General features: G+C 48.1%; 4 protein-coding genes and 1 pseudogene across 5 annotated transcripts; all 5 read left to right on the forward strand.

Moving 5' to 3' along the window:
• Positions 1-21,667: 21,667 nt before the first annotated feature.
• LOC125506394 (syntaxin-52-like) lies at positions 21,668-23,645 on the forward strand. The gene is made up of 7 exons (XM_048671214.2): positions 21,668-21,919; positions 22,039-22,267; positions 22,374-22,478; positions 22,652-22,761; positions 22,877-22,977; positions 23,097-23,141; positions 23,273-23,645. The coding sequence occupies exons 1-7, from the start codon at positions 21,862-21,864 to the stop codon at positions 23,399-23,401; spliced, it is 777 nt and encodes a 258-aa protein (XP_048527171.2). The 5' UTR covers positions 21,668-21,861; the 3' UTR covers positions 23,402-23,645.
• A 1,608-nt stretch (positions 23,646-25,253) lies between these two features.
• LOC125506395 (peroxidase 5) lies at positions 25,254-26,746 on the forward strand. The gene is made up of 4 exons (XM_048671215.2): positions 25,254-25,549; positions 25,668-25,856; positions 25,938-26,103; positions 26,213-26,746. The coding sequence occupies exons 1-4, from the start codon at positions 25,334-25,336 to the stop codon at positions 26,617-26,619; spliced, it is 978 nt and encodes a 325-aa protein (XP_048527172.1). The 5' UTR covers positions 25,254-25,333; the 3' UTR covers positions 26,620-26,746.
• Positions 26,747-29,260: 2,514 nt separating this feature from the next.
• On the forward strand, positions 29,261-33,734 carry LOC125511428 (peroxidase 5). The gene is made up of 4 exons (XM_048676797.2): positions 29,261-29,723; positions 30,334-30,522; positions 32,756-32,921; positions 33,012-33,734. The coding sequence occupies exons 1-4, from the start codon at positions 29,487-29,489 to the stop codon at positions 33,413-33,415; spliced, it is 996 nt and encodes a 331-aa protein (XP_048532754.1). The 5' UTR covers positions 29,261-29,486; the 3' UTR covers positions 33,416-33,734.
• Positions 33,735-44,450: 10,716 nt separating this feature from the next.
• Positions 44,451-48,823, forward strand: LOC125511458 (uncharacterized). Its single transcript, XM_048676839.2, has 5 exons — positions 44,451-44,692; positions 46,061-46,304; positions 47,060-47,296; positions 47,383-47,600; positions 48,283-48,823. Exons 1-5 carry the CDS (start codon positions 44,643-44,645, stop codon positions 48,539-48,541), a joined length of 1,008 nt encoding a protein of 335 aa, XP_048532796.1. The 5' UTR covers positions 44,451-44,642; the 3' UTR covers positions 48,542-48,823.
• Positions 48,824-60,433: 11,610 nt separating this feature from the next.
• On the forward strand, positions 60,434-62,470 carry LOC125511457 (uncharacterized; annotated as a pseudogene). The gene is made up of 2 exons (XR_015603691.1): positions 60,434-60,867; positions 61,198-62,470. The product of XR_015603691.1 is annotated as an uncharacterized LOC125511457 (transcript).
• The last annotated feature ends 8,456 nt before the right edge of the window (positions 62,471-70,926 follow it).

Consider the following 70,926-nt stretch of genomic DNA (forward strand, 5'->3'; position numbering starts at 1 on the left):
TAGTTCTCGAACCCGTAGGGTCCGCACGCTTAACATTTGGTGACGATCGGTAATATGAGTTTATGTGTTTTGATGTACCGAAGGTAGTTCAGAGTCCTGGATGAGATCGGGGACATAACGAGGAGTCTCGAAATGGTCGTGATGTAAAGATCGATATATTGGACGACTATATTCGGACATCGAAAAGGTTCCGAGTGATTCGGCTATTTCTCGGAGTACCGGAGAGTTACGGGAATTCGCCGGGGAGTATATGGGCCTTATTGGGCTTTAGGGGAAAGAGAGAGGGGAGGCTGCGCACCCCCGCCCCCAAGGCTTGGTCCGAATTGGACTAGGGGGAGGGGCCGTGCCCCGTCCTTCCTTCTCTTCTCTTTTGCCTTTCCTTCTCTCCTACTCCTACTACATGGAAGGGGGGGAATCCTACTCCCGGTGGGAGTAGGACTCCCCAGGGCGCTCCATAGTAGAGGGCCGGCCCTCCCGCTCCTCCACTCCTTTATATACAGGGGAGGGGGGCACCCTAGGACACACAAGTTGATTGTTCCAAGCCGTGTGCGGTTCCCCCCTCCACCATAATCCACCTCGATCATATCGTAGCGGTGCTTAGGTGAAGCCCTGCGTCGGTAGCAACATCATCACCGCCATCAAGCCGTCGTGCTGACGGAACTCTTCCGTAAAGCTCTGCTGGATCAGAGTTGGTGGGACGTCATCGAGCTAAACGTGTTCTGAACTCGGAGGTGTCGTACGTTCGTTACTTGGATCGGTCAGATCGTGAAGACGTACAACTACATCAACCGCGTTCTTATAATGCTTCCGCTTACGGTCTACGAGGGTACGTGGACGATACTCTTCCCTCTCGTTGCTACGCATCACCATGATCTAGCATGTGCGTAGGAAATTTCTGAAATTACTACGTTCCCCAACATAAATATCATGTGAGTCTTAGCAATTATGAAAGATTAAATGATAGTTGAGTATGTGGAGTTTGCTAAATCAAAGCTCTGACATAGACCCTTCCTGAAAATAAGATGAATTGCAATTGTTTGATGACTGAGAATATAGTTTGTTAGTTTCAAGAAAGTTTATGATCTATACTTTAACATGTGAATAGCTTGTTACTTGATCATGAAAAGTTTTATGAAAATGAGCTATTGTTATGTCATATTATGATGCTAGAAAAAGTGATTGGAACTATCATTCATGAAACTTATGCACTTGCTAGCATTCACACTTCATAAATTATTTCTTTTATCATTTACCTACTCGAGGACGAGCAGGAATTAAGCTTGGGGATGTTGATACGTCTCCAACATATCTATAATTTATGAAGTATTGATGCTATTATATTATCAACCTTGGATGTTTTATATGCATTTATATGCTATTTTATATGATTTTTGGGACTAACCTATTAACCTAGTGCCTAGTGCCAGTTTCTGTTTTTTTCCTTGTTTTTGCGTTTTGCTGAAAAGGAATACCAAACGGAGTCCAATTGACGTGCCAATTGTTGATGATTTTTTATTGACCAAAAGAAGACCCCGGAGTAAAAGAGTTGGGCCAGAAGAGTCTCGGGCCGTCCATGAGGGTGGGGGGCGCGCCCACCCCCCGGGCACGTGGGCCTGCCTCGTGGACGACTCAGGCACCTTCTTGACGTGAGACCGACGCCAAAAATTCCTATAAATACAGAAACCTCCAGAAAATAATCTAGATCAGAAGTTCCGCCTTTGCGAGACTCTGTAGACACGAGAAATCAATCTAGGCCCTCTCTGGCACTCTGCCGGAGCGGGCCATCATCACCGGAGGCTATGGAGGAGGATCCCGGAGGGGCCATCATCACCATGAAGGTCAAGGACCAAAGGGAGAACCCCTCCCCATCCAGGGGAGAGGCCATGGAGGAGGAAGCACAAGGGGGAGAACCTCTCCTCCTCTCTCCCGGTGGCGCCGGAGTGCCATCGGGAGGGGAATCATCGCCGCGGTGATCATCTTCCTCAACATCACCATCCTCATCTCTTTTACGTGGTCCACTCTCCCGCACCCCGCTGTAATCCCTACTTGAACCTGGTGCTTTATGCAACATATTATGATCCAATGATGTGTTGCCATCCTATGATGTTTTGAGTAGATATCCTTTGTCTTTGGGTTGATTTATGATCTAGATTGGTACGAGTTGTATGTTTTATTTTGGTGCTGTCCTATTGTGCCCTCCGTGTCACGCAAGCATGAGGGATTCCCGCTGTAGGGTGTTGCAATACGTTCATGATTCGCTTATAGTGGGTTGCTTGAGTGACAGAAGCATAAACCCGAGTAAGGGGATTGTTGCGTATGGGATAAAGGGGACTTGATGATTTAATGCTATGGTTGGGTTTTACTGTAATGATCTTTAGTTGTTGCGGATGCTTGCTAGAGTTCCAATCATAAGTGCATATGATCCAAGAAGAGAAAGTATGTTAGCTTATGCCTCTCCCTCATATGAAATTGCAATGACGACTATCGGTCTTGTTAACAATTGCCTAAGACAATTCCACACACCGACCCATCATTATTCCACACCCGCTATTTATAATATTTAGTAATATATTCTAACTTTATGATAACAGCACCTACTTTTATGTTTTAGCTCGCCGATATCATGCAAAGTTATCCTCTTCATACCCATAACGTAGTTTTATTTCTCATATCTAGTTGGAAGCAAACGTTCGGTGTACATAGAGTCATATCAGTGGCAGATAGGGCTTGAGAGAATATTGATCTTACCTTTAGCTCCTTGTGGGTTCGACACTCCATAGTTATCACTTCCACCTTTGGAAATTGCTACGATGATTCCCTGCACTTGGGGATTATCATTTGCCAAGTGGGCCATTGAGCTCCTGCCATTCGACATAACATACAAACCACGCCGAGCCCTTAAATCCCAAGTATTGGTCGACTTCGTCGCCGAATGGACAGAGGCCGAACTCCCTAAAGAGTACGACACATATTCCAACTGGGTCATGCACTTTGATGGCTCTAAAATGTTGGCCGGCTTAGGAGCGGGCGCTGTCTTAACGTCCCCCACTGGAGACATAGTCCAGTACATACTTCAAATATTATACATAGACTCCAACAATGCAGCCGAATACGAGGCCTTATTGCACAGTCTTCGGATGACTGCCTCCATGGGCATTCAACGCCTGGAGGTGCGTGGGGATTCAAATCTCGCAATATCCCAAATAAATGGAGACTTCAACGCCAAAGATCCGAAGATGGTGTCCTATCATAACGCCATACTCAAAATATCAGCTCAGTTTGAGGGACTCAAGTTTCATCATGTGGCTCGAGAAAGTAATCAAGCAGCGGATGTCCTTGCTCACATGGGCGCCAAGCGTGACCCCGTCCCGCCTAACATCTTTCTCGAAAGACTCTTCAAGCCATACGTGGTGTGGCAGGACGAGAGCAGTAACACCAGTCCGGATCCGATCATACCCTCAGATTCCGAACACAATACCGATATCATCGGGGGCTCAACCACCAAAATAACACCATCGGCCCATCTAATAATGGCAGTAATCGCCCCATGGACCGAACCCTTCTTGGCCTACCTTAATAGGCGAGAGCTCCCTGAGGATCATAATGAGGCTCGCTTCATTGTTCGGCGCTCGAAAGCCTACAAGGTCCATGATGGAGAGCTCTACAAGAAAAGCGCAACCGGAGTCCTTCAAAGATGTATCTCCGAAGAAGAGGGACGGTAGCTCCTGGCTGAAATCCATGCTGGTCTCAGCGGTCACCACGCACCGCGGCTCGGGCCCTCGTAAGTAAAGCCTACCATACAGGTTTATTTTGGCCGACGTCCCGAGCAGATGCACAGGACCTTGTCCAACGTTGTGTCGGATGCCAGCTTTTCGCCAATCAAAGCCATATGCCACCTACCACTCTACAAACAATCCCCATTACTTGGCCTTTCGCGGTCTGGGGGCTTGATATGGTCGGACCCTTAAAGGAGGAAGCCAAAAGAAAAAAATATCTGCTGGTCATGGCAGATAAATTCACCAAGTGGAAAGAGGCCAAACTAGTTAAAACGGCCGAATTCGGACCAGTGATAGACTTTATATCCGGTGTCGTGCACTGTTATGGTGTCCCACACAACATCATCACCGATAAAGGCTCCAATTTTACAGCCGATGAAGTGAAAACCTGGTGTGCTAACCTGAGCATTAAGCTCGATTACGCTTTCGTCTATCACCCACAAACAAACGGTCAAGTCAAACGAGCTAGTGGTATTATCATGAGTGGCATTAAGCCTAAGCTTGACTCTGTACTCTGGGGGCTACGGACCACGCCCAATCGCACTACCAAATACACACCATTCTTCATGGTGTACAGCGCAGAGGCCGTTCTACCCTGCGACATCATTCATGACTCACCTCGAGTGCGCATGTATGAAGAGAGAGAGGCCGTGTCGGCGTTTTGGGAACGGGGGTCCCCAGACTTGCCTGCCTGCGGCCTGCGGCGTGGCTCAAAGGGGGGCCCAACACGGCCCATCTTCACCAACACAAACCCAAGACCCTCGTGAGGGGCCAAGCCTCGTGAGGCGGACGACGCTAAGCTACCTTAGGCACGGCCTCGTTAGGCTGGCTCACGAGGAGGCGGAGAGATCAAGGCGGGGTACCTCACGAGGTGCCCATGACGCAAGCCGTGACAACTCAGGGCGCCAGGCGGGTGCCAGCCCGCGCAGCGTCCTCCTTTCCTCTTTGGTGCAAAGGGGGCAAGCGCAGCCGGGGAGTACCGAGGCATCAGGCAAAGGTTGCCATTTCGGTGCAATGAGACCAAGACCGGGAGGACTACGAGACGGAGGACACCGTGGAGCCCAAGACGGCGTCATCACCAGAGCTTTGCGCAGGCGAAGACTACTTTTGTCAGGATAGCTTATACTTGTTGTCCCCCTTCAAATTAGCCCGCCATTGTTGGCTCCCTTCCCGCTCAATATTTGGGAAGAGGACTAGGGCCTCTATAAATAGGACCAGCCACCCACACAGCAAGGGGGTCGGTCGATCGGTCGGTCGGTCGGTCGGTCGGTCGGTAAAAAAGGAGAGCAGAGAGAGAGAGAGAAAGGTGGCTGAACTCCTCCCAGCAGTTCATCGCCTCAGCCAAGAGCAGACCCTCGCGAGGCTGTTCTTCCTTGTATTGTTCATCGTCATCAGCCCAAGAGGCAATCCACACACCACACACTGGAGTAGGGTATTACACCACAACGGTGGCCCGAACCAGTATGAACCCTGTGTCTCTTGTGTTGTTCTTTCCTTAGTTTAGATCCTAGCATGGCAGAGGGGTACAGGTAGGTAGGAGGCGAAATCTCCGCGCGCACCCCAGTGTTCGAACCTCAAGGGTCTGCCGGAACCCGAAATCCGACATTTGGCGCACCAGGTAGGGGTGCGCCGGAATCGTCTTCCACCGCTCCGTGCCCCATCGCGTCGTCATCACCATGCCCGGCGACCAGGAGGGCAACCCAGACCCATGGGCAGCATGGCCCGCCCACGCAGAGCCGCTTGCCTCAGGCGACCCCGTGCCCCAGGCAGCTCGTGGTCCGCAGGGTGCTGCAGGTCGCGGGCGACGCGGACAGGCTTCGACAGCTCTCACACCATGGCAGGCGCGGTCGGCAGCAAGGGCCTCCAATCACGCCGCGACCACGACACCGTACACCCGCCGGGAGCAAGCGAACTCGAGGGCCGCGCTCACGGTGGCCCGAGAGCTGCTGCAGTGCAGACTGCTGGAGGGCGGCCGCGATGTGCTGCTGGAGCAGGTGGTAGAGCTCCTGGGCTTCGCTGCCTCGGGGGCTCACCCCTTCTGCACCCAGCTCCCGTCTCCAACCCAGGGCGGCCCGCGCGGGGGCCCCGCGCGCGCCCGCGGGCTCCAAGGCTACTCCAACACCAACGAGGCTGTCAGCACCGGACCGGCGGCAACGTAGCCCCCGCTCCTGGTCCGCGAAGAAGAAGGGCTCGACGTGACCCGCGGCCCCAGTGGACAGCCGCGCTGCCACCCCACGGTAGGCGCATCAGGCAGGACCACATGGCGCGCAGAGCACTACGGCGTGGCCTTCGGGGTGGCGGCGCCAGAGGAATACGTGCCCCTCATGATGGATCAAGGACACTTACACGAGGGCGAGCCAGGCTCGCTCCTCAGCCCGAGCCAGGGGGACAAGACGCCAGAAGCTGAGCCCTTCCAGGAGTCTTGGGACGGTCCCACTGGGCACGCTGGAAGCAGCGATTATCGGGTACCGCTAATTCTTCAGCAGGCAGCTTGCCGCAGGACGTGCAGGTTGCCGCAGCAGGCAGCTGCCCCGCTCCCACAGCCTCCTACCCCTCGGGAGGAGGACGCAGGGGGCTGCAGGAGGGGGGCAGAGATTCGACATCACCACCGCGGCGTTCGGAGCAAGGTGTTATCAGGAGGTAGGCCCTCCGCTGGGGAGGTGCCCCAGGGCCTGCCCCCGGCGGAGGACCCGTGGTCGTCGGGGGAACCGCTGGCGACCGCTCTACCCCATCGGCGGCGTCCTGGTTTCTGGTCGTCGTTGATGGCACTAGAGTGTGGCGCAAGGCGGGGCCCTCATCTGGCGATATGAAGCAAGGCCAGTACCTGTGAAGAAGGCCCAGTGCCTGTGAAGCTCGCTGCCCCGTGACACTCTCACGTAATAATGAGTGGGGCTGTACACGCCCCGGAGTCTCAGGGGTGCCGGCCTCAGGCCCTAGGGCTCCCTCCCACGCCCAGTGGCAGCACTTAGCTCCACGCTGGTGAGAAGACGTCCAAGACTAGACTAGGTGCCGGACGTGGCCTTTTGTTTGCTTTCGTTGCTCTTCCCCTTGGTTGTCGCTTTTCCCCGCTGGATTCAAGTTGGATTCGAATTTGAGATTTGCGTGTGTTCGGGGAGGGGTGCTTAGTCTCGTTCGAGCAATTTCTCGCATTTTGGTTACCCCTTCACCTCAGCCGCCTCCCCTCGCGAGCCCCTCGCGAGCCGGGTCAGGCCTAGCTTGCACGCAGCCCAGACTGTCGCCATCGCATCCTCTCAGGAGGGTGTTTTACTGCAGATCCTACGGATTCAATCAGGGGACACTCGGGACACCACAACCCCCGCGGGCTGCCTCAGGGCCAGCGCGGAACAAAGGTATACTAGCCGACCAGCGCGTCGCTTAAGCCAGCCACTTGGTGTGGGCGCATGGGCGATGTGGCTTCTACTGATACGATAAACACAAGTTTTACATGAGGGCCCCCCCCCCTCCAAAATGCTCTCACTGTCATCAGGCCAAAACCTGAGTTATATTCATGCAGGGTAAGGAAGCAGGAATGATGTACAGTCAGTCGGACGAATCCCCCAATGCGTCCTCAGGAGCACCACCTGGGCTGTTGCTGGCGCCGCTGAACTCGCCATCGCTGTCCGCGTCGCCGCCAGCGGCGTCAGGAACGCCCATCGCGCCGCCCTCGTCGGCCGCCACAATTGCATCATCGTTGTCTGAGGCAAAGGCCCTGATAAGAGCGTCCACATTGTCTTCCACCCAGTGCGCCAGGTCGCCTCGGACAGCTTGGGGGACTGGGGCGATGGCGGCATCAAAATCAAAATGGGGATCCATGTTCCGGAGGTGACTGAAGACGCGGGAAAAGGCGCGCCTGAGCAGGGCGCGGCTCCTCTCCTCCACCAACCTATCAGCCCTGGTCGACCGCGCCTCCAGCTGCGTCACCACATCAGTGAAGAACTGGAGATTGCCCGCGTAGTTGATTGCGTGCGGCTCACCGACGGCCTCCTCGCAGATGTTGCCCAAGGCCGCGTTGGCTCTCTCCCGGAGGTGGTGAGCATGGGGCTGTGCTCATGCTCCAAGATCCGCCGCTGACGTATCTCGTCCGCATTCTGACGCGCGACGGCCTCAGCCTCTGTCGGTGTACTAGAGTAGGGGTACCCCAGTATCCCGAACTTGTGCACGGGCAGTCGCAGCATCCCGCGGCAAGGCTTGCCAGGTGACCGCCAAGGTCCTCCGTGGTTCCTTTGGAGCCATTCAAGAACAAAGTATTCAAGTCAAGGAAACAAGACCCCGGCAAGAGGAGCTTGTCGGGAAGGCCAACAAAGGCATCTCAAGACCCCGGCAAGAGGAGCTTGTCGGGAAGGCCTATCAAGGCACTTCAAGGAACTTGCCGCGGCGCACCACGCGTCCCGGCAAGGCCCGGTGAGCGACAAGCTCCCGGACACGACAAGACAACAACCGCGGCAAGGCGCTTGCCGCGGCAAGACACCACTGTGCTCGCGCTCCAGCACATCCACCAACGTGTCGCTCTGGGACCCCTCCAGGCGTACGTGGCGGAAGGTTGTGCAGCTTGCGGTGCGCGGTGGCAAGCGGCGCTGACAAGTTTGCCATCGTGGCGAGCGGTGGCGCCCCTGACGGTCCTTTTTTGCACTGTTTAGGCGACACAGACGGGCATTTAAGGCCCTTGTCCCCTGCCGTCAGGGTTAGGTATGATACTGTTGGGGAACGTTGCAGAAAACAAAAATTTTCCTACTCGTTTCACCAAGATCCATCAAGGAGTTCATCTAGCAACGAGTCATCGGATGCATCTACATACCTTTGTAGATCGCGTGCGGAAGCGTTCAAAGAACGGTGATGATGTAGTCGAACACGACGTGATTCAAATCACCGATGACCAAGCGCCGAACGGGCGGCACCTCCGCGTTCAACACACGTACGGGACGGGAGACGTCTCCTCCTTCTTGATCCAGCAAGGGGAGGAGGAGAGGTTGATGAAGATCCAGCAGCACGACGGCGTGGTGGTGGATGCAGGGCGTCACAGTAGCAGGGCTTCGCCTATACTACGAGGGAGAGACGTAACGGGGAGAGAGGGAGGCGCCAAGGCTCAGGTATGAAGTCCCTCCCTCTCCTCAACTATATATAGGGGTGCCAAGGGGGGGCGCCGGCCCTAGTAGATGTATCTACTAGGGGGGCGGCGGCCAAGGGGTGGGGGGCTTGCCCCCCAAGCAAGGGGGCGCCCCCCTTAGGGTTTCCCCCAACCCTAGCCGCATGGGCCCTTGGGGGGTTGGCTCCCCAGCCCACTTTGGGCTGGGTCCCTTCCCACTTCAGCCCATGGGGCCCTCCGGGATAGGTGGCCCCACCCGGTCGACCCCCGGGACCCTTCCGGTGGTCCCGGTACAATACCGGTGACCCCGAAACTTGTCCCGATGGCCGAAACAGCACTTACTATATATAATTCTTTACCTCCGGACCATTCCGGAACTCCTCGTGACGTCCGGGATCTCATCCGGGACTCCGAACAACATTCGGGTTACTGCATATACATATCTTCACAACCCTAGCGTCACCGGACCTTAAGTGTGTAGACCCTACGGGTTCGGGAGACAAGCAGACATGACCGAGACGACTCTCCGGTCAATAACCAACAGCGGGATCTGGATACCCATGTTGGCTCCCACATGCTCCACGATGATCTCATCGGATGAACCACGATGTTGAGGATTCAATCAACCCCGTATGCAATTCCCTTTATCAATCGATATGTTACTTGCCCGAGATTCGATCGTCGGTATCCCAATACCTCGTTCAATCTCGTTACCGGCAAGTCACTTTACTCGTACCGTAATGCATGATCCCGTGACCAGACACTTGGTCACTTTGAGCTCATTATGATGATGCATTACCGAGTGGGCCCAGTGATACCTCTCCGTCATACGGAGTGACAAATCCCAGTCTTGATCCATGTCAACCCAACAGACACTTTCAGAGATACCCGTAGTCTACCTTTATAGTCACCCAGTTACGTTGTGACGTTTGGTATACCCAAAGCACCCCTACGGTATCCGGGAGTTACACGATCTCATGGTCTAAGGAAAAGATACTTTGACATTGGAAAACTCTAGCAAACGAACTATACGATCTTGTGCTATGTTTAGGATTGGGTCTTGTCCATCACATCATTCTCCTAATGATGTGATCTCGTTATCAATGACATCCAATGTCCATAGTCAGGAAACCATGACTATCTGTTGATCAACGAGCTAGTCAACTAGAGGCATACTAGGGACATGTTGGTGTCTGTTATTCACACATGTATTACTATTTCCGGATAACACAATTATAGCATGAATAAAGACAATTATCATGAACAAGGAAATATAATAATAATGCTTTTATTATTGCCTCTAGGGCATATTTCCAACAGTCTCCCACTTGCACTAGAGTCAATAATCTAGTTACATTGTGATGAATCGAACACCCATGGAATTCTGGTGTTGATCATGTTTTGCCCTAGGGAGAGGTTTAGTCAACGGATCTGCTACATTCAGGTCCGTATGTACTTTACAAATCTCTATGTCTCCATCTTGAACATTTTCACGAATGGAGTTGAAGCGACGCTTGATGTGCCTTGTCTTCTTGTGAAACCTGGGCTCCTTGGCAAGTGCAATAGCTCCAGTGTTGTCACAGAAGAGTTTGATTGGACCCGACGCATTGGGTATGACTCTTAGGTCGGTGATGAACTCCTTCACCCATATTGCTTCATGTGCTGCCTCCGAGGCTGCCATGTACTCTGCTTCACATGTAGATCCCGCCACGACACTTTGCTTGCAACTGCACCAGCTTACTGCCCCACCATTCAAAATATACACGTATCCGGTTTGTGACTTAGAGTCATCCAGATCTGTGTCGAAGCTAGCGTCGACGTAACCCTTTACGACGAGCTCTTTGTCACCTCCATAAACGAGAAACATTTCCTTAGTCCTTTTCAGGTACTTCAGGATATTCTTGACCGCTGTCCAGTGTTCCTTGTCGGGATTACTTTGGTACCTTCCTACCAAACTTACGGCAAGGTTTACATCAGGTCTGGTACACAGCATGGCATACATAATAGAACCTATGGCTGATGCATAGGGGATGACGCTCATCTCTTCTATATCTTCTGCCGTGGCCGGACATTGAGCTGAGCTCAATTTCATACCTTGTAACACAGGCAAGAACCCCTTCTTAGATTGATCCATATTGAACTTCTTCAATATCTTATCAAGGTATGTGCTTTGTGAAAGACCTATGAGGCGTCTCGATCTATCCCTATAGATTTTGATGCCTAATATGTAAGCAGCTTCTCCAAGGTCCTTCATTGAAAAACTCTTATTCAAGTAGGCCTTGATGATGTCCAAGAGTTCTATATCATTTCCCATCAATAGTATGTCATCTACATATAATATGAGAAATGCTACAGAGCTCCCACTCACTTTCTTGTAAACGCAGGCTTCTCCATAAGTCTGCGTAAACCCAAACGCTTTGATCATCTCATCAAAGTGAATGTTCCAACTCCGAGATGCTTGCACCAGCCCATAAATCGAGCGTTGGAGCTTGCACACCTTGTCAGCATTCTTAGGATCGACAAAACCTTCTGGCTGCATCATATACAATTCTTCCTTAAGGAAACCATTAAGGAATGCCGTTTTGACGTCCATTTGCCAAATTTCATAATCATAAAATGCGGCAATTGCTAACATGATTCGGACGGACTTCACCTTCGCTACCGGTGAGAAAGTCTCATCGTAGTCAACCCCTTGAACTTGTCGATAACCCTTAGCGACAAGCCTAGCTTTATAGATGGTCACATTACCATCCGCGTCAGTATTCCTCTTAAAGATCCATTTATTTTCTATGGCTCGCCGTTCAACGGGCAAGTCAGTCAAAGTCCATACTTCGTTTTCATACATGGATCCTATCTCGGATTTCATGGCCTCCAGCCATTTGTCGGAATCCGGGCCCGCCATCGCTTCCTCATAGTTCGAGGGTTCACCATTGTCTAACAACATGATTTCCAAGACAGGGTTGCCGTACCACTCTGGTGCGGAATGTGTCCTTGTGGACCTTCGAATTTCAGTAGGAGCTTGATCAGAAGTATCTTGATCATTATCATTAACTTCCTCTCTAGTCGGTGCAGGCACCTCAGGAACATTTTCTTGAGTTGCGCCATTTGCCGGTTCAAGAGGTAATACTTCATCAAGCTCTACTTTCCTCCCACTTACTTCTTTCGAGAGAAACTCTTTCTCTAGAAAGGACCCATTCTTGGCAACAAAGATCTTGCCTTCGGATCTGAGGTAGAAGGTATACCCAATAGTTTCTTTTGGGTATCCTATGAAGACGCATTTTTCCGACTTGGGTTCGAGCTTTTCAGGTTGAAGTTTCTTGACATAAGCATCGCATCCCCAAACTTTTAGAAACGATAGCTTAGGTTTCTTCCCAAACCATAATTCATATAGTGTCGTCTCAACGGATTTCGACGGAGCCCTATTTAAAGTGAATGCGGCAGTCTCTAAAGCATAGCCCCAAAAAGATAGCGGTAAATCGGTAAGAGACATCATAGATCACACCATATCTAATAAAGTGTGATTACGACGTTCGGACACACCATTACGCTGTGGTGTTCCAGGCGGCGTGAGTTGTGAAACTATTCCACATTTTCTTAAGTGTGTGCCAAATTCGTGACTCAAGTATTCTCCTCCACGATCTGATCGTAGAAACTTGATTTTCCTGTCACGTTGATTTTCAACCTCACTCTGAAATTCCTTGAACTTTTCAAAGGTTTCAGACTTGTGTTTCATTAAGTAGATATACCCATATCTACTCAAGTCATCAGTGAGGGTGAGAACATAACGATAGCCACCGCGAGCCTCAACACTCATTGGACCGCACACATCAGTATGTATGATTTCCAATAAGTTGGTTGCTCGCTCCATTGTTCCTGAGAACGGAGTCTTGGTCATCTTACCCATGAGGCATGGTTCGCACGTGTCAAATGATTCATAATCAAGAGACTCTAAAAGTCCATCTGCATGGAGCTTCTTCATGCGTTTGACACCTATGTGACCAAGGCGGCAGTGCCACAAGTATGTGGGACTATCATTATCAACCTTACATCTTTTGGTACTCACATTATGAACATGTGTAGTATTACGTTCGAGATTCATAAAGAATAAACCATTCACCATAGGAGCATGACCATAAAACATATCTCTCATATAAATAGAACAACCATTATTCTCGGATTTAAATGAGTAGCCATCTCGAATTAAACGAGATCCCGATACAATGTTCATGCTCAAAGCTGGCACTAAATAACAATTATTAAGGTTTAAAACTAATCCCGAAGGTAGATATAGAGGCAGCGTGCCGACGGCGATCACATTGACCTTGGAACCATTCCCGACGCGCATCGTCACCTCGTCCTTTGCCAGTTTCCGCTTATTTCGCAGCCCCTGCTTTGAGTTACAAATGTGAGCAACTGCACCGGTATCAAATACCCAGGAGCTACTACGGACACTAGTAAGGTACACATCAATTACATGTATATCAAATATACCTTTGGTTTTGCCGGCCTTCTTGTCTGCTAAGTATTTAGGGCAATTCCGCTTCCAGTGACCGCTTCCCTTGCAATAAAAGCACTCAGTCTCGGGCTTGGGTCCATTCTTTGGCTTCTTCCCGGCAGCTTGCTTGCCGGGCGCGGCAACCTCCTTGCCGTCCTTCTTGAAGTTCTTTTTACCCTTGCCTTTCTTGAACTTAGTGGTTTTATTAACCATCAACACTTGATGTTCCTTCTTGACTTCTACCTCCGCTGATTTCAGCATTGAGAACAACTCAGGAATGGTCTTTTGCATCCCCTGCATGTTGAAGTTCATCACAAAGCTCTTGTAGCTCGGTGGAAGCGACTGGAGGATTCTGTCAATGACCGCATCATCCGGGAGATTAACTCCCAGCTGAGACAAGCGGTTATGTAACCCAGACATAGTGAGTATGTGCTCACTGACAGAACTATTTTCCTCCATCTTACAGCTGAAGAACTTATCGGAGACTTCATATCTCTCGATCCGGGCATGAGCTTGAAAAACCATTTTCAGCTCTTCGAACATCTCATATGCTCCATGTCTCTCAAAACGCTTTTGGAGCCCCGGCTCTAAGCTGTAAAGCATGCCGCACTGAACGAGGGAGTAGTCGTCAACACGTGTCTGCCAAGCGTTCATAACGTCTTGGTTCTGTGGGACGGGTGGATCACCTAGCGGTGCTTGTAGGACATAATCTTTCTTGGCAGCTATGAGGATGATCCTCAGGTTCCGGACCCAGTCCGTATAGTTGCTACCATCGTCTTTCAGCTTGGTTTTCTCTAGGAACGCGTTGAAGTTGAGGACTACGTTGGCCATTTGATCTACAAGACATAGTGTAAAATATTTTAGACTAAGTTCATGATAATTAAGTTCATCTAATCAAATTATTAATGAACTCCCACTTAGATTAGACATCCCTCTAGTCATCTAAGTATTACATGATCCGAGTTAACTAGGCCGTGTCCGATCATCACGTGAGACGGACTAGTCAACATCGGTGAACATCTTCATGTTGATCGTATCTTCTATACGACTCATGCTCGACCTTTCGGTCTTCTGTGTTCCGAGGCCATGTCTGTACATGCTAGGCTCGTCAAGTCAACCTAAGTGTTTGCATGTGTAAATCTGTCTTACACCCGTTGTATGTGAACGTCTGAATAAAACACCCGATCATCACGTGGTGTTTTGAAACAGCGAACTGTCGCAACGGTGCACAGTTAGGGGGAACACTTCTTGAAATTATTATGAGGGATCATCTTATTTACTACCGTCGTTCTAAGTAAACAAGATGCAGAACATGATAAACATCACATGCAATCAAATAATAAACGTGACATGATATGGCCAATATCACATAGCTCCTTTGATCTCCATCTCGGGGCTCCATGATCATCTTGTCACCGGCTTGACACCATGATCCCCATCATCATGATCTCCATCATCGTGTCTCCATGAAGTTGCTCGCCAACTATTACTTCTAATACTATGGCTAACGCGTTTAGCAATAAAGTAAAGTAATTTACATGGCGATTCTCGATGACACGCAGGTCATATAAAAGAATAAAGACAACTCCTATGGCTCCTGCCGGTTGTCATACTCATCGACATGAAAGTCGTGATTCCTATTACAATAGCATGAACATCTCATACATCACATATAGATCATTCATCATTCATCACAACTTTGGCCATATCATATCACAAACCACTTGCTGCAAAAACAAGTTAGACGTCCTCTAATTGTTGTTGCAAGTTTTACGTGGCTGAATTAGGGTTCTAGCAAGAACGTCTTCTTACCTACGTTAAAGCCACAACGTGATTTGTCAACTTCTATTTACCCTTCATAAGGACCCTGTTCATCGAATCCGCTCCAACTAAAGTGGGAGAGACAGACACCCGCCAGCCACCTTATGCAACTAGTGCATGTTAGTCGGTGGAACCGGTCTCACATAAGCGTACGTGTAAGGTTGGTCCGGGCCGCTTCATCCCACAATGCCGTTGAAGCAAGAAAAGACTAGTAGCGGCAAGAAAGTTGACAAATCTATGCCCACAACAAATTGTGTTCTACTCGCGCAAGAAGAACTACGCATAGACCTAGCTCATGATGCCACTGTTGGGGAACGTTGCAAAAAACAAAAATTTTCCTACTCGTTTCACCAAGATCCATCTAGGAGTTCATCTAGCAACGAGTCATCGGATGCATCTACATACCTTTGTAGATCGCGTGCGGAAGCGTTCAAAGAACGGTGATGATGTAGTCGAACACGACGTGATTCAAATCACCGATGACCAAGCGCCGAACGGACGGCACCTCCGCGTTCAACACACGTACGGGACGGGAGACGTCTCCTCCTTCTTGATCCAGCAAGGGGAGGAGGAGAGGTTGATGAAGATCCAGCAGCACGACGGCGTGGTGGTGGATGCAGGGCGTCACAGTAGCAGGGCTTCGCCTATACTACGAGGGAGAGACGTAACGGGGAGAGAGGGAGGCGCCAAGGCTCAGGTATGAAGTCCCTCCCTCTCCTCAACTATATATAGGGGTGCCAAGGGGGGGCGCCGGCCCTAGTAGATGGATCTACTAGGGGGGGCGGCGGCCAAGGGGTGGGGGGCTTGCCCCCCAAGCAAGGGGGCGCCCCCCTTAGGGTTTCCCCCAACCCTAGCCGCATGGGCCCTTGGGGGGTTGGCGCCCCAGCCCACTTTGGGCTGGGTCCCTTCCCACTTCATCCCATGGGGCCCTCCGGGATAGGTGGCCCCACCCGGTGGACCCCCGGGACCCTTCCGGTGGTCTCGGTACAATATCGGTGACCCCGAAACTTGTCCCGATGGCCGAAACAGCACTTCCTATATATAATTCTTTACCTCCGGACCATTCCGGAACTCCTCGTGACGTCCGGGATCTCATCCGGGACTCCGAACAACATTCGGGTTACTGCATATACATATCTTCACAACCCTAGCGTCACCGAACCTTAAGTGTGTAGACCCTACGGGTTCGGGAGACAAGCAGACATGACCGAGAGGACTCTCCGGTCAATAACCAACAGCGGGATCTGGATACCCATGTTGGCTCCCACATGCTCCACGATGATCTCATCGGATGAACCACGATGTCGAGGATTCAATCAACCCCGTATGCAATTCCCTTTATCAATCGATATGTTACTTGCCCGAGATTCGATCGTCGATATCCCAATACCTCGTTCAATCTCGTTACCGGCAAGTCACTTTACTCGTACTGTAATGCATGATCCCGTGACCAGACACTTGGTCACTTTGAGCTCATTATGATGATGCATTACCGAGTGGGCCCAGTGATACCTCTCCGTCATACGGAGTGACAAATCCCAGTCTTGATCCATGTCAACCCAACAGACACTTTCAGAGATACCCGTAGTCTACCTTTATAGTCACCCAGTTACGTTGTGACGTTTGGTATACCCAAAGCACCCCTACGGTATCCGGGAGTTACACGATCTCATGGTCTAAGGAAAAGATACTTTGACATTGGAAAACTCGCAAACGAACTATACGATCTTGTGCTATGTTTAGGATTGGGTCTTGTCCATCACATCATTCTCCTAATGATGTGATCTCGTTATCAATGACATCCAATGTCCATAGTCAGGAAACCATGACTATCTGTTGATCAACGAGCTAGTCAACTAGAGGCATACTAGGGACATGTTGGTGTCTGTTATTCACACATGTATTACGATTTCCGGATAACACAATTATAGCATGAATAAAGACAATTATCATGAACAAGGAAATATAATAATAATGCTTTTATTATTGCCTCTAGGGCATATTTCCAACAGATACACTGTAGCAGGTAGCTTCACCTACTATAGCACCTTTCCATTTTTACCCTTTGCCTCCGTTGCCACCTGTCGGTGACCCCTTGAGCATATAAAAGGTGGCCCGTGTGCAACGTAGAGGGGGGGTTCGAAAAACACTCACGCTCGGTCTCGTTAGCTGCTGGTGTGTACTGTAGCACTCCGCGCTCCCGAGCAAGAAATCAATACAAACCACAAAGCAGGAGTAGGGTTTTACGCATCCGTGCGGCCCGAACCTGGGTAAATGGCTCGCGTGTATCGCCTCGATTTGCTCTTTGCACGATCTCCGCCCCCGCCGAACCGAAAGGGACCCGGTCCACCGGTCCCATAGGTGCCCGTGGATCAGTACCCCGGCATCTCTCTACCCGGGGAATGAAGAAATGGCGAAAGAGGGCTACGTTGGGAAGGACTCCGACAAAGTTTTCGCAGAGATGTGCGAAAACTGCCATGGTCAGAACGGCATTGGGGGTGAAGTCAAGGAGGTGGAATCCGTAGGTATTCATGATGTCGCAGAAGAATTCAGAGAAAGGCGGGCAGAGCCCGCAATAGAAAAACAGAGCAAAGAAGGGGTATCCATTTGGGGCCTTCTTCCAAGCGGCGGCGGGGAGTACCTTCGTGCGCGGATGCGCTCGCGTCTCCGCCGACCAGAAAAGGTAGTAGTTCTCCCTCAGCTCCTTCGCGCCAAGCTTGGGGGGAATACGACCCGCTCCTTCCGCAGCGCCGCAAGCCGCTGCGCCTCGGTCGACTTCACGACCTTCCCCTTGTCGGCTTTTGGAGCCATGGCGAAAGTAGTGGAGGAGGTCGACGGCGTTGGTGGTGATGGTGGCGATGGGGGGCAGAGCGCTGCTCTCTCTCCCTCAGCTTTGGGAAGGCGAGGGAGCGGCGGAGATTTCTGAGATTGGAAGCAGCAACGGGCGAACGGGCAAACTGCCCCTGTTTCCCCTGCTTATAAAGAAGGAGGGGGCGGACGTTCCGCATTTCCGAATAAAGAAACCACCCACGATCTCTCCCACGACGCCGCATTCAATGTGTGCCGTTCGGGGAGGGCGCGGTGGATACGGAGAGAGATACGTCGTAACCTAGGACGCGCATGCCCGTGCCCTGTTTTGGGCCTGGCCCAACAGCGCTCGGCACCGTGTATGGCCCAGGCCCGGGGGCTCCTGTCGGTGTACTAGAGTAGGGGTACCCCAGTATCCTGAACTTGTGCACGGGCAGTCGCAGCATCCCGCGGCAAGGCTTGCCGGGTGACCGCCAAGGTCCTCCGTGGTTCCTTTGGAGCCATTCAAGAACAAAGTATTCAAGTCAAGGAAACAAGACCCCGGCAAGAGGAGCTTGCCGGGAAGGCCAACAAAGGCATCTCAAGACCCCGGCAAGAGGAGCTTGTCGGGAAGGCCTATCAAGGCACTTCAAGGAACTTGCCGCGGCGCACCACGTGTCCCGGCAAGGCCCGATGAGCGACAAGCTCCCGGACGCGACAAGACAACAACCGCGGCAAGGAGCTTGCCGCGGCAAGACACCACTGTGCCCGCGCTCCAGCACATCCACCAACGTGTCGCTCTGGGACCTCTCCAGGCGTACGTGGCGGAAGGCTGTGCAGCTTGCGGTGCGCGGTGGCAAGCGGCGCTGACAAGTTTGCCATCGTGGCGAGCGGTGGCGCCCCTGACGGTCCTTTTTTGCACTGTTTAGGCGACACAGACGGGCATTTAAGGCCCTTGTCCCCTGCCGTCAGGGTTAGGTATGATACACTGTAGCAGGTAGCTGCACCTACTGCAGCACCTTTCCATTTTTACCCTTTGCCTCCGTTGCCACCTGTCGGTGACCCCTTGAGCATATAAAAGGAGGCCCGTGTGCAACGTAGAGGGGGGGTTCGAAAAACACTCACGCTCGGTCTCGTTAGCTGCTGGTGTGTACTATAGCACTCCGCGCTCCCGAGCAAGAAATCAATACAAACCACAAAGCAGGAGTAGGGTTTTACGCATCCGTGCGGCCCGAACCTGGGTAAATCGCTCGCGTGTATCGCCTCGATTTGCTCTTTGCACGATCTCCGCCCCCGCCGAACCGAAAGGGACCCGGTCCGCCGGTCCCATAGGTGCCCGTGGATCAGTACCCCGGCACTAAGCTTATAAATAAGGATACTATGGAAGATGCCGGATACTATGTCTTAGATTCTATATTTGAAGAAGGCTTTCTTGAAGGGGATGCCGTAGACACTTATGAGAAGATGAAAACCATATTTGGGCACCCCATGAATGAGAAAGTTGAATCTACATCTCTTTTGCTCTCTTACCAAAATGAATCTATCAAAGAGATGAAGTCTAGTTTAGATACAAATTTCCATAACATACTTAATCTTTCTTCTACCATTAATAGCCATGTGCTTTATCAAAATATAAAGATTAATTTCATAGATAGCAAGTTTGCTCTTTTTTTCCCTAAAACCAAAGATGGCAATACCTAGATCTATCCTTGCTTTTTATGCCTAGCTAGGGGCGTTAAACGATAGTGCTTGTTGGGAGACAACCCAATTTTATTTTAATTCCTTGATTTTTTTTCTCCTTCTTAGTAATAAATAATTTATCTAGCCTCTGTTTTGGTTGTGTTTTTTGTGTTTAATTAGTGTTTATGCCAAGTAGAACCGTTGGGAAGACTTGGGGAAAGTCTTGTTAATCCTGTTGTAAAAAACAGAAACTTTAGCGCTCACGAGAACTGCTTCCATTTTTATTTGGAAAGTGCTATTTAGTTAATTCTTTTTTCATATGATTAATAGATGAATTCCTCACGTCCAGCAATTTATTTTAGAATTTTTGGGGTTCCAGATCTTGCGCTAGCTACAGATTACTACAGAATATTCTGTTTTTGACAGATTCTGTTTTTCGTGTGTTGTTTGCTTATTTTGATGAATCTATGGCTAGTAAAATAGTTTATAAACCATATAGAAGTTGGGATACATTAGGTTTAACACCAATATAAATAAAGAATGAGTTCATTACAGTACCTTGAAATGGTCTTTTGTTTTCTTTCGCTAACAGAGCTCACGAGATTTTCTACTTTAAGTTTTGTGTCGTGAAGTTTTCAAGTCTTGGGTAAAGATTTGACTTCTGCTCGAGAAGACCCAGATGAGGCAGGTTATCATTGTTTCGGAGAACCGGATGATCTTGCGATCATGGATATCTTGGACCGGGATGATGGGAGATCAACATCATTCTTTTTTGGTGAGAGAATATTAACACTCTTTTTTTAGAGTAAATTGCTCAAAACCACCAGGCTAGGGTAACATATTACCACTGCCTTTGCCGAAAACCACAAAAAACCATCAACTTTGCGGCAAGTGAGTAACAAATCGCACTAATTCAAAGTTGAGTCATGTCTAACATCAAAACCGACGGGAAGGACCCGTATGTTTGGGCTGATGTGGTGAAGACCTGCTGAGGTGCACGAGGGTCCCACTTGTTTGTCTCACACCTCCTTCTTCCTCCTCAAATTTCTCACTCTCTCACTACCCTTCTCACCAGCTCCACCGGTGGCTGGAGGCCGAGCTCAAGGAGGCACGCCGCCAACAAGCCTGCCTTGTAGCCTCGTCGGCTCGCGCTCGACGGCAAGCCCCGCCCCACGCCCGCCTCGCCCCGCTACTGAGCGCTCTCCTTGCGGCGTCGCCGCCTCCCTTCCAATGAGGCGAGTCGCCGCCCCGTCATCGCTGTGGAGGTCCGGATCGTCCAGCCCACCGCCAACCGGACTTTCGGCTGCGACGCCACTGCCTCCAGCCGCCATTGACCGTGGAGGAATTAGAAAAAATGGGTGAAAATAGTGAGGGGCTGACTGGGGGGCTCATCTTCCACCTCAGCATATTGTCCATGTAGGCATGCCAAATTAGCTTGACATGTGGGTCCCACCCATCAGTTCCATTGTTAGACGTGGCTCAGTTTCGAATTAGTGTGATTTGTTACTCACTTGCCACAGAGTTGGTGGTTTTTTTGATTTTCGGCAAAAATGGTGGTAATCCGTTAACCCTAGCCATGAATGTGGTGGTTTTGAGCAATTTACTCGTTTTTGGACTTGTTGTATGTGTGTGTCTTGTTACAGAGGACAGACATTTGTTCATTGTGGTTGTATCATCTCGATATAATGTTCTCCCCCCGTTCCTAAATATAAGTCTTTTTAGGCATTCCCATATAGACTACATACGGAGTAAAATGAGTGAATATACACTCTACAATATGTCTATATACATTCATATGTAGTCCCATTGAAATCTATAGAGAGACTTGTATTTAGAAACGGAGGCAGTATGAATGAAGATACCCTTTGTAAAAAAAAATAGACTTGCTTTTTTTGGGGAAAAAAAGACTTTGCCGACCTGGTGCATCTGGCATCTGGTCATGGAGGCCCAAGCCCATGCGTAATCTCCCCGGAGGGTTGAGGTCGAATCGAAACCGACGACCGGAACAGCAAACCTGAATCAAAGTCGTAGTCGTCGTCCCTTCTCCCTCCCGACTGGACTCCTTCTCGGACGCCAAACGGAAAAGGCACAGTTCATGTGCATCCCCAATAAGATCATATACCCCAAGCCGCACCGCATAAACAGCAGGATTTTTTTAGCTAATTAGCTGGTTCTATCATCAGGAATAGGCAATTTTGCAAGAACGAAGGAGCACATCAATGTCCAACATCAACCGGTCGCATCCGGCTCTCCCGATGGCGACCTTCCAGCCCAAGGGTAACCAACCAATCAGCCGAGTTCGTCTTGCTTCCTGTGATTCGCGGTTCCGATCTTGTTCAGCAGCCAATGCGTGCTAACTCTGTGTCGATCGTGTGGGTACGTGTTGCTCTCCTCAGGTTTTGCGCCGACGCCGGCGCCGTCGCCATTGGAGCAATGGACGAAGCGGTTCCAGGAGGCCGAGAGGCTGGTGGACGAGGTGATGGGGAACATCGCCGAGAGGGCGTCCGTCCCGGCGTCGCTGCCGCTAGAGCTGAAGCGCCGGACCGGCGAGATCCGGCGGAAGGTGGCCATCCTCGAGACCCGGCTGAGCCTCATGAGGGAGGACCTCGACCGACTCCCCAACAGGCATCTACTCATATTATTACTCCTCCTACTATAGAAAATCCTAACAATAATGCACAGAAATAACTCGATGTATTTGGTGCATAACACTAATCGATTTGCATTGCAGAAACGTGAAGGAGATGCGCAAGCTGGCGGAGAAGTTCGACGCTCTGGAGCTGAAGGTGAAGGAGGTGGCCGCGCCGTTCACCATGAAGAAGCACTCATCCAACAGGTGAATGAATTAATTTCTGAACTCTGAACCTGTCTGACTGACGCTGAAACAATATGTCTGCCAAGTTTCAACGACCAGTCTGAACTCTTTTCTGAACTCAATTTATGACCCCGAAAACCTGCCTGACTGACGCTGAAACAACCTGTCTGTGTTCCCACTTTCTGAACCTTCAGGAACGAGCTGCTTGGACCGAGCGACGACAGGTGCACGGTGGTGGACATAAAGAGCACGGCCAACATGGAGAATCAAGAGATTGTCCAGCTGCAGAGGAACATCATGAAAGGTACGCTTCGTTGGTTACTCCATCCATTGCCGTGCATCAACATATGTTTTGCAATGCTGCGTATATACTCAACTAAACAAACTCATGATGAACTAAACTTTGCATGATGATGCAGAGCAAGATGAGTGTCTAGACAGGCTGGAGGAGACCATAGTCAGCACCAAGCACATCGCGCTGGCGATCAACGAGGAGCTGGACCTGCACGTCAGGCTAATTGTAAGCATGGTCTTCTTGCCAGCTATCTGTTTTGGTTCCTGAAATTCCGGTGTCAATTTGTCCTTTCAAGTACACGAGTTCTTATTTTCTGAAACCATTATACATGATCGTTGCTGCAGGATGATCTGGACGAGAGGGTGGAGGACACGAGCAACCAGCTGCAGGTACCTCATTCCCTCCCATCATAGATATCCCAAATGATAATTACTACATCAAGATCGATAGCTTTCTAGTCTGCTAGATGTATGTATGTGCGCCACTAACATCCATGTCCTTGTGTCATGTTCGTCTACAGCGCGCGCAGAAGAAGCTCAAATCACTCAACACACGGATGCGGAAAAGCGGGTCATGCACGGGCATCCTCGTGTCGATCATCGCAGGTGTGATCTTCGTCGCCGTGGTCTGGGCTCTCATCAAGTTCTAGCGGCAGAAATGTCCGGATATAGAAGTTGCATTGTATATGTAGGGGCAGAAATCGTGAATGTACAGTCCTTTTCTAGTCTACTACTCTTATAGGAGTAGTAGGTAGCTCAAGTGCCAATCTGATCCGTGTATTGTCCTGCAACTCCCGGTCCCGGATGACTTGTGAAATTTCCTTAAGTTTGTCTGTGCCAATGCACAAGAATACTAGACATACGAGCGATTTAACCATGGACTGAATTTACAGACATACGTGACCTCCTCCCCACTAACCCTATCCCTGAATTTCACTGTGGGCGTGTTGTGCTACTCGCCAATGCGCCGTTCGTGCGTGCGCTGCGCGGCGGGTTCACGTAGTAGTGGTTTAAGGTTCAGAGTTAACTGAACTAGTAAAGAACATAAATGGGGTTCAGACAAGAAAGTAGCTGATTTGACACGAAGTTTCTAGGGTTCTTAGCCACCACTCTCAGATGCACATAAAGGGGGGCAGCCGGAACACGGCAGCTAGGGTTTTACCCAATACCAGAGATATGGTCTCTACGTGCCCAAATGCTTGGCCTTATAGCCATTACAGAATCAGCAAAAGGCGTAAAGTAAACAGTGCACATTTGTCGGAATTCAAACAGCGACCCATGGGCTAGCGAAGACCGTTGGATCTGGAATCAACGTCGAAAACATCATCTGCTCAGTGCGAGGCTGCGTAGACGGTTGGATGGAAGATCAAAGGTCGAGCTTGATTACGGCAAAGGCGGAGCCGTACTCCGATAACTGAAGAAATCGACACTGCAGGAATCAGTTTTCAGAGGTCCTGACAAGTCGTTACCTGGACGCGCGTACCAAAACCTGGAGCTCTGCCCTGACTCTCAGTCCACTGAATGTAGCATCGCTTGCAGTTTCATAATCAAATTAGGTGGTAAGCGTACGTCGCACCATTACTATATATGGCGTGGTTCCGGACAAAACATATACTCTACGTATCTCTGTCAGTGGACGATTGTCGCGCACTCACATGGGCGCCGCGCCTATGTAGCCGTTTCTTGCCGCAAAACATGCACTGACATTATTGATTATTCCCTCGTCGTGTAAACACACGGTCACAAACGCACATATGTCATACCTGACCTCAGTCTTCAAGGCAACTATCACATGGGTACAATGCACCACCGTACGTGCAATTAGGTCTTGCACCGTTTTCGCCACCGTACAATGCACCTCCTATGATTTGGAAGCCTATACAAACATTGCATGCCGTTTTGCCATGTACTCCCTCCGTCCCTCCCGGATTAGTTGTGTTTTAGTGTTAGATGCATCCATATTTAGACAAATCTATAACAGTTAACTTGGGACGGAGGTAAAACTACATTTGTACCAAATCTACTACCATGACATGCCCTGCAAAAACCACCCTGATCACCACAACCAAGACGAGAGCTGTCATCATCATTTCTATAACGTTTCCAAGAAGAGCACTATGGTTGGGCATTTTGGCTCCGTCCCCATGGATCACAGCGGGCAACCAGACTGATGCCTTGATCGACCCACAAGCAAGCTCCAGTTTGTAATTTGTAAAGATGAGCCAGTTTGGCCCTTGGAAACCGCAGTGGAGCCGAAGAAGAAAACACAAGACCCCTGATTTGCCGGCTACTTGCGCGTACGGCTGCACCCACTACTGGCTAATCCCAATGCCAATGCCCCAAAATCTTGGCCGTGTTTCTAGCCAGCCTCCACATGCCTATCTATCTATCAGTGACCGATTTGATTAGTGAAAGTAGCACCACGCTGCCGAACTGTCCCTTTGCTGACCAGAGTAACTAGCTAGCCAGCGCGCTCCTTGGCACGATCTGCTCCCTATAAATTTGACCGCGCCGTGCAGATTTTGACGCAGCGGTCTCGGTTCGTCTACCTAGCTAGCTAGCTACTGTAATTGACAGTGGTCATGGCGTTGCTCGTGGTGGTTGGCGCCGCGGTTGTCGCAATGTGGCTACTGGCCGGTGAGGCGCGAGGCCAGGCGCAGCTCCAGGTAGGGTTCTACGCGCACTCGTGCCCCCAGGCGGAGGTGATCGTGAGGGACGAGGTCGGCAGGGCCGTCAGCGCCTACCCCGGCTTCGCCGCCGGCCTCGTCCGCCTCCACTTCCACGACTGCTTCGTCAAGGTTTGCACTTAGCTGTGTATCGACTAGCCAGTATGAAATGCAGGTTGCAATGCAGGCGTGCGCTCCATTGAAAATGTCAGTGATGTACTGACGAGCTGTTGACTATGGTTCGTGTCAGGGCTGCGACGCGTCAGTGCTGCTGGACTCGACGGCCAACAGCACGGCGGAGAAGGACGCCCCGCCCAACAAGAGCCTGAGGGGCTTCGAGGTCATCGACGCCGCCAAGAAGCGCCTCGAGGCCGCGTGCGCCGGGACCGTCTCATGCGCCGACATACTCGCCTTCGCCGCACGAGACAGCGTCGTCCTGGTACGTACGGTGACAGGGCTCACATTGCTGCCAGCCTTTTTTGAGCTCTTGCTCACACACCGTCAATGGCGACAATGGCAGGCCGGCGGTAGCCCGTACGGCGTCCCGGCCGGGCGGAGGGACGGCAACGTGTCGGCGGCGTCCGACGCGCAGGCGAGCCTGCCCCCACCCACGGCGAACGTGGCCCATCTCACGGAAGCCTTCGGTAAGAATGGGCTCTCCCAGGAGGACATGGTCACGCTTTCAGGTACCTAGCAGCCCACTCAAACACCCACAGCCCAGCTCACATCGACAGCTTCGGGCGGCCAGTGACGTTTTTTTTTTACTCTCTGCGTTTCTCATTTGTATGCGTTCAGGCGCGCACACGATCGGCGTGACGCACTGCAGCTCCTTCAGCGCGCGGGTGCACGGGTACAACGCCACCACGGGCACGGGCCAGGACCCGGCCATGGACGCGGCCAAGGCGGCGGAGCTGGCGCGGCAGTGCCCGCCGGGGAGCCCCAACGCAGTGCCCATGGACGCCGGCAGCCCCGACACGTTCGACACGGGCTACTTCCGCGCCCTGCTGGCCAACCAGGGCGTCCTCGCCTCCGACCAGACGCTCACCTCCGACAACGCCACGGCCGCGCTCGTGGCGCAGAACGCCGGCAACGTCTACCTGTTCGTGACCAGGTTCGGCGACGCCATGGTGAGGATGGGCGGCATCCGGGTGCTCACCGGCGGCGACGGCCAGATACGCACCAACTGCAGGGTCGTAAACTGATACACACTTGTTGCACCCTATCTTATTCGCTTACACTTTACGTCACTCTGAATCCGTGGTATCTTCTTGGCCGGTTTTGCAAAATGCAATGGAGTTATATATGCATCGACTGAATTTTGGACACGTACATTGCGTTGCGCGTGAGAGATGTGTGGTGTGGTGTGCGAGATCTCCCTTTCTCACCTGATAGGGAAGAGCTTCCAAAAACTGTGCTGCGAGCTTTTGGCAAAGCGTACGCCTGCTTTAGTTATTCGGGTGATGCGTGACGCACGGATCGGCCACACTGTAGACGTGCTTTTGTCATGTGTCGAGCAACCCTGGGTGCCTACCTAACAGCCTGGGTTACCCTGATTAGAAAACAAGAAGAAACCTAACAAGAACCCGGGCAAAGATTCACCAGGTTTAGTGTTTGCTGAACCGGACAAGCAAGTTGGTAACAATAACAATACTCTAGTTTGAGTTTGTCCTCTTAATTATTAGAGCTGGAAACGGCCACGATGGAAGAAAAGCAATCGATCAATCATCCTTTGTAACGGAGCCGGCAAAGTAGGGATGAGCACAAGACGGGGCTAAGAAAGAAGCTGCTGGATGGATGGAGCCAGTTCTCGCTTTTTTCAGGAAAGATTATCAACTATCCACTCATGAGGCTAGCATTTCTTATTGCCAGGAGGAGACTCGTTGCCTCCTTGGTCCTCATTAAGCAAGTCCATGATGTCTTTTGTGTGAATTAAGTTCCATATCTTCTTTCTTTATGGTGGCTGGTCAATAAACCATGATTCAGTGTTTGTCTAAACAAAAATCATGATTCAGTGAATCGACTCACAGATATATATAAAAAAAAAGCAGCAATTAGGCAGATCCAATTCATCACCTCCATGGAATCACTTTGATCCAACGATCCACGTTGCTCTAGAGTTCAGCACTTGCGCATTTAGCACTGAACATTAACGTGATAACCTACGCTAACAGCTGCCCGCCACATGGTAAAGACTGAACTGGCTAGCTGTATGCACAATTGCAAACCGGTTGTTAGGAACATGAACATGGGCGTCCTCCAACTGCGGTCAAACCGACAGCAGTCCATGGCAGATTCATCGGTTGATATTAGCCATAAATAGGGGCCAGGTTTGTTATTAGCACGGCTGGCACGCAGCTTCCACCACCAAACACGACCTGCATGTGCAGGCACCTGTAATTAATCATGAGAAATCATCTCTAGACTAGGTGGGCATGCAGTTACTCACTACTTGCTCCACTGAACTTACGCTGTCTTCTTGGCTTGACCCATTGAACATATATATATTTCCCTAGCTAGCTCCTGCACGGCTGCACTGGCAGTTTCATGATGCCCTCAACCTTTTTACCAGGCCTCCAGGTGTTTAACTAATCATGTGTAACTTTACCTAGAAACTGCAGTTACGTGGCAGCCGCCCCTCCCTGCTTTTCCATGCTTGCTTCATTCCTTCGGGTAAAGTTTTTGCAGCACACTCCTTAACGAGGAAGGCAGTCGAATCCGGGGCCCAGTTGTCGACTGGTGCCACTCGATTTGCTTGAACTAACCGCACTGACGCTCTTCCCCTGTCGTCTCATTCAGTTAAATACTCCCAGAGATCTGCTGCTTTAATCATGCCAGTTCAGAAAAAAGAGAGAGAGGGGATTAGTTTTCTGAAGCAGCAGCGGCAGCAGGCAGGAGTCAAATCAAACAATCAATTAGGCGATCGAGCAAGGACACCGAGCTGGCAAACCCGATGGGTCGAGGGATTACGCGTTAGCAGCTGACAGCGTACCGGATGCAACTACAGTACCAGTTACAGTAATCAAGATTCAAGAGACGATCATGGTCAGGGCACATCATCAGCACTTCTTAACTCAAGTAGATGCAGGGCGGAGGGGTTGGAGTGCGCTGCAAACTGAAGCAAAGCCAACTCACACTTAATTCCACACCCAGCTACAACTAACTATCTAGGACACAGTACATCGGACGGAGGACACTGGTCAAGATCAGATCAGTCGATAACCGTAAGGCTGTACTGGATCGCATTAAGTTACCACCGAATGTTCGTTGTGATGGACACACAAATCGCATAGGCTCCTAGTAGCAAATATGACCCCGTGATGGATGGAGCATCCCGTTTTTGGCATCAGATGCCGATGTAGCGGAACAAAAACTACTGGGGCGAGCGTGATAGAGCAGAGGGGAAACTTCCAATCTACATAAAGAAGAAGAGACCATTGATCGACTAATCATCTGCGGCGCCAGCTTGGCGCAACGTACCCTCTTGTGTCACATGCCAGGTCTCGCCACATTAGTCCACTGCTCACCACTGCGGTCACACTGACACTGCCCGACCGAATTGTCCCTCCCTCGATCCATCCCCAGTAAATCAATCTATGGCACGCAGCAGACCAAATCAAAACTCAAAAGGTAAAAAGAATTTCACTGATGAACGAATGGATGGATCTTTGTGTCATGGATCACATCGATCAAAGTTAATTTTATCGCCTCAATGATAGCTCAAAAAGTTTGGGCCCGGGTCCCTCTCTTCCGCTAACCTAGTTGTACACCACATGGCTCGTGCCACCCTGCCTCGCCTCGCCTCGCCTCACCCGCCCGCCCGCCTACAAAACCAGCCTCCGCTCCCACCTGGGCTCGCACCGGTTTCTCCTCGTCTTCATCCTTAGCCCGGAAGATATCACCGCCCATCGCATAGATAGATAGCGCCACCGGAAAGTTGCTGCCGCTGCTATATACTATCTCTTGCGGCCTCTAGCGGCGTCGAGGATTAATTGCCGCCGGCTTAAGGAAGCAAGACCTGAATTGGTTGTCCGGCCGGCCATCCAGGGAGCTAGGCCAGGGATATACATACATGGAGGCGCCGGCGGCCAGAGGAGGAGCGCGAATGCGGCTGCGGGCTGTGGCGGCGGTGGTGGTGCTGGCGATGGTGGCGGCGACCGGGAGGGCGCAGCTGCAGGTCGGGTACTACGACACGCTGTGCCCGGCGGCGGAGATCATCGTGCAGCAGGAGGTCAGCAAGGGCGTGTCCGGCAGCCCCGGCACCGCCGCCGGCCTCCTCCGGCTCCACTTCCACGACTGCTTCGTCAGGGTACGTACTAGTACTACTCTACATCGCAATTCGATACCTCCAGCCCTGCTAGCTAGCTAGCTCCGATTCCCTTCCATGGACAGACAAGAGCTCGGTTCTCTTCTTGCTTGGCGTGAGATCGAGGTCAGACTTCAGAGGCAGGAGTAGATTGAGAAGTAGAGATGCGGTGAGTGATCCAATGCGGCGATGTCACCGGTGTCCTTGGCTCGCATGTGGAGGAGCCTGCTGAATGTCCTCTTTTGCCGTGCGCCGTGCTCTGCGCTGGCAGTTTCTTCCTCTTTTATTTACAGCGAGGAGCAAGTGGTAGATCGGGTGCTGGAAGCCCAGAATGGTGGCGCTCTGACAGGCCGTTGCCATACGAGCACAACTCTGCTCTGTTTTTTTGTCTTGTTTCTTGGCAAAATTGGATAGAGCCTCGACGCTAACCCCCAACCGCTCGAGCGTGATGCGTTGGGCGGAAAGCTTTGGAGCGATGCTTGACAGTGCATGCTCGGTTGCTTTCATTCATGGGCCTGGCCGGCATGATATCACCTACTCCTACTCGATCGAGCATCACTAACGGCAGATGAATTTAGGCATAATAATTGATGGTTCGTGGTGCATGATGCAGGGCTGCGACGGGTCGGTGCTGCTGGACTCGACGGCGGGCAACCAGGCGGAGAAGGACGCGCCCCCCAACTCGAGCCTGCGCGGGTTCGAGGTGATCGACGCGGCCAAGACGCGGCTGGAGCAGGCCTGCTACGGCGTCGTCTCCTGCGCCGACGTGCTCGCCTTCGCCGCCAGAGACGCCCTCGCCCTGGTACGTTACGTTCGGTTGCTTTCCTGCTGTGTGTGTGTCAGGAGTTTCTATGAGTTCGTTCGGTCGATCGCCGGCCGGTGGGGTCGGAGGAATGTGGTGTCGGAATATGGAAGCATGTGGCGCGGGCCTCGACCGATCTCCGATCAAGCCTTTTACCGATGCCCACCGCACCATGCGTACCACCTTTGCTGCGTATCTTTCTCGAAAAGCAAGCAACCAGGACAGGAAAGGAACCGACCGCCTTTTGTTTCTCTCCTTTCCTTTCCACCCGAAGGCCGCACTAGCGCCAGTAATCCTAGTCCTATACTAGTCCTACGTCTACGTCTACGTGCCTGCCAACCTGCACCCAACGATGCCGAGAATGGAAGACAAGACAAGATGCCGTTCCTCGCTCGACCGGGCGTTCGAATCCGGCATTCCGCCGCACCGCACGCACGTACAGGCCGCCGAGGGGAGGGCCCTACGCTCTGCAGGTGCAGGCCCGTTGCTTTGGGCGCACGCATTACGTTACGTTACGGTGGCCGTCCGTGTGTGCTGATCAAGGGTCGCATGTCCGTGTCACGCCTCGCTGCCAGGTTGTAGTTATTATTATTATTTTTTGAAATGGATGCCAGGTTGTAGTTATGGTGGGAAAGGGAGAGAGTAGAGAACTCTGGTCGCTTTCCCCGAGTTTTTCTTCTTGCCGGACGTGGCCGGACCGCCGGAGGAGGCGCCATGATCCAGGCTGTTCGCGTGGCCATCGTGCCTGCGGGGTTCCATTCATTCATCAGAGGGAAAAAATATATAGCATAGAAAGTTTTACTTTGAGGCCTCCATTGGTTTAAAGGAATTTCATAGGAATTCTAGAGGATAGGATTTTTTTTCTTCAGAGTCCTTTGGTTCATAGGAATGAATTCCTATTTCTACATAAGATTGGTTCATATCCTTCACATTTCATAGAAAAATAAAAATGAGCCTAGACTCAATGAAAAAATTTCTTTGGTGTCCTATTCATACTCATAGGATTTAAAATACATGTCATTTCATTTCCAACAAAATTTCTATTCCTACGATAATCCTATCCTATGAACAAAAGAGGCCTTACTGGTAGTAGTAGAAGATGGGTTCGCGTAGTCATTCCCGAGCTTAATTTGCTCCGGTCTCGATGCAAGGAAGATCGCCAAGTGCATCCCGTCGCAGGGTGGTGGGGGAGAAGTTCAAATACCCAAGCGATCTGCCGCTCTTTCCCGATGCAAGCCTTTAATTAGTTCCTCAGTTAGTTACGCGCAGACAACGGTACAATCCGTTGGTAGGTTATCCAAGAGTACTGCTGGTAGGAACAGTGATGTGCTCTGGTTGGAGTATTTGTTGATGAGATGTTCAGCAGGTTGGAGCAGTTAATGTGCCGTGGGTTGTGCTGGGGATTTCGTTTGGGTGGTGGAGGGCCAGTCATACGACCGTTGCAGCACTGGCCTTTGTGTTACTCTTTCATTTGACTGACGACGATCGAGTTTCTCAACTGGTGGGCTAAAAACTGCTTGACGATCTCAAGTACTGCACCGCTGCGTGCGTGAGTGTGACTGACTGACAGTGAAGCTGTGTAGTACATTCAGAGCACATGAGGCTAGCTAACAACCTTGTTGACACGAAAAAGACGCGTACCAGCAGACAGGAGCGCCGGTTCGGGCTCCGGCCCCGTTCGTGTCAATCGGCCAGCATTGCGTGCGCCGCGGCCGCGATAATCAGAGAAGCAGGGGATCTTGCTCACCGAGCGGCGCACGCTAGGGTGCGAGGTGCGTTGGTGGCCGGGCCGACTAGTTTACGTGGATCCGTCTCACGCCCTCCCCATGTGGCCGGCACATGCCATGATTTCTGTCGCTCTTCCTCTCCTCCTCCACTTGGATAGATGGCATGGAGCCCCCCATGCCGCGCCGTCGTCCCCCGCCCCGCCCCGGCCCGGCTCACCAACCATGCCCATGTGACGCGTCTCCATCCGTCCTTAGCCCGTGGTTTCTAGCGACTAGAGAAGAAGAGCGGATGCAGATGAAGCAACACCTCAGTGTACTGTTGCCATCCTTAAACTGTACATGTCTCTGTCGATCGCCGTGTATCGGATGAGGATCGCTGGACCGACGGGCACTGCTAACTGACCCATGCAATCATGCAGGAGTGGTTAAAACTTAAAAATGGCGTGCCAGCTTTTTGTTTTACCAGAACGGAAATGGACTGACGATGTGTGCAAATGTGTGTGCAGGTCGGAGGTAACTCGTACCAGGTGCCGGCGGGGCGACGAGACGGCAACGTCTCGGTGGCGGGGGAGACCAACGGGAACCTGCCGCCGCCGACCGCCAACGTGAACCAGCTCAACCAGATCTTCGGCTCCAAGGGCCTCACCCAGGCCCAGATGGTCGCGCTCTCAGGTACGTACGTGGTCACCACCCCAACCTCGTGCGCCGACGGCCCGAGAGAGAAGAGGTTTTGCTGAACGAATGAACGAATTTGATGTGCAGGTGCGCACACGGTGGGGATGGCGCAGTGCAGCTCCTTCAGCAGCCGGCTCTACTCGTACGGGACCAGCGGGGGCAAGGACCCCAGCATGGACCCGAGCTACCTGGCGACGCTGAGCACGCAGTGCCCGCAGTCCGGCGCCAGCCAGCCCGTGGCCATGGACCCCGTCACCCCCAACACCTTCGACACCAACTACTACGCCAACGTCGCCGCCAACCGCGGCCTGCTCTCCTCCGACCAGGCGCTGCTCGCCGACAACGGCACCGCCGCGCAGGTCCTCGGCTACACCTCCAGCCCCGGCACCTTCCAGACCGACTTCGCCAGCGCCATGGTCGCCATGGGCGCCATCGGCGTGCTCACCGGCAACCAAGGCACCATCAGGACCAACTGCAGGGTCGTCGGCTGAGCTCGTCGATCAACCACCTGAACTGAATTTGGTTCTGGTATAGAGTGTAAGAAGCTGTTTGATCATTCCTTTGGTCGATCTGTACTAGCTAGCTAGCTTAGCTTAGCCCCACCCTCCTCTCTCTTCCTCTGCTTCATCTTGCAGCATACTTTCTTTCTCTGCTTTTGTATTCTCTTAATTAGCCTCTGTATGTATGTATTACTGTCTAGCGACTGGACCAAGAACTGTATGTAATGACATGATCACAGCATGATTGGGTTGGGTACCAATGTACCAATATACAATACAGTGCTTAATAAAAAGCTACTACAGACAGACAGACATGTGTTCCTACCAGCGCCACTTCTCTCTGATTTCTTTTTGTCACAGTCACTTGTGCCTGACATTAGTAGCGAGACGTGCGTCGATGCAGGGGCGTACCGTGGGCCGAGGAAGCTGTAGGAGATACGAGATCTCATGTCTGCCGATAGCTTCTGCGGCTAGTTTACAGAAACTTCTGCAGATAGTCGAGATTTTAAAATTCTCTCTCTCAAAAAACAGGCAGATTTTTAAAAGAAATCTGAAGTGTCAACCACTGTGTCCAGCGAATTTTAACATCTCCCAAATTTTTCCAGTCTCTTTGTAATGGAACAGGATGAATTCTTCAAAACAAAAACAAAAAAAATCTTATTTTGTTTCTGTTTTCTATTTAGTGAGCATTTATTTAGAAAACAATTTACAAACAACTTTGTAAATTTTATAAAAAAAATGTCATATCTTCAAAAGTAAATTTAAGAAATAATTGTTCACTTAAGTAAACAAGGTTCTTGGAATCTATTTTCAGAAATCTAAAAAATATCGTGGTGGGCATGTGTCCTCGGGCTTCGCTGTTACGACGAAGTTTGCTCCAACGTCGGACCGAAACTTGGGAGGTAGTCTAGAAGCGGATGCAAATTGTGGTCTGCATCGACGACATCTAGAAGAACGGAAGGTGTGTTGGGCTCGTGGTTCATGGATGGCAGGTATGGTTTCGTCCTTCGGCGTCTTAGTCGTGGCGGGGTGTCAGATCTGAAGTTCAATGGCGTGTCAGGGGTGTTGCTCCGGTCTGATTCGTTGCTTCACTTTTGGTGAGTCACCTTGGAGATTCGCAAACTGAATATTAGTGATGCAGTCGCGTCGAGCTCGGGTGAGGAGGTGATTCATCGTTCTTTTCTTTAATGATTGTTGTGGTGGTGCCGGAGGCAGGTGACGGGCATTGGTGTCAAGCTCAGAGATATTTTGTTATATTTTTAGTTTTGTCATGTCAGTATTTACGTGACTTATACTTTGATCTTTATGATATGAGGATACACTTGAGGGAATGGCAAATTTTTGCTGGAGTCGTAGCCGCGGCTTATAGTGATGAGCAGGGTTAGAAGAAAGGGTTTGTCTAGGTCTCAGTCGACTGAGACTAACGAAGTCTGCTGACGTCACCTTTTTTTTCCTTTATTGTCCAGCCCATACCATGTCACCTCTGGTTGCTTTCTGGGCTGCCCTGTTTGTCTTTGCTTTGTGTGTTTTTGAGCTGAGTTGGGCCAGAGATTGGGCAGTATTTTTGTTCCGTGCTGCTGCTCCATTACTACGTGTGGTGCACCGGCCGGATGTATTAGCTTGTTGTTCGTGCAAAAAAAAATTAACATGCAGTTACTATCAATTTTGTCCAGTTTTACTTTTCATTTTTCTCCTTCCATTCTTATTTATACTATTTTTTGCTTCTAGAAAATGTAAGCATTAGTCATGATTTTTTTTAAGAAATATGTTCATGCATTTTCACAAATATTAATCATGTATTTAAAAAAATAGAGTGCCATTAGAAAATGTACAATACTGTTTAAAAATATTCATCATGAAATTAGAAAAATGTTTAGCATTATTTAATGATGGTTTTACCTTGCATTTTTTCTTAGATTGGGTCTCATCTATTTGTAATTTTGTTATCATCAGCAAATTGACAATGGTACTACTAACAAAATAAGAGAGCCAATCATATTCAGTTACACACGCGATGCAGAGGTGCAACTAGATTGGTGTGTCACGTTTAAAAAAATCAAAACACCTCTTTTTAGAGAAACAGAAAATAAAAATAAAAAGGTATTAAATAAGAAAAACAAAGTAGATAATGGGGTGTGGATACGGTCCAGTCGATTGAGATTTAAATAAGTCTTAATCAGCAGGCATCAGGGCAACATGCAGGTGTAGTCCGAGATGACATTTGCAATCGTAGGCCTAGGTGTGACACTTGCAGTTGCATTTCTAGTGTTGGACATGCAACTGGCCCACTCCCTCTCCCGTCGCCCCCTCCAACAAAACAAAGGTCTAGTTGCAACCATGTTGAGGGACATGCAGTTACGGTCAGGTGCGGCGCTTGCAGTTGCGGGGCTGTTGTCGAGCTTGCAACTGACATGCCCCCTCTCCTGGCATCCCCTCTGACAGAACAAAAAAGTCCAGTTGCGGTCGGGTTAAAAAACATGCAGTTGCGATTGAATGCGGCACTTACAGTTGTGGGGCTGTTGTCGGGCTTGCAACTGGCCCACCCCCTCTCCGGCACCCCCTCCGACAAAACAAAAGTTGAGTTGCAACCGTGTTGGGGGACATGCAGTTGCGGTCGGGTGCAGCACTTGCAGTTGTGGGGCTATTGTCGGGCTTGCAAGTGGTCGGCTCCTCCCCCGACGCCCCCTCCGACAAAACAGAAATCGAGTTGCAACCATGTTGGGGGACATGCAGTTACGGGGCTGTTGTCGAACTTGCAACTGGTTCGCCCCCTCTCCCGGCGATCCCTCTGACAAAACAAAAGTAGAGTTGCAACCATGTTGGGGGACATGCAGTTGCGGTCGGGTGTGACACTTGCAGTTGCGGTGCTGTTGTCGGGCTTGCAACTGGCCCGCCCCCTCTCCTGGCGCCCCCTCTGACAAAACAAAAGTCGAGTTGCAACCATGTTGGGGGACATGCAATTGCGGGGCTGTTGTCGGGATTGCAACTGGCCCGCCCCCTCTCTCGGTGCCCCCTCTGACAAAACAAAAGTCAAGTTACAACCATGTTGGGGACATGCAGTTGCGGGGCTGTTGTCGGGCTTGCAACTGGTCCGCCCCCTCTCCCAGCGCCTCCTCCGACATAACAAAAAGGTCCAGTTGCGGCCGGGTTAGAAGACATGCACTTGCGGCCGGGTGCAAGAAAAAATATATGCTAATATTCTTTTACGCATAAACAAGAAAAAAATGAAAATGCCGGTCCTATACAAAACAAAAGTCATGGTTTAAAAACCCGCGAACAACCAGCATACCCACTAACATTTATGTCTACATGGTTCAAAAATCCCCAGTCATAGAAGAAAAAAGCATTTCCTACCTTATGCAAGCATAAAAAATCAAAATCCTTACATAAATAAATTCACAAATAGAGATCTGGCATAAAAGAGGGGAAAACAGAAGAAAAAATGCAACTGAAGAACCCCGAGGGACGAAGACCCCCTCCCCTGAGACAAGTACTCCGCGGTAGATATGGTGTGTACATGGCAATTGAAAAGTCCAACAAAAACAATGAAAAACGCCTCTCACAACCAGCACATCGCGCATCAATACCGAACACGAGAAAAGTAAAGAAAGAAGAAGCGGGCGCTAAACAAGTCGGGGTAACACTAGACAAGCAGTGTTGCATGAATCTTACGAAAACAGTGATCTAACGGCCATATATGTGTACCGGGACTTCGGTTAAACTCAATCGACTAAATTTTAGCAATCCAGGTAATAAAATTTAAACTATCGCAACCAACATTTACTTACAAAGCATCTGATGGATGTGCAACTGAAAATGATTAACAAAAAATTGGTAGGAAATTTCATTGCTAAAATAGGGCTGCTAGAAATTTGGAAAATATGCTAAAATCAAATAGAATAAAACACAACATTAATAAGCAAGGACAAAAGGAAAAAATTAAATGAAATAAACAAAACAAAAAAATGAAACGGGATAAGAAAATAATAAGTAAAAATAAATAAAAGAAAAGTTAAATACTTATAAAAAGTAAATGAAAAGTAAAACAATAAAAAGAAGAAAAGGTAAAGAACAAAAGAAAAATTTCTTTTGGGAAAAAGAGAAGCCACCGTGACTTCCTCTCCTACAGGCAAAACTCACTTGTGTAGGGTGAGAAAAAGAAACAAGACAAAGTACTTTTCTTGTAGGCTGACAAAAATAACTAAAAAAACACACTCGGGAAAGTTGGGCTGCACAGCAAAGCGAACAAGGCCCAGAAGAAAAATAAAAGAAAGGCTCTCTCATCTCCACCGGCCCGTGCAGCGACAAAGAAAAGAGCTGATTCGAGCCAACGTACACGTACACACGGATTGTCATCGACTGAGACTTCGCCAAATATCAGTCGACTGATATTTAGCGTAGCCGTAGAAGAAAACAGTTTACAATGCTTCATCCTAATTGTTTTTATTAAATGAGTGTGTACCCAAAATCTTTGTCATCCAATGCTCTGTTCAAATCTTTGCTATCTTTGTCAAAATCACTACCTTTGAATTAAATGAGTACATACAACTCTTTACTCCTGGCATATACACAAGCACGCTATATTGTGATCTCACTGCCAATTAAATGAAATCTGCCCTGATCCCCAATCAAACCAAAAGTGACTTTGATTCCCGGGGGAGGGTCGCTGCGTGCTCCTCGTCCACGTCCACCACGTTATACACAACGTTGAAGTGTTTTTTCTACAGGGAGAGGCCTCTGATCTGTTCATGCCCACTATTTTAATTACAAATGTTCTTGAATGTGAAAAAAAATACTCTTTCAATACATACAGACTTCATGAATTTTAAAAAATTGGTGTGTAATTAAAAAAATATTTGCGTTTATTAAAAAATGTTTGTGTATTTTTTAGAAAGTTTTCCAAAAAACTGTTTGCTTCTTCTAAAAAATCGCAGAATTTATTTATTTTCTTGAATTTTTAAAAGGTTTCACATTTTCAATTGAATGTTTGCATTTTTTAAATTTTCATGTATTTACAAAATGTTTGAATATTTTAAAAGGTGTTCACCCATTTTCTTAAATGTCCATCCAATTTAAAAAGTGTTATCATTTTTTTAATATTTTCCACTCGTTTATTAAAAAGTAACTCACGAAGATAATTTTTTATGAAGTTTTCAAAAGTGTATGCGCCTTTTAAAACTTTTACACATTTACAATTATAAATATTAATATATTATTATGAAAAGAATTTTATATTATTTTTTAAAAGATCTTTGTAAAAATATAAAAAGCAAGAAAAAGAACCGAAAGGAAAAATAAATAGAAAAAAGGGAAATGCAATCGAAAGAGGGGACAAACAGAAAACAAAAAACAAAAGGCTAAAAAATACAGAGAACCAGGTAAAATCCCCCCCCCCCCACCCCACCCCCAGCTGGTGGTTGTGAAAAAATTGACAGAAACTCACACCAACGTGCCCCCCATACTGGGCCAGTCCATGTCATGCAGTAGTGGGGGACACAATTGCTTTTGACCACGATAGGCAACATTTAGCAGTTGCTCACAACAACCGCACCACGGTTTAAACTAGTTGCTAATGCCTTCATATTGAGTGTTTAATCACTTGCCAATATAGATGAATGGTCGGTAGTGTGAGTGGTGTGCATTAGTTGGACTTCATCATTGCAAGCAAACTACTTGGGTGACTGTAAGAGGAAAAGGCTTGCATAGTATTAATATGCCATGTCACCCTATTCTCAATATGTATGTAGTATCTCTATTCCTAATGGACGGGTTGGTGAATCGTCTGCGCGGTTTAATTTCACAGTTTTTTTTCGTCTCTCTTCCCACCACCCCTCCCATCCCTGGTCCGCGGTTTATTTTTGCTGGGTTTTTTCGTCTCTCCTTTCACCACCCCCTCCCACCCTGGTCCACTGGTTTATTTTTCTCTCCACTCTTTATTACAACCAGGACTTTCCTAACGTATAACAAATCATGGATCTAACTTCCTTAAATTATGCAAATCAATCGATCCTTTTATTGGTTCAATTTGTCTTAGGAAACAAATAACAGATTTTCAGGAAACAAATGATACATTTTAATCTAACTTCCTTAAATTATGCAAATCAATCGATTCCTTTTATTGGTTCAATTTGTCTTAGGAAACAAATAACAGATTTTCAGGAAACAAATCATACATTTTAATCTAACTTCCTTAAATTATGCAAATCAATCGATTCCTTTTATTGGTCCAATTTGTCTTAGGAAACAAATAACAGATTTTCAGGAAACAAATAATACATTTTAATCTAACTTCCTTAAATTATACAATCAATTGGTTCCTTTTATTGATTCAATTTGTCTTAGGAAACAAATAATACAGTTTAATCTAACTTTCCTAACTTATCTAAATCGTTCGATTTCTCTTATTAGTGAAATTTGTTTTAGGAAACAAATAACAGACATGTCACAACTTTCCTCCCAATAAATAGTTTCTTAACATTTGCAAACTTTCCTAGTTAGACACTGTTGGAAATATGCCCTAGAGGCAATAATAAAATGATTATTATATTTCCTTGTTTATGATAATTGTCTATTATTCATGCTATAATTGTATTATCCGGAAATTGTAATACATGTGTGAATACATAGACCACAATGTGTCCCTAGTGAGCCTCTAGTTGACTAGCTCGTTGATCAACAGATAGTCATGGTTTCCTGGCTATGGACATGGGGATGTCATTGATAACGGGATCACATCATTAGGAGAATGATGTGATGGACAAGACCCAAACCTAAGCATAGCACAAAGATTGTGTAGTTCGTTTGCTGTAGCTTTTCTGGATGTCAAGTATCATTTCCTTAGACCATGAGATTGTGCAACTCCCGGATACCGTAGAAATGCCTTGGGTGTGCCAAACTTCACAACGTAACTGGGTGACTATAAAGGTACATTACAGGTATCTCCGAAAGTGTCTGTTGGGTTGGCACGAACCGAGACTGGGATTTGTCACTCCGTATGACGGAGAGGTATCTCTGGGCCCACTCGGTAATGCATCATCATAATGAGCTCAATGTGATCAAGTGGTTGATCACGGGATCATGCATTACGGTACGAGTAAAGTGACTTGCCGGTAACGAGACTGAACAAGGTATTGGGATAGCGACGATCGAGTCTCGGGCAAGTAACGTACCGATTGACAAAGGGAATTGAGTACGGGATTGATTAGGTCCTCGACATCGTGGTTCATCCGATGAGATCATCGAGGAGCATGTGGGAGCCAACATGGGTATCCAGATCCCGCTGTTGATTATTGACCAGAGAATCGTCTCGGTCATGTCTGCTTGTTTCCCGAACCCGTAGGGTCTACACACTTAAGGTTCGGTGACGCTAGGGTTGTATGGATATGAGTATGCAGTAATCCGAAAGTTGTTCGGAGTCCCGGATGAGATCCTGGACGTCACGAGGAGTTCCGGAATTGTCCGGAGGTGAAGAATTATATATAGGAAGTGTAGTTTCGGCCATCGGGAAAGTTTCGGGGTCACCGGTATTGTACCGGGACCACCGGATGGGTCCCGGGGGTCCACCGGGTGGGGACACCCATCCCGGAGGGCCCCATGGGCTGAAGTGGGGAGGGGAACCAGCCCATAGTGGGCTGGTGCGCCCCCCCCCTTGGGCCCCCCATGCGCCTAGGGTTGGGAACCCTAGGGGAGGGGGCGCCTCCACTTGCCTTGGGGGCTACTCCACCCCCTTGGCCGCCGCCCCCCCTAGGATATCCCATCTCCTAGGGCCGGCACACCCCCCTAGGGGGCCTATATAAGGGGGGGGAGGGAGGGCAGCTGCACCTCAAGCCTTGGCGCCTCCCTCTCCCCTGCTACACCTCTCCCTCTCGCAGAAGCTCGGCGAAGCCCTGCTGCGATCACTGTTGCATCCACCACCACGCCGTCGTGCTGCTAGATCTTCATCAACCTCTCCTCCCCCCTTGCTGGATCAAGAAGGAGGAGACGTCTTCCCAACCGTACGTGTGTTGAACGTGGAGGTGCCGTCCGTTCGACGCTTGGTCATCGGTGATTTGGATCACGGCGAGTACGACTCCATCATCCCCGTTCTCTTGAACGCTTCTGCACGCGATCTACAAGGGTATGTAGATGCACTCTCCTCTCGTTGCTAGTTGACTCCATAGATTGATCTTGGTGAAACGTAGGAAATTTGTTTGTTTTCTGCAACGCTCTCCAACAGACACGTCACAAACGGGCAGGTACTGATATCACGTTACCAAACAATAAAACCCCATTTGCATTTAAATCAGTTCAAAAATCATAACTTTCCTCAATTTTTACCTTTCCTTGATAACAACCAATAATTCCTATGTTTTCCACCTATTGAAGGAAATCACCCCTCCATCGATATTAGCATTTTTTTTGAACTGAGATCTCCGGGTTATGATTTTTTGCGGTTCTTTCCAATTGTGACCTCTCCTTCCACTCCGGCTCCTTCTCGCATAAACACCTCCACCACAGCCAGGTGACACCGGCCAGACCTCCTGCCTCTCCATACCTTCTTCGCCGCCTCCTTCTCGTACTCCATTAACAATTCCTCCGCCACATTTGTCCACGGCGGTGTCGAGAGCATGGCGCAGCAGCGTACCAGCGGTAGAGCAGCGCATAGCAGCAGGAAGCAACAAGCAGCAGGCGAGGTGAGCGGCCAATGGTGGAGGGCAAAGATGCGGCCGGCGTGGCTGAGGGGGCGGCCGGCAGAAGATGGCCACGACTGGAGGCGGCGCGAGGTAGGGGCGCGACAACGGGGTGAGCGAAGGGATAGGCGGCAGCAGACGGGGCGAGCGCAGCCAGCGAGAGTGTGGCGCACAGCCAGGGTGTGTGTCGTGCGGGGCATAGTGGTGCGGTGGCTGCGGCGAGCGCGAAGGCAGCGGCGGGCGCGACCGACGCGGTGTAGCATGGGCGTGGGCATGGAGAGGGAGTGGCCCCGCGGGCGCGGAAGAAGAGCGGCAGGCTCGGGCATGGGCGTGCATAGTTGCGGCATGTGCCACAGGGGCAATCCGAGTAGCTCGGTGGCTACCCCTGCAATGGCCATGGCAGACGGTGGTTCTCGGCCACGGCGAAATACCTAACGAGAGCAAACGAGAGGGGAAACATGGGAAAGGCAAGAGGAGATCATGGCGGTGTCAATGGCGCCCTAGGGGAAGACATGGGAGCTCGGGGCGGCGCGGATCGAACGGCAATGTCGCGGTGGCCCAAGGTTGAGGAAGACGGCAGCGACATCGATGCGGGGGTGCTAGACTTGATCTCGTTGGCGCAGACGAAGTAGCGAAGGCGTTCGAAGCTCCTCGACAAGCTCCTAGCCCGTAGGGAGGGCAGTGGCCATGTGGACGGGGTCGGTCATGGTGGCCGTGGCGTCTGACTTCGTCCAGATCGACGGGATCGAGCGAGTGAGGAGGAGAAGTGGATTTGGGAGGGGGCGTCGAGGATGAGTGAGGCCATGGGGGCAGGGAAGGAAGGGTGTCACCCTTATCCATTCCCCTTCGATGCCAGCGAGGTGGTCGGGCGGGAGCCCGACTCTATAGCGACGCGGCTCGGGGAACACGAGAAGACAACCGCGCGGCTGGACCGCTGAGCCGGTTCGGTGGCAAGGCCCGATGGGCAGGGCGAATCCCCTTTTACATCGTCCTTTTGATTTTTCAATGTATTCTAATCTGTTTCTCCTTTTTAACACCGTTTACTATTTATTTTTATCAACTAAGTGATCTCTACTTCTAATATCTCAATTGGTAGTCTCCGTTTCGGGTTTATTTTCGTCCCACCTCTCGAGTGAGGGAGAGGGGGAGAGAGAGTGAGGAAGAGGGAGGAAGAGGGTGTGTGTGTGAGAATTTGATGGTAAAAGAGGTCGTCAATGTCACTTAATATGTATGAGAATATTAAATGTAATATTAACATACTTGATATTGAACTTTTAAAATTAATGTGGCCCCGTTGCAACGCACGGGCGTTCTTCTAGTGTCATGATAAGGTGTGAGTTTAGGACTATGCTACTAATATGCTATTGATATGCAATCCAATAGGATAGCCATATGATCCTTACCCCGCTCCTTGCGAGCAATCTGTGTTGCAACTTGCACACAACGACATTGGGATCGACACATCATGTTTCTACGCTCAGTGTGTGGCGACGGCGCCCACTGTCGGTCGGCTGCTACAACTGTGGATGTCAACGGCTATAACCGACGACGACAAATGATACATCCGTCCACGGCGATGCTCTCACCGATGCACGGACGGCGCCCCGAGAGGTGTTGGAACCGGTAGAGGGATTGCTGGAACCGCAGTCCCCGAATGCTACCATGACAAACTCTCGGAAGCTGCATCCATGGCCACCAAATGCTGCAATTGGCGTAGACGAGTGCTGGCAACCCGCGACGTTACAGCTGCAACCGTCGATGTGCTATGAAGGGGTCCAAGACGGTGTCGCGGCGGACAACCACCGGGAATGCTTGCAATCATGACGCTGGAGGCACTACTATGTTGCACTACCAACTTTTTTTCTTTTTTCTTTTTTGCGCGGAGTTGCACTACCAACTTGGGGGCGCGACAAATTTTTGCCGGAGTTTAGGTAGGCGCGACGTGCACGGGATGAACATGGATGGAGTAAAACATCAAATGAGGGTGTGTGACGGTTACGGATGAGGGCATTCAACGAGCAGTGAACGACCGGGCGAATATTGGGCGGGCAGACCGGCGGCTAGCAGTGCCCTTTAGCAATTGTGAAGAAATAATAATAGTCGGCCGTGTTGCTGCAAAATGCAAACTATTGACCGATCAAACCAGAACATTATTAAGCCTGTCACACAAGACATGAGCTACGCCTGTACTCGTACCTTCGGACACAAGGAAGCGAGTTCGACGTTATTCTCGTAGTATCGTTCGTTTTCAAGTCCGCAGCCAAGGTGCGACAAGCCAACGACGGAACCAGATGCCACAAGCAGCGCTGAAATGGTACTACTAAAAGTAAAAGAATTTCTAGAGGCAAAAGAAACGTCTCAGCGTACTAGTCAAAACCAGATTCCTTCGTCGGCTTTTCGCTTTTTGTTTCGCAGTACGCGCTCCCACTTTTCCCCTCCCTCTCTGCCTTCATTGTCCCCCTCCGCCGCGAGCTTCCAGAAACAAACCACGGAAAGGGGAAGGAGGAAGAGGAAGCAAAGCTCTGGATCGATCGATCTCCGCCCTCGGCATGGCGCGCGTCCTCCCTCTCGACATTGAGCCCGGGGAGACAGCCACCAGGTAGTAGCGCGCGCACCTCTCCTCTCTAGCCGCCGCGGTTTCTGCTGATTTTTCCTGCTCGGATTTTCATTTTTGGGCGAGCGATTCCGGCGGATGGTTCGTCTTCTCTAGGCGTCAGGGCTTGGGTGGTAGTTGGGCCGCGGCCAAATTCCAGTTAGGAGATTTGAATCTGTTATTCTCTTGCTGTTACTATCTTCAATACAGGTTTAGGCACGCCAAATCGCGGCTTACTTTGCTAGCTAGCACCACCTCGAGGCCGCGTGCCTTCCAGGCGGACGGGAATGGAGTGATCTTGCGCCTGCTGCCCCGAGCTTTATTATTTCTTTGGTTATTATTACTCCCATCCACCTTTGTTACCAAGTTCGTTGGAAGAAAAATGATAATAAAATAGGAAGTAGTAGTACTGAGATTTTTGTGTGCTTCTCTGTTGTCTCTGGCAGACTGGCCCCCATCCCACCTGCTCTGCTCCTGCAGCTCGCCATCCACCCCTGTCTGTCTGGGCGGTGGCTCCGGGATGGGGATCATTTCACGCTGCCGCTTACCCACCATTGATTAGAGCTGTGGGGCATGGGATTGCTACCTGTTACTACCAGCCTAACCCCGTGCACCAGCTATGTTTCGATATCACCCATGCATTCGGAATCTAGGAGGAATCACAGCAAAGAGGAGCGATCCTTTTCAGATTCTTAGTACCTAACGATGTTGCACTTGCTTTATGCTATCCTTTTCCTCATTCTCGGCTGTCTGTTGAAAGTTTCCGGAAATCTCAGTTTCCTTAAAAAAAATTACATCTCATAGACATTGTAAATTCAGGCAACTTATGAACATGTTACATTCTGATATTGGCTTCAGATTATATAATCTAATTTTCCTTTGGATCGTTGCTTGGGTTCCCTGTGGCTTGGTATCAAGGTTTTGGAGATAACATGTGTCTCATGAGCCTAGGATTCATTTAGGAATCCCTGTAGCACAGATCTCCATTCCTACTTGGACCAGGATATGAGTCACGTTACTCTTAAGTTTTGCTTTGAGAAGGATCTAATGATGTATCCAATTTGGGAATCTTACTTACATTAGCATGTTACATCCAATGCTACTTTGAATATCATGATTGAGCAACCGTTTGCTACACTACGCCATGCCAGCTAAACCAGTGCATTTGAGTGTGAGTTCAGTTATGTGTGTAAATAAGCTCTCACGGATTACCATTTTAAGGAAAAAACAAGGAGTTGGGCTTGTGCAACTCTAATTTAGACAAGGATCGTCACATGTCAACCTTAACCCTACAACTATGGCACAAATTAATAAGATTTTTTCGTGTGCTGTATCAGTACCTTTATTTCCTAATATTTCTTGGCTTGTACACAGAGCTGGTGAGACGGTCGCAAGCGTGCCAAGCTCTTCAGCTGTGGCATCAAACATAAAGGACGACGAATATGCGAGGCTGGTGACACCAGCTCAACATGCAACAGCTGACAACAACACAGAAATTCCTGAGCAACCAAAGTCAAGACACTTCATTTGGTGGATGAAAGTTCTGCTTGGCTGCTTCCTTCTTATATTAGCATCTTATATCTTCGTGAAATTTGGAGTCCCCTTTGCCTTTCAGAAGGTGAGGCGCTGATACTTTCTGTGCAAAAGGAAATCTCTTGGGAGGGTAATTTTAGGCATATGCCACTGGGACGTCAATAGACTTTCATTCTTCTAGTTACCTTTCACTGAATTTCACAAAATGCCTTTCAAAACCAACTGATGTTGGCTTGTTGGTTGGCTCTTCAGTAGTAATTGCCATTTTGGGCTGCGATCTTTTGCTTAGTCAGTATTGGTCAATTTTATTTTCTTACTATAATCAGGAACTTTCAGGTGGCATGCATATATAATTTCGATGGGACAATCACAAAGCTTGATGCCATTATCACACTGCTCATTTAAATTTTTTGGTTGTCCTTTACTATACTCGAACCAGCACCAGTGATGCATTCAACTTAATACTTTTGGTCTTTGTTGAACATGTCTGTTATATGTTTCCTTTTGTCACATATGCGTAGGTCTCAAGCATATGCTCAGGGTTCAGCTTGTAATGGTTAGGAATAACTGTTAGACTAGTACATTTACATTGACATGAATATTCTGGTTGGGTCATATAACTAGAATGCTATTTGCTTAGTGAGTGCATATGTGGCATACTGAACTTTGAGGGATATTTTATTTGTATTATGAAATTATCAATTGTGTCATGTTTCTGAGCTATGTTGTGCATGTATACTCTTTTGATCTTATTCCCTTTTTTTATGAGACATTTTGAGTTGAGTTGTTGAAACAGAACATCTACGGCAATATTCATGTATATTCTTCTGTTTGTTGCAGGTTCTGTTGCCAATCATGCAATGGGAAGCAAGCGCCTTTGGCCGTCCAGTATTGGCTCTTGTCCTCGTCGCATCTTTGGCTCTCCTCCCACTCATCTTAGTCCCTTCTGGACCTTCTATGTGGTTAGCGGGAATGATCTTCGGTTATGGCTGGGGTTTCTTGATTATTATGGCTGGGACTACTCTTGGCATGGTTGCATCATATTGGATTGGCTCATTGTTCCGCGAACGTCTACATGTAAAATTTCAGACTTGCATCTTTTCACTAAGGAGCTATGCGTTAATGTTCTTCTTCTGATCTGTTTTGTTCCTTTTTAAATGCAGGAATGGTTAAAGAGATGGCCTCAGCAGATAGCTCTAATACAGCTTGCTGGCGAAGGGAACTGGTTCCAGCAGTTTCGAGTTGTTGCACTATTCAGAATCTCACCATTTCCATATACAATTTTTAACTATGCCGTAACCGTGACAGAAATCAAGTTCAATCCTTACCTATGTGGTTCAGTTGCCGGAATGGTACCTGAGGCATTCATCTATATCTATAGGTATATACAGATATTCACATTACAGATAATGATTTGGTCAATTGAGTATCATTTTGTCATAGACTATTGAGGCCATCTAGGTTTATATCTGCCCCCCCTAATGTGCATCTGTCATCTGATTAATGCCCTTAACAAATAGTACATGGATTGGCGACTGATTATTTTCCAATAGAGTTCAACAATGGAGCATTATTTGGTAGACAAGCGTCATAATCTATGCATTTGTGCTCTTGATAGGTTGGAAAAAACTATTCTTTGTCTTCTAGACTGTAGCAATATTGATAAGGATGGTGAATTGTAACTAACCCAAACAGAGAGAAGCTTGTCTTTTCAGGGTTGTGAGTGCACCAATCTGATTTCCAGAAGTCCATTAATCTGTCTGCGTATATGCAAGTAAAATTATAACAAAAAAGTTAACTATGAAGAAATTGTTCTCTATGCCAAATCTGAAACCAGTCCCAAATACTAGTTTTTTTATCAGTTAGCTGTCAAAGATAGAGAAGTTTGATTGCACACACTTTCTTCATCTTGCATTTTGGATTAGAGGTAGACCCACCTGAGTGTATTACTCAAGGTCAGCATCCAGATTCAAGGAGCTTATCTTTGTAGGAGTTGTTGAGTGCACTCACATCTGGTTTCCAGAAGTATTGATGAGTTACTAATCTTGCTAATGCTTATGCAGCGGACGGCTAATACGCACGTTGGCTGATGTGAAGTATGGCAAGTATAAGATGACGCCGGTGGAGCTAACATACAACATAATCTCGTTCGTGGTTGCCGTTATCCTCACTATCGCCTTTACAGTTTACGCCAAGAAGGCGCTAAGCCACATAAAAAGCTCAGATGATACTTGCGCAGAGGACCAACCTGGGGTGACTGCACTCAAGAATGGCCACCAGGAGTGTTCCCATGCACATCATGTAGCTTTAGATGTCGTGTGATGTCTATTCATCGGGAGCGGATTAGAGTGAAGTGAGGTGGTGTTAGTTGATCATCGTTTTCTCCGTCAGAGGAGGCGAGGTAGGCTCTGACAGCAGGTGGATGCACCTGTCTAACTAGATATATGCCCAGCTAATATGGTTATACTACTACGTTATTAGTTTCATGTAGTTATAATCACCAGAACATGTGACTGGCTTTGCCTGTTGTTGGCGGGAGATTTGTTCTGGCTGTTGATGGACTGGAAATTTGGCCTTCTCTTGAGGTTCATATATTTGCTTAGATGTTTCGGATGGCAGTGCATCCAGTTTTGCCACAGCGCTGTTTCAGACTATCAAGATTCAGGAGGTCAGAAGCCCTCTGAATATAAACCAGGGCAGATTTTCTTTTTCAAGCTAATAGCCTCACCATCGCCAGGTGGAGCGACCTCCGTTAGGGTCTCTTGCTGGTCCTTTGGCGCACCCTGAACACCGACCGTGGAGGCTGCCGTCGGAGCCACGGACCTTACGGCATGGTAACCCGAAAATAATCTGCCGCATCTGTCCGTGGACTGGCCATTTTTATAACAACTATCGTGCAAAACACGACTAGATTTCACGTAAACATGACATATTTCATTACAAATACATGAAAGTGGTTCTGGGCGGGCTAATCTAAATGATCGCCGACGCCTGGTCCTCGTCTCAGGCCATGAACCAAGAGAACGGAAGCTTCACCTTTTTCAGCTCCGCCTTCGGAGCCTCGGAAAGGGAAGCTGTCCACCTCGATGTCGCCGCCAAGCGATTAATTGGCCGTCGTTGCTGAGCCCATCATGCTAGCGTCGACAGACAGGGAGGAGCGATGGCCTTCTTGGGACTTGAGCGGCGGTGACCTACCATGCATTACTCTTCCTCGCTGCCGGCGGCGCCCGCGGACGTGCCGGCTTCTTCGTGGTTGTGGCGTCGAGGTGCGGCCTCCTGTTGTCGGTGTCGTAGAACAACGCCTCGTCCGCGTCGTCCTCTCGCTCCTTGCCGGCGGCCGCCACCTCTGCCACCTGTTGCCGGTACCACCAGCTGGCGAGGCGGATCTCGCAGGCGGAGCGGTAGGACTCAAGCAGCGCCTCCTGCTCCACCAGGTCCACGTCCGGCGCGACCGCCTTGCCGGCAACGACCTGCTCCTCTGCCTACAGATGCTCCTAGAGGAGGTCGTGGTTGTAGTTGGCGTCGACCTGCGCCTCTCGGAACTGCTCCTCCCGCACCATGTCCATACAATGGGCACGGGCCTAGCCGATGGTCAAGGTGCAATGCACCGGTGAGGGTGTCGCGAAGGAAGAAGAGGGTGACGCTGGCTCGTCGTCGGAGGCGTCCTCCTTTTGCTCGTCCTCTGGCTGCCTGCCGGCAGCAATGGCGTGAAAGAAATATGCCCTAGAGGCAATAATAAAGTTATTATTTATTTCCTTATATCATGATAAATGTTTATTATTCATGCTAGAATTGTATTAACCGGAAATATAATACATGTGTGAATACATAGACAAACAGTTTGTCACTAGTATGCCTCTACTTGACTAGCTCATTGATCAAAGATGGTTATGTTTCCTAACCATAGACATGAGTTGTCATTTGATTAACGGGGTCACATCATTAGGAGAATGATGTGATTGACATGACCCATTCCGTTAGCTTAGCACCCGATCGTTTACTATGTTGCTATTGCTTTCTTCATGACTTATACATGTTCCTATGACTATGAGATTATGCAACTCCCGTTTACCGGAGGAACACTTTGTGTGCTACCAAACGTCACAAGTAACTGGGTGATTATAAATGTGCTCTACAGGTGTCTCCAAAGGTACTTATTGGGTTGGCGTATTTCGAGATTAGGATTTGTCACTCCGATTGTCGGAGAGGTATCTCTGGGCCCTCTCGATAATGCACATCACTTAAGCCTTGCAAGCATTGCAACTAATGAGTTAGTTGCGGGATAATGTATTACGGAACGAGTAAAGAGACTTGCCGGTAACGAGATTGAACTAGGTATTGAGATACCGACGATCGAATCTCGGGTAAGTAACTTACCGATGACAAAGGGAACAACGTATGTTGTTGTGTGGTTTGACCGATAAAGATCTTCGTAAAATATGTGGGAGCCAATATGAGCATCCAGGTTCCGCTATTGGTTATTGACCGGAGACGTGTCTCGGTCATGTCTACATAGTTCTCGAACCCGTAGGGTCCGCACGCTTAACGTTACGATGACAGTTATATTATGAGTTTATATGTTTTGATGTACCGAAGGTTGTTCGGAGTCCCGGATGTGATCAAGGACATGACGAGGAGTCTCGAAATGGTCGAGACATGAAGATTGATATATTGGAAGCCTATGTTTGGATGTCAGAAGTGTTCCGGGTGAAATCGGGATTTTACCGGAGTACCGGGAGGTTACCGGAACCCCCCGGGGGCTTAATGGGCCTACACGGGCCTTAGTGGAAATAGAGGGAAGCAAGGGGGGTGTGGGGGCGCCCCCCAAGGCCCAAACCGAATTGGTTTAGGGCAAGGGGGGCCGGCCCCCTCTTTCCTTCTCCCCCTCTCTCTTTCCTTCTCCCGAATCCTATTCCAACTAGGAAAGGGGGGAGTCCTACTCCCGGTGGGAGTAGGACTCCTCCTGGCACGCCCTCTCCCTGGCCGGTCGCACCCCCCTTGCTCCTTTATATACGGGGGCAGGGGGGCACCCCATAGACACAACAACTGATCAAGTTGATCTTTTAGCCGTGTGCGGTGCCCCCTCCACCATAGTCCACCTTGATAATACTGTAGCGGTGCTTAGGCGAAGCCCTGCGTCGGTAGAACATCAACATCGTCACCACGCCGTCGTGCTGACGAAACTCTCCCTCAACACTCGGCTGGATCGGAGTTCGAGGGACGTCATCGGGCTGAATGTGTGCTGAACTCAGAGGTGATGTACGTTCGGTATTTGATCGGTCGGATCGTGAAGACGTACGACTACATCAACCGCGTTGTGCTAACGCTTCCGCTTTCGGTCTACGAGGGTACGTGGACAACACTCTCCTCTCTCGTTGCTATGCATCACCATGATCTTGCGTGTGCGTAGGAATTTTTTTTGAAATTACTACGTTCCCCAACATGGCGGCCATGGCCGACTCTGCTCCGACGTCAGCCTGTCCTAGAGAGCTCTGGACGCGGAGGGATCCATGGCGGGGAGTGGTGTGGAGAGGGATGCCTATGGCTATGACCGGGGCACCGGGGCAGCGATTTATATAGCACCGGTGGGCGGTAGACAAACGAAGGGGTGGCACAGGAGGAGACGCCTCTGCAATGGCGTGCCATCAATGCGGGCGGCAGACCGGCGACGGGCGGTCATCGTGTCATTTGAACGCACGATAGTCGCCTGCGTCGGGAAGCGCCGCGGCCGGCGCGCCGCTTCAATGCCGGCGCCAGTGAGCGGCCGCGTCCGCTCTGGGCGGGAATGAATGCGGGCGCTAACGCTCTGTAGTAGCGCTGACCGAAAAAGCGCAGGAGGGGTGAGGGGGTTTTGGTAGGCCAGGCCGGTCAGAAATGGGCTTGAGATCGGTATAGACTCTCGTAAACCTCCCCCACTTTTGTGTCCGGTTTGCGGGAGAAATCGCGTCTGGACCACTCCGCAGACCGATACAGGGCCACGTTGGTTGGTTTCTGCGGTTCGGATAACCCAATCCGGACGGTTGAGGGAGGTTTACGGGTCCGCGTTGGAGATGCCCTTAGTCCCGCCCTAAGAGTACACAAGACAACGATCAAGATATGCATGTGAAAAAGGAAACGAACACTTGCTAGAGAAATTGAAAACTTACGGGACCCTGCCAGGAGAGCTCTTCATTTCCTCGGCGGCGGCGGCACGTCCACCAGGATGAGGATCATAGAAGGGGGCTCCGGCCCCCCATGGGCTCGCGAAACTTTGGCACCCCCAACGGCAACGCGCCCGTTGTGCCAGGACCAGTGGAGCCCACCTCAACACTGCTCCCTGGCCTGTTCAATGTCTCCTTTGTCTCCTCCAACATGGGACCTCCTCCAGCAAGGCTGCCTCATCGACCTCGCCGACGGTACTTGCGGCAGCCTCGCCGTATCCTCGAGAGGAGGGGTAACATCGTCAATAAGGGCGGCCTCGTTGTTCGGTTGTCCCTCTTCCCTCTATGGAGGTCGCAACGACCATGCCTCTCTTCTTGGGAGAGGCCTTGCCTGCCTTCGGGACCTCCAATGGCATGGGCTCCAGTAGCCACAACATGACTGGGTCAAGCTCCTGGCCCGGAAGCGAGGGCTTCGATCAAAAAGCGGCAAAATCTGCAAAGCACTACGAGACAGAGAAAGGGTTCAGAAGACGAAGTTTGGCATTCACGCCCAAAAGAGAGCGACGAAGAAGAAGCGTACCTTGCTTGGGGGTAGCGTCATGGTAGAAGGGCTCCACCTTGACCTCCATGGAAACCGCATCGGCATCCAGGCCGGCTAGAAGACTAATCCAATGTGGACCTCCTCGTCCTCGAGCTCATGAGGGTAAACCCGCATGGGATCCTCTCGCCCCTTGTATGAATACATCATCGCCTCTAGGGCTCACACATGGGGGACACAGCGTTGCACCAAGGTCCTCAAGATGTGGATCCCTTCCAAGCCGTCGGTCTTCAGGCACGTTATGGCATCAACAAGCAACCGAGTGTCTTTAGAAAGGACGTCAAGGGAATCCCAGGAGCGAAGTCGCCTTGTAGCTCCACCGACGAAGGCCGGCAGGCTGCTACTGAGGCTGGAGGCATAAAGATAGTTCTGGTGCCACGCTCGCAGAGACTTGGGAGATGACACAAGCAAGAATTTGGAGGACGGCCGTAGCTGAAGGCTCAACCCTCCGAGGGCACGAATGGCCTTTCCATGCCATTCATCTGCACCAGAATGCAGAAGATGGTGGAATAACTCAAAGCAAGGAGCTGTCCCAAGATAGCACTCGCAGAAGGTAATGAAGTTGGCAACATGGAGAATTCCAGTTGGCGTCAAGTGATGAAGTTGACAACCAAAGAAAAATAGGAGTCCCGGAATGAATTTGAGTAGGGGAAAGCAAACCCACGATCGAAAAAATCTTGGTGGAGCCGGCGTACATTGGATGGACTTCTCCCTTTGCAGGTATCTGATATGCCAAGTTCTCCGGAAACGACCCCCTGTCTTTAGCCTTCTATCCTCCACCTCTGAGGCGGCTGAGGGAAACCACTTGCCGGTGGTCTTGTTGGCCTTCTTCTTGTTCGTTGGCATCCCTCTCCCGCTTCCACTCGGCGGCCCGGGTCGCCTAAACAGAGCTTTTCCTATGGCCTCGGGACACACCGGCCTTCAGCTTCATCATCCCCTCAAGCTTGGGGGAGGAATCCAGGGGCGCAAAGATCACGTATGTAGCATTGATGAAGGTGGAGATCAAGGAGCTCAACAGAGACGTGAGGAAGAAGAAGAAAAGGAAGGCAAAATGAGGGATTTATGACTCTTTTTCCTCCTCTTTATAGTTACGGCGGTAAGCACCGAACGATTGGGTTTAATGGTGCAACACACGTCCCACTACTCCTGCTGTTGGCATTTCTCGTGACGTGGATGTGAAAGTCCATGCGCCCTCATCATGACAGAAGAGAACCAATGGTCCACTGACCAATTTGACAAGACTCGACAAGGCAGAGGCACGAATCTTTGGTCCGCACAGAGCAGGGCTCTGGTTCCCTACGAGTTCCGTCTAGAAGCACCACCCGTGACACGAATACTCCCAAATCCTTGTTGTAGGCCATCCACCATAGGACTTTTGAAGCGCCATGCTTCCCAAGGGGCATCTTTTAAAGACCAAGCACTGCGAAGAAAATAGCTCGCTGACGATCTCAAAGAACAACTTGTGTGACCTTTGATGCACTCTGGTGCTACTAACAGTGTCATACACTGAGTGTGGCTCACCGTCAAGGAGCTCGGTAGTAGGCCTGCTGATACGTTCATTTTGCATCATCTTTTCCTACTATTATTTATAGTGTTTTTATGCTTTATAACACATGGAGTAATTCTAATGCCTTTTCTCTCATAATATGTAAGGTTTACACAAAAAGGGAGAATGATGGCAGATGGAACTCTGGACCTAAAAAAGCTATGTCAAAGATAGTTATTCTGCACATCTCCAAATGAGCTAAGATTTTACGGAGAATTATTTTGGAATAAATAAAAAATATTGGAGAAAAGAACTACCAGAGGGGGGCTGCCAGGTACCCACAAGACACCAAGGCGGGCCACCCCCTCCAGGCGTGCCCTGGTGGGTGGTGGGTACCCTGGCCCACCTCCGGTGCCCATCTTCTGGTATATAAGGTCTTTTGAACTAGAAACAATAATGGGAGGACTTTCAGGATGGAGCGCCGCCGTCTCAAGGCGGAACTTGGGTAGGAGCACTTTTTCCCTTCGGCGGAGCGATTCTGCCGGGGAACTTCCCTCTCGGAGGGGGAAATCGAAGCCATCGTCATCACCAACAACCCTCTTATCTTTGGGAGGCCAATCTTCATCAACATCTTCAACAAAACCATCTCATAGTTCATCTCTTGTGTTCAATCTTTGTACCGGAACCTCAGATTGGTACATGTGGGTGACTGGTAGTGTTGATTACATCTTGTAGTTGATGCTATATGGTTTATTTGGTGGAAGATTATATGTTTAGATCTATTATGCTATTTAATATCCCTATGATCTTTAGCATGAATATTATTTGTGAGTAGTTGCCCTTGTTCTTGAGGCCACGGGAGAAGTCATGTTGCAAGTAATCATGTGAATTTGATATTCGTTTGATATTTTGATGATATGTATGTTCCGATTCCCTTAGTGGTGTTATGTGAACGTCGACTACATGACACTTCACCATCTTTGGGCCTAAGGGAATGCATTCTGGAGTAGTTATTAGATGATGGGTTACTAGAGTAACAGAGGTTTAAACCCTAGTTTATGCGCTATTCCGTAAGGGGCTGATTTGGATCCATATATTTAATGCTATGGTTAGATTGTTATCTGAATTGTTCTTTCATAGTTGCGGAGGCTTGTGAGGGGGTTAATCATAAGTGGGAGGCTTGTTCAAGTAAGAATAGCACCCAAGCACCGGTCCACCCACATATCAAATTATCAAAGTAGCGAACGTGAATCAAACCACCATGATGAAAGTGAATAGATGGAATTCCCGTATGCCCTCAAGAATGCTTTGCTTATTATAAGAGATCGTTTTGGCTTGTCCTTTGCTACAAAAAGGATTGGGCTACCTTGCTGCACTTTTTTTATCGTTACTTACTCATTACAAATTATCTTATTATCAAACTACTGGTTACCGACAATTTCAGTGCTGACAGAAATTACTTTGCTGAAAACCGTTGTCATTTCCTTCCGCTCCTCGTTGGGTTCGACACTCTTACTTACCGAAAGGACTACAATTGACCCCCTATACTTGTGGGTCATCACCTGCCAGGCCCACCATGTACCCGAGGACATGAGGAAGCCCGGAGGAAAGGATAGATGTCCCTGGATCAGGGACCTAGATCCAGGGACATCTATCCTTTGACGTCCTTGACAGTGAGCCAGGGAGATCTGTCCCAAAGATGATGACAGTGGTGACCTAGATCACATCTCTCTTTGAAAAATCCTTGACCCCACCGTGTATATAAAGGGAAGTTAGGGGGCTCTCATTCCCATCTACTCCTGTAGAAACACCTCTTGATAGAATCATACATCTCTCTATAATCCCTCGCACAAGGTATACCCACCATCAATAAACAAGAACAATCAGGATGTAGGGTCTCACTCCACCATGGTGTTTGTAGACCCTCTTAGTTGTTCTTTAGCATCTTGTATCTTTGTTGTTTATGTTTCTTTTCTTTTTCTTTTCATTTTTATCTTGTTGGTTCTATGTTCGGAGGTTGTTTTATCTATAAAGTGGGGCAAAATCCTTTTTGGTATATACCATGATCCCAACATAAGCTATAATATTTCATGAATGTTTGATTGATCAGTACACATACCTACGCTTCTACTTATGTGTCATTGTTGTTTTGAGAGATGCTACTAGTGATCCTATAAACTATGGTCCAATTTTCATACACAAGGGCTTCTCCAACTTACATTTACATGCATTTTTATTTTCTACAATTAATTATTATGAAGATACCAAATAATTCCAAACACATTCTAGGATCATAAATTATTGCAACTCGCAAAGCTAGTGAGACTTACAACCTCGTTAGAACTGTTGGGACCACAAGTAGTTTCTTAATTTCTTTCTAACTGTTGCTTGAATGAGGGTAGGGGTGTTGCCTACAGATTTATAACTTGCTTCCTCAATTGTGGGGAAATTTACCCCTTGCTACAAACCCTTCCATCCGGGCGCCTAAAACCTACAAACCATGCGATAATCCTTGGAGTACTAGTTGTCGGATAATTAAAGTTGTATATGTATAGTTTAGATGAAATATAAACCTACAAACTCTATGCTTCATTAATTAGTCTATTCTTTGGCCAGTTTAGATGAAATATATGTACATGAAGTGGTGTATATTAAATGGAGTAGATCCCTATTTGTGAAGTATTCTTGGTGACAATGAGAGAGTGAAAAACTTAGTCGGATTTTCCTCACTAAGGATAAAATATAGTTGACTTGTTATCCCGATAATGAGTTATGGATGATCCTATTACAATGCGCTATTTTATTACTTACTATGTGACGTGAATTCACTCTTTTTTTACCAAAGATTTCTTGGGTAATCAATTCCCATTCTACAAACAATCAAATATGAACCTTGTCGCTCTTTTTTCCTTGTGGACAGGTAACACACCAGCCGTGTGCGTTGGTTGTTTCCACTGCACTTTTTGCACTTGACCAACTGGATAGTTCACCAGAAGACCATTTAGATTCTCATGGCCAACAGGCATGCGGGAGGGTTTCAGACAATTTCAATGAAGTATTAACCATTAGATGCAATGGTAGGTTGTCTAATGGTAATGGAATTATGTATGCATTGCCTATATGACGTGATCCCAACATAAGCTTTGTTCCGTCGTGACTGTTTGATTGATCATTACGCACATGTATGCTTATATTTATCTTTTGCCGCTGCTATGAGAGATGCCACTAGTGAACCAACTATGCCGCGATCCAGTTTCCTCTTCATAGGAAAACTCTCTAGTGAATTGTAGAAACCTCTTGATTGGTGAGGATGCTTATATTTTTTGACAAAGGATGAGTATAAGCATATGTATGCTTATATTTTTTTGACAAAGGATGAATTTTATTTGCTCAAAATGCAGCAATAAGAAGATACATAACACAATAAACGCACACCCGAAATAATACATATGCTTATATTTATGTGTTAGCGCTGCTATGAGAGGTTGTACTAGTGAACAACCTATGACCCCATTTCGAAAAAAACCCTATGACCCCGATCCACTTCTTCCGTAAGAAAACCCTATGTCCCTGGATCAGCTTGGTCCCCAAGATGATGACGACGGTGACCTAGGTTGCATCTCTCTTTGTAAAATACAAGCCCGACCCCACCGTGTATATAAAAGGAGGCTAGGGTTCTCATTATTCCCATCTACTCTCGCAGAAAAAACTCTCGGTAGAATCATACATCTCTCTATAATCCCTCTCGCGAGGTATACCCACCATCAATAAACAACAACAAGAAAGACCTAGGGCTTTACTCCACAATGGAGGCCCGAACCTAGGTAAATTCCCCTTGTGACCTCCGATCTATGACATGGAGCTATGCCAGGTACCCTACCGAGGGATCTGATGGTTTTCTGCATCATCGGATATTATGGTCAAGATTCCATTTGACGGTCATGACCCGTCATGGAGCCCGAGAGTCGCTTGGATTAAAAGCTCGACTGGATCAGACGGTGAGATGCGTAGTTGACGAACCAGGTGGGGGATCTATTATGCCACAAAAGTAGCTCGATGATGTTTTCTAGCTCTACGCCAAACCAATTCACTCTGGAAATCATCACCCTCATGGACACAGTGCCGATGACCGACTCTCATGAGTTCCAGATCACTCGACAATGACACGACAAAATACAGACTCATCATCCTCAACAATACAAGTTGGTTTCCTAACCTAATGCCCAAGTCCGATGGCTTAGTTCTGAAGATGAAGTTTCAAGTAACGCACCTCCTCATGTCCATGACTGGCAATGACCCACTCGGATAAGCCTAGGCATTCCTCAAAGATCACTTGGAGTTCATGACACGTTCTCGGACAAGCCACACGCCAAGCTCCCCGCTGAGCTTATTGGATATCACTAAGTCTATTACAAATTGCCTATCTCTGACCTTTTTCACATACTCTTTCGAGTCCATCAAGGCCTGTCTCCAGGCAACCTGATAATGATTGCAGCCGGGTTCCCCACAACAACCTTCCTCGTCCGAGGAGCCGGTGCCATCCCCAAGAACTTGAAGGATTCAGGGGCAACTAGCGGAGGGATCACCCGAGGTAGGCCCATGACAAGGGTTCGGCCCAATATGACCAACGACCCCAGCGCATCGTGAAGCTCATCCGATTGGAACAAGACGTGGTCAATCAAGACAAACACTACCTGTGGCGCCATCAAGATGACTCTTATGGCGACATGGTAATGCCACTAGTAATTGCCGCCATTATGGCCGCTATTACATCATGGCTCTTAACAACCCTTGTAACTCCACCTTCTCACCATAGTATATAAGGTGAAAATGGTGCGAGACATAGACATACTTACTTAAGTCTACATGTGAGACAATATCTCTGTAATCACTTAGCTCAAACAAGAGAAAAGCATCCAAGTAGGAGGGTGTTACCACTAGAATAGGGGGCCCATGCTCGAGTAAAACTCCATTGTGTTAATTCCCGTTCCTAGATCTTCCACATGTGCCTTGCCTCCACAAAATCCCCAAATCATGAGTATTGCCGTGAAATTCCTGCAACAATCTACAACACCAGGTTTTCTTTATTAGATTCATCATGAAATATATTTTGTATTTCATATATTTGATATTAGCACATTTTTGTGCACTTGGTCAAACTTTAACTTGTTTGCCTTAGGACAATCCTAGAACTTAATTATGTTTTACCGCTGCTATGAGAGATGCTACTGTGAACCACCTATGGCCCCGATCCAGTTTCCTCTTCATAGGAAAACTCTTCAGTGAATTGCAGAAACTTCTTGATTGGTCATTACACATACACATGCTTATATGTATTTATTTTTTTGACAAATGATGAATTTTATTTGCTCAAAATGAAAATGAAACATCAAGAAGATAAATAGCACAATAAACGCACACCGGAAGATACATAATACCGCTGCTATGAGAGATTGTACTAGCAGTGAACCCCTATGACCCTGATCCATTTCTTCCGTAAGAAAACTCTCCAACCACCTATGAAAGCCATGCATGCAACGTGTTTGTAGTGAGAGGGGAGAGAGGGCGCGCAACCCATGTGGATGGGCCAGTGGAGGACCAACAAGAGAAATGTATAAATAATACGGCCGGTGTGTCGACTTGCTCCATGCGCTGTCATTTGCTCTTGCCTCGCCGCGCCAGCTGAGCCGCTCCAAATCACTTTGGCACTCGTACTACTCGTAGATAGATCCCTTGCGCACGCACAAAATGAGGAAACTACTCTGCTGAATGGCAATAATTTGTGCCAAATGGTCCGTGACCAAGAAAATGAATTATTAGGTGAGATCTGGAAGGATGAGGTTGGTCCCCTGGATTCATAGAACTTGTACAGGAAAGGATGATGTTCTCGTTTTTCTCGCACGTGAGTTGCATGTATACGTTAAGCGGCAACACGGCAGCAGTATATATAGCTACTATGCACAACGTAGATAGTCACGCAAACACACACACACACACACACACACACACACACACACACACACACACACACATGAAGAAATGTTTCCAGTGACGGGTTCGCCAAAATGCGTTGCTTTCCGATCAAAGCATGCCCGCAAGTACCTAGGTAGCGTGCATGCAGGCAACGAGGAGAGCCGCGGCGGAGGCAGGTTCTTCGAGGAGCTGAGCGACGGCGCCGATGACGTCGATGTCCTTGCAAGCCCGTACACTAGATTCTACCTGGAGCCCTCCAAGGAGCACGGCGGGCTACTGCACGTCAGGTGCTGCCACAACAACAAGTACTGGGTGGCCAAACATGGCGGTGAAGGCAGCGGCCACTGGACCATCGGCATCGTCAATGAACCGGACGACGACCTGTCCAAGCCGTCATGCACGCTTTTGAGCCCGTCCCTCTCACGGACGGGGACAATAATCTATCCATCAGGTACGTATAGTATCATCCATCTCTTGTATCTACATATCAATTTAGCAATCATTCTATATCTACTACTCACTCTGTCTATAGTGCTGGAGCATTATTATTTTTTGTTAAAATTGTACTGGACGAAGCCTCCACATAGAATCAATTAATAATTACTACCTTCGTCCCATAACATAATATATCATTTTTGACATTACTGTCAAAAACACTCTTATATAATGGCACAGAGCGAGTAGTGTCTTGGAGGAAAAAGAAAAAGAAAAAAATATCAACACCGATAGCTGCTTGGTTTAGTAGTCCTCGTTCTAATAGGCTGGGAATGCATGCATGCAGGTTCTTCCGTCCCCAGCAGACAACAAGCTCTGAATCTGATATGACCAAGGAAAAGGGGACAACTGAAGAAGCCTACCTGCATCTGGGAACTGGAGGGCACGAAAAAGCAGTTGATCAAGTGAAATCTCTTCATGATTTCTCCGCCATTGATCTGTCAAAGCAATTGGTACTCCCCAAATACGTTGCTTTTAAAGGTGACAATGACATGTACCTCCGGGCGAGGATCATCCAGAAACGCAATTACTTGGAATTCTCATCATCTGATATTGCAGATTCAACTGTGGTCAACACTATTTTCCCCAACTACGCTAATGGGAACGTGCGCATAAAATCTAACCACTTCAACGGGTTTTGGAGGCTCAGCCCCAACTGGATCTGGGCTGACTCCGCCGACAGCAGCAGCAGAGACCGTGACACGCTCTTCAGGGTGGTCATGTTGCCCGACTACATCGGTCTCCAGAACCTGGGAAACTCCAGGTACTGCAAGAGGCTAACTGCAGACAGGAAGACAAGCTGCCTTAACGCCGCCGTCGATACCATCACACTTGAAGCAAGGTTACGGGTGGAAGAAGCCGTACTTTCGCGAGAGATCTATGGCGTGGAGTTCAAGCTCTCCGAAGCTAGGATCTACGACGAGAAGCCTCTTACCTATCCCAGCATGACTTCAACCAATGACACCAACGAACTACATGCCAAGACCCTGACCCTGAAATACGAGGAGACGCAGGCCAAGACCTGGAGCTCGACTGTTAGCCTCAAGATCGGTGTCACTGCCAAGTTAAGAGCCGGGATCCCGGTCATAGCAGAAGGGAAGGTTGAGGTATCCACTGAATTCAACTCAGAATACGAGTGGGGGTCATCCATTCAGACAACGGCGTCAAAAGAGGCCTCCTATCAGGCTGTGGTGCCTCCGATGACCAAGGTGACAATCAGAGCGGCTGTGACTCAGGGTTCTGTGGACGTCCCGTTCTCCTACACTCAGAGGGACATTCTGACCACAGGAGAGGTTGTTACCTACAAGATGGACGATGGCCTGTTCACTGGTATGAACAACTATAATTTCCAATTTGAAACCACACAAGAGCCCATTTGATGTGAAGATGCATGCATTTTAGCCGTATTAAATAAAGCCATCCCTGCCTTGGAGTGGCCCGGCTTTTCTGTGTGGTTATTCGATGGTGTATTGTAACTTTTTTTACTTTGTGGGTTGTGTGCTCTTTATATGTTTCCCTCTATCCACTGTATACTTTTCTATGTGATGATTTACAGAATATTGTGCCCCCTCCATTTTGCTTTATTTGGCGTAGTTGTGCTAATTCAGAGCATCTCTAGCAGCTCTTGATACGGTTGCGTATACACGTTTTGGATGAGGATATGGCCAAACAGGCCTCCATCTACTCATCTAAACAATTTTGTAAATATAGACGCCCTCAAATTTTGTCTCGAATCACCACCACGATGTAGGAGTACCCCTAGGGATGGAGAGTTGTAACCAACCCAAGAAGAGAGAAACTTGTCTTTGCAGGAGTTGGGAGTGCACTAATCTGATTTCCAAAAGTACCAGTAATCTTTATACGGATATGCCAATAAATTATAACAAAAAAATAATTGTGAAATTATTTTCTGTCTAACAAGATACATGGCCAGCTAATATGGCTATACTTGATTAGTAGTTTCAAGTAGTTTCATGTAGTTTCATGTTGTTGTTGTTGTTGTTGTTGTTGTAGACAGGAAAAAAAAATAGACGGAAGGGTCCCCACTCCTCTTGCCGCCGAAAAGGTTGTCGGGCGGGGAGGAGGAGGGGGGACCGATGTCGTGGCCTTGGGAAGGGGCGTGTCTATACCTCTCTTATAGCAAGTTGGAAGCCATTCTCGCTTGCAGTGCTCGTAAATGGACTAGGTGGCCCACGTCTCGCGATAAGCAGTAGGGCTCAGTTGGGGTGCACACAAGTTAGTTTTATCGTATTTGAAACTTAAAATTACTTAAAACAAAATAAAAGCCGTGAATTTGAAAAATATATTTAACACATAGTAAAAAACATTCAAAACATTTATTTGAAAAAACATTATTTATGCATTTGAAAAATATTAAACATTTACAATGTTTTCTTGTATATATGAAATGTGTACAACGTGTATGAAAAAAGTAGTTTTCCAAATATATATCTGAAAATAGTTAATTATGTATTTGAAAATGTTACCACGGTGTAAAAATTGTTAGCATAGTTATAAAAAGTGTTTCAACATTTATTGGGAAAATGTTTAACAGGTATACGGAAAAATGTTCAAAAACATGTGTTTGAAAAATGTTAATCATGTATTTAAAAAATATTTAATGTGTATAAAAAATGTTCATAGCATACCCAAATAGTGTAGTATATGTATAAAAATGTAGACATCAAAATATTTATTGGAGGAAAATGTGTCAGGTGTATACAAAATGTATATTGTGTGTGAAAAAAGTTAGACATCAAAACATATATTTGGAAAAAATATTTAACCACAAATTTATTTATTTTAACATCATAACAAATTTTGCTGACGTATCTGTAAAATATACAATATTTATAAAATTGTGGACACTAAAACATTTATTTGATTGAAAAATGTTAACCAAGTATTTGAAAAATATTGAACGTTTACTAAAAAATTACATTGTATAAAAAACGTATAATGTATATAAAAATTGGCATAATAAAATATATGTTAAGAAAATGTTAGTCATGTATTTAGACAATGTAAACATGCGTAAAAACTGGTCCTGACATGTACACATGTGTAGGAAAAAAGAAAATGAAAACATAAAAGAAATAAATAAACCCAAAGAAGAACCTACAGACCAAACAAGCAGATGATATAGTGAAAATAAAAAAATAAAAAATGGAAGAAAACACGAAAAAAACAATTAAAAAAGAAAAAAACAAGAAAAATAAATAGAAAACCATGTGAAACAGTGAAAACCAAAAAACCCCGATGAAACCCATAACAAAAACAGAAAAGAAATAAAGAAAAACACAACTAAAAATTGAGCAACTGCATAAAAAAACCAAACTGGACCTATAGCAGCCGAACACAATGATTGAAGTGCACGAGGGATGGTGAGCAATCGGGAACACGTTACTGGGCCGGCTATGCGCGGGCGTTGCGGGCAAGGAGAGCTACTATCTTGCTATATGTGAGTGATACCTCCCCGTTGAGGAAGAGCTCTGGCGGTGGCTAGAATTGGACTTACGTGGGCATTGATATGCATTGCTTTATTGCGATAAATATAGCCTGATTTCTTATGACGCTCCGTATGACCGTGTATGTGCGTGTGTGTGTGTGGTTGGGGGGGGGGGGGGTGGCCCATGTCGCTAGCTCTAGTAGGGTACACATAATTAATTAGCTTTTCCTTTTGTTGTTCATTTTTTGTACTTACTCCCTCCGTCCGAAAATGCTTGTTATCAAAATGGATAGAAAACAATTTATCTAGAACTAAAATACAACTAGATACATCCCCTTTTATTCATTTTGATGACAAGTATTTCCAGACGGAGGGAGTATATTTTAATTCGTTAGTTTTAAATAAAATATAGTTTGATTCCATTCATTTTTTATTGCATTTGGTTTCATTTGAATTTAAAAAATCTTCACTGATAAAAGAATGCTTATAAATTAATATTTCTTATGAATTTTTTTAAATATGCTCATAATTTTATAAATACAATTAAATATTTTTCATCAAATTTAATAAATATTTATGAATACTAAAATTAACAGGGATAATTTTTTTCCACAAATCCAAGTATTTTTGTGAATTCGAGAAATGATCCTGAATATAAAATTTGCTCACGACTTGGATAGCACACAAATTTAAATAAAAAATCACAAATTAAAAAGGAAAAAGTAAAAGAAGATGAGAAACTGAGAAAGGGAAAAGATAAAAAATAATAAAAAAAGAAAGTGAAAGTGAAAAAACCAAAACCGAAACACTAAACCGTAATTAAACACTGATAAGAAGAATTGAAAATCGGACGAAAAACTCCCAAAACCGGACGTATAGTATCATCTATTTTGCTGGCAACACTGGGCCAAACTACAGATTGGGCTACAGGCCTATACTTCACTGACGGAAAGAGTGCACCGGTGTCGTGTTCCTTGTACCGTGGTTGTGCCTGCAGAATATCGGCTTCGCTTCCATACCACCATAACTGCTGCCATTCCGGTGGAGCAGAACAGCACGGCCAGGCCCATGCAATCATGTCACTTCCAGACACCAAGGCATGGACGGGCTCAGGCATGCATTGGCATTGGCATTGCGCAGCCAAACAAAGTTGAAAAAATATATATTAAATCTCCTCTTCTTCGAGTTCCTAACCTAATCTACCGGGGCATGTGGCACGCAGGCTGTGTCGCCGGTTGAGCATGGCAATGGCATGGCATGTACTCCTAGATGGGAAAAAGGCTGCGCGCACCACCGCTGGTCCATGCAGCTATAGCTCTACAGCATCGATCGACCGGCATGGTGCAGCGTGCAGCAGCTCAGTAACCGCTCCGCCATAATGTTCCATGATGTTACTGTGCAGCCGGTGGGCACATAATTAATTCGTCATGGCGTTTCCCCGATCGACCGCGTGCATCCGGTAGAGTGTCACCTCGATCATCACCATCAGCGGTGTCGCTTTTGGTAGCTACGTTGTAGATGGCTACTCAGGCCAGGGATACCCAGCTGCTGCTGCTGTTTCTTACTCTTTGGCAATTGGATTCAGCTACGCAACCTGGAAAGCATGCATGGCCGGTCGAGGCCGGCCGGCCGCGACTGTGGAAGGGCGCAAAGAAAGGCTAGCTGGATATGGACGTACGATACGTGTTGCACAGTCGAGTGAAGAAGCATCTCAAGTGTGTACAGTGCAGGGTTGCTATCTGGACCAGAAGAAAAAGCATGGCAATATGGCATGGCATGCATGGTTTGGACATGTACAAAAGTGACTGTCGAAGTCGACGGATCGGGCAAATCGACAGGCAATACACTGCCTTCTACGGCAAGAAGCAGGAGCAAAGTCAGTTGCGTCTTCGTCTTCCTCCTGGCGATCTCGATCGAACTAGCCACCACGTGTTGTACGTAGCACACGTACATGAACGCCAACCATACGCAAGGCCGCGTCGCATCGGCCAGCCGTGTGGACGAGATATTATATGTTGCTGGGATGTTGATGACACGGAGACATGTATCTGCTATCTGCCTGATGGAAGTCGATCGAACCAACGAACCAACGAACGAATGGTAGATGCGCTCCTCCCGAGCTTGTGGGGTGGTGGGGCGCGGCCTGAAAGTGAAAATTGACCCCGAAAGCGCCGTGTGTGGAGGCCCTGCGCCCGCCGCTTGGGTAGCTTCTCGTAGCGTCGCCGTCGGTGGCATCTTTTGACCGGATCCGGCCGCCTAACGCCACTCGCCACAACGCGCTGGATTTCCCCCATCCATCAGCCGATCAAATCATCCGTCCATCTCTCGAGTCCGGACTGATGGTGATCGGTGGATCGATCGATCGATCTGCACTTCGGACACTTCGAGATCCTCATCTGCACGCGGACGCACGCTAGCAGACAGTAGATACTAGTAAGATTCTGGAGTTCCCTGCCAGCCGGCCGCCGTTTCCACTCGATTTGCTGAGCGGTGGATGCGATGGCTCAGGGTCATGCAGCAGCAGCAACAGGAGCCGGTCTGGTGCTCGATCCTTCCATCCAAAGATATCTTGGAGAAAAGATGCCCCAAAGCTCCCAGTGTCATTCAGGAAATTGGACGGTTCCACAGGAAGCACAACCAGGAGCCAGAGATGTCATGAGCTTCATCTCTTTCTGCCTTTTGCTGGTTGTTTGATCGTTCCTGACTTTTCGATGGCGCGTCGCTGTGAGTAAAGACTCGGCCGCCGGGACCGATGGACGACTATCAGCAGGGAAGGATTCGGCCGGATCCCATCGAGTAGTTGCACGGCACTTAGCCAGAGCTATCTATCCATGGACAATCCTACTACTCCTAGAACTACTAGAACTAGAATAGGCTAGGCTAGATGGCCGTCCCGTCCAGGTGACGCGTCTGCGCCTTTGCTCTCTCTGCTTTGCTTGCAGGCCTGACCTTCTTTCTGTGGCCGTGCATGCATGCGCGCTCTAGTCTGGCACCATGCATGCTCAGCCAGGAAAAGCCGTCAGCCGGGCTAGCTACCGCCTACATATGTAAAGTTGCTGGGCACGTAGACTAGGTGGTTGCGTGGTAGCACGCAGGTTTCCGTTGAGCTAGGGGAGTCGCCACCTGTTCATGGCTTTTGTTGGTACTACGTTGTTTGAATTTGGGTTTCCTGCTAACAGTGATTTTCCCAGCAAAATCAAGCCAGCAAGGTGGTGATGGGTACCTGTCGTGGTTAACATGCTTGCTCCGGAAGAATTCATTGTCGGCCTCTTACTTCTTTTTTATCAAGAATGCACCATTAGTCACACACCTCCACTTCGAGGATCGCCATGCCAAGCTCTTCCACCTCGTGTGAACCCGCGCCATGCCGTTCTCTCCTCCCTTGGGCTGCCAAGGAGCAGGGGCACACCGGATACGACCGTTCTCGCGGGTTCCGTTCTGGGCTCGATGGGCTTGCCCTTTTTTTCTGGTCTGGCATGCATGTACCCCCTCGGTAAATACAGAGGGAGCAGTACCTCGGTGCACTGAAGGTCAGGGTGCGCGTTAGTGAGTCTTAATTGATCGGAAGTGAAATGTTCTCTGAGTGTTGTGATTTACTGGATATTCGAGTCAAGACGGTCTTCTAAGTCCGGATACGAGCATAGGGCAACTCTACTTGCTTATTATTGCAACAAAACAATGGATTGGAAATAGCAGAATAAAGCAAAGAGAAACTAACCGGATACTCCCTCCTTTCCGGTTTATAAGGCTCAATTCAAAAATCTCACCAACCAAGGTAGATGATGAGTGGTGGAATATTTTTTGTAGTTTGCAAAAGCACCCAATTAATGCTCTTGTTTTCCTCAAAAAATTATGTTACGAATGCATTAATTGCAATGCATGCATGCATTGGTCAGTTTTCTCTTAATACTTGCATGCAATGATTTAATGCACCTTGAAGTCTGAACATGTGATGGGGAACAACCAAATTGAGCCTTATAAAATGGAAAAGTTAAATTTTGAGATAAGCCCTATAAACCGAAAAGGAGAGAGTAAAAAACATAATCAAAACAATACATGTTAAACCAAGTAAATTAAACGTAGCAAGCATTTCATTCTTGTAGACCGAGGCCGCATTCGGGAATTCATCAGCTTCTAGAATCTGTGGAGCGGCGGTTTGCTCGCTCCCAGATTTTATACTAGAGCTCGGTCCGCTCCTGGAGCGGAGCCTGGAGCGGTGTATTCCCGAACGCGGCCTGAATAAGTGGGTTTTGATGTAACAATCATTTCATAGTTGTGGAGATTTTTTTTTTTGGATTTTGATACATGTGAAACAAGCTGCACAAGGTAAACTAAGGGAATGGCTAGACGCTAGTTGATTGAAAAATGAATTTAAATGAATTTAGGTCAGTCGATTTCGTTTCAACCGTTGGATGAAAAATAAACGATGCAGATTGCTTCTTCTACCTCGAGACTTCTTCTTCCACCCGTCAAACTTGCCACCGGCCTAGCAGCCGCCCGCGACGCTCTGACGGTCGCCTCGCCGCACCGCCCTCCCATGAACCGCCCACACCGCCGGTCTTGCCACCACCCCCCGCCATCTCTCACTACTAGGGAAAACCCTAGTAGTAGCGCTTGAAATACATATAGCAGTAGCGCTGGTCAGGGCAGCGCTACTGCTAACTCTTTGTAGCGCTTGAACAAATGAAGCGTTGCTGCTAATCCAGTGCTGCTAGTAGACGCTTTCCAGCGCTAGTGCTAGTATTCCTGCTTTCACAGATTTATACCCCCTCTATGTATTTGTGATGCATTTATACAGGCTCATGTGAGGAAGAACCATGGATTAGATTCATTTGGATGAATCAAAATTTGAATTAGGACGACGATTCTACTAATTCAACTTTTGGTCACTATGGATCCATCCACATTAATCTAATCCCCGTTCCTTCCACCAATGATATAATAACTAATCATGATCATAATAACAAATCATCATGATAATCATGATCAACATCATCGTCATATTACTATAAAAACTCTTGTATCATATAATCGCCAACAACACTAGCTAATAATCATCATAGTCATTACCACCAACACTATTTAATCATCATAGTCATAGTGTACTATCTAATCACCACCAACACTAGCTAATAATAATCATCATAGTCATTACCACCAACACTAGCTATTTAATCATCATAGTCATAGTGTAGCACATCACCATCTTCAAACTCATTCTAACTAGCTAATCACTCCTGCTGTTCTTTCTCAGGTAAAATAGCATAAAACATGTGTAGCACTCCTGCTTCATCATACTGGAGCATGCAGATGAACCTGTCTGCTAATTGTGGGATGCGCTTCTGATTGCTACCCCCTAGTACTTCTTTGCTGTGATCCTTCACAATTTTGCTCCAGTCTTTGACTATTAAGACTTGCTCGCTTTGAGAAATCATGAATGCACTCATGTGCAATGCAGGATATCTTGGTTGTAAGCTAACCATTGTCATGCGATCTTTAGGCTCGATCCAACGAGGCACAACATTCATCGGGAGTCCCTGTTGAAGAACATCATAGTAACATACTTACCAATGAGGTTTAGCTTAAAAAATAATGTATGCAAAAGATGCACTGAGGACAAATAGTAAAAATCTTATCATCTTTCCTAAATAGATGTGACTGTAGTTCAATACGCACACTAGTGGTCGCATGTATTGAGTATATGACCTATCTCCTCGCAGTTTAGTTCAGCCCTGGGACAGTAGTAGGTGCTGTCTACCAAGCGCCGGACATGTTTGCTTGAATGGAAATAACCTGTCAATTAATAGAAATTTGTTGTCAACTGTTTTTAAATAAACAACATAAATTACTTAATAAATATGGTTGAGAAACTTACATAATGGTAGAACTGGAGGCGTCTGCACATCGACCCAGATGTCTATATTACCTTTAATTTCATCTTCCAGATGAATATCAAAGGTGATAAGCATATTAGACTCAAATGCATAAGTCTTGCATAGTGCTCTCCAATTTTTGCATTCAAAATAGAAGTAGGTGTCCGCATTGTATAATTTTGCGGCAAAAGTATAACCATGCTCGGTCCTCAAGTGAACTCTCTTTACCTCCATACTGTCCATAGTATTGAAACCAATCTTATCCAAGACATAAATTCTTGCATGGCAGGGGATACACTAGTAGAATTGTAAAAAAATTAAAATTATAAGTTGAAGCAAATGAAGCAGAAGTCATGCTTAATTACGAAAAAAGACTTGTCGTTGTGACTTACTGTATCCACTTCGAAGGTCTAATCCAGCATGATGCTGAAGCACCTACCATCAACTAGGTGAGGCCTATCGCACAGGCCATGCTCGTCTTCGCAGTATTCGCACATAACGAATTCCCTTTCATCGTCAGACATTTCCTATGTTCATAGTTGAACATTGAAAATCGGTCGAAGGCAACTACCAGGAAACTCAACACACATATCACTATTACTCAATATGCAATGGGCTGACTTTAGGTCTATTGAGTCTTCCTACCTAAATTCGTATCTCACATATATGGTGGACACTCCCTCTCTGATATTGC

Source organism: Triticum urartu, chromosome 5A (genome assembly GCF_056163025.1).
Source record: "Triticum urartu cultivar PI428250 chromosome 5A, HENAU_Tu73, whole genome shotgun sequence".
NCBI lineage: Eukaryota > Viridiplantae > Streptophyta > Magnoliopsida > Poales > Poaceae > Triticum > Triticum urartu.

Excerpts from the sequence above, each read along its gene's own strand:
- LOC125511458 (XM_048676839.2), top strand. The coding sequence starts at position 44,643 with ATGGCGCGCGTCCTCCCTCTCGACATTGAGCCCGGGGAGACAGCCACC. Across the intron at positions 46,305-47,059 it reads TCCCCTTTGCCTTTCAGAAG|GTTCTGTTGCCAATCATGCA; the intron begins GTGAGGCGCTGA and ends TGTTTGTTGCAG. Across the intron at positions 47,297-47,382 it reads TGTTCCGCGAACGTCTACAT|GAATGGTTAAAGAGATGGCC; the intron begins GTAAAATTTCAG and ends TTTTAAATGCAG.
- LOC125511428 (XM_048676797.2), top strand. The coding sequence starts at position 29,487 with ATGGAGGCGCCGGCGGCCAGAGGAGGAGCGCGAATGCGGCTGCGGGCT. Across the intron at positions 29,724-30,333 it reads TCCACGACTGCTTCGTCAGG|GGCTGCGACGGGTCGGTGCT; the intron begins GTACGTACTAGT and ends TGCATGATGCAG. Across the intron at positions 32,922-33,011 it reads CCAGATGGTCGCGCTCTCAG|GTGCGCACACGGTGGGGATG; the intron begins GTACGTACGTGG and ends TTTGATGTGCAG.
- LOC125506395 (XM_048671215.2), top strand. The coding sequence starts at position 25,334 with ATGGCGTTGCTCGTGGTGGTTGGCGCCGCGGTTGTCGCAATGTGGCTA. Across the intron at positions 25,857-25,937 it reads CACGAGACAGCGTCGTCCTG|GCCGGCGGTAGCCCGTACGG; the intron begins GTACGTACGGTG and ends CGACAATGGCAG. Across the intron at positions 26,104-26,212 it reads GGACATGGTCACGCTTTCAG|GCGCGCACACGATCGGCGTG; the intron begins GTACCTAGCAGC and ends GTATGCGTTCAG.
- LOC125506394 (XM_048671214.2), top strand. The coding sequence starts at position 21,862 with ATGTCCAACATCAACCGGTCGCATCCGGCTCTCCCGATGGCGACCTTC. Across the intron at positions 22,268-22,373 it reads CTCGACCGACTCCCCAACAG|AAACGTGAAGGAGATGCGCA; the intron begins GCATCTACTCAT and ends TTTGCATTGCAG. Across the intron at positions 22,762-22,876 it reads GCAGAGGAACATCATGAAAG|AGCAAGATGAGTGTCTAGAC; the intron begins GTACGCTTCGTT and ends ATGATGATGCAG.